Raw genomic sequence first — 70,619 nt, 5'->3', positions numbered from 1 at the left:
GGATTGATGTCCTAGATAGATTAGGATGTTAATGATATATAAGAAAATCCTTATTTAATTGGATTTAGATAAATTTATTTATTTAAGAAATCCTAAGTAATGTTTAATATATTCTGGATGTCTATTCTAAATAGAATTAAGATTTGTATAAATCTTGATTGATTGGATTTTATTTTTATCTTTTGGATTATGATGGAAGTGTTTCTATCTAGAAATATCCTAGTACGATTTAAATAATGATAATCCTTGATCAACGTTATCTTGAATTGTAGTGATTTTATCGAAATAAAATTTAGAATAATCCTAAGTGGGTTTAGATAGTTAATACTATCTTGATAAATCCTAAATGAATTTGGATAAACATTATCCAAGATAAAACTGAATTATTTAATTGATTTTCCCTTGACTAGATTAAATAATTTTCGATAATTATCCTGTGTGTTTAAATGCCATGCATTAAATGGATTTATCTGTTTATTTGGTGTTTATCTATTATAAGTGGATTATCTGTTTTATCTTCTTATGTGATAATTATGCAAAAACCATATAAAAATATCTAAGTGATGATTACAACAAGCGCGTTGTATATGGTCTCCATCGATTGGTTTGCAAATTTATGAAGCCATTTTCTAATATTATCGCCACCCATGCTGTGGGGACAATAATCCTAAGAAATAGCAAGTTCATAAGGGTAGACTTCTCAAATATAAATAGTGTGAACTAGAAAGTAGTTTCTAATATTATCGTCACCTATGCTGTGGGGACAATAATCCTACGAAATTACAAGTTTCTGAAGTTCAAACTGAATGTATGAGATAGCTTGGTTTTGTTATCAGCACATGAGCATTGTTATGGGAGTGTGTTGTAGAAACAAGATTCTGTATGCTAAATCTGATGGTCGTGCTTAGGCAACATTTGGCGGCCATGTCGTGTTGCGGTCTCTGGACTATTCGTCGGTGTTGTGACCAGTAAAATTGCTAAAATTTTAATGCGTATTGACCTCTGCTTGAGGGTACAATATTTTAATTTTACAGTTGCAAGATACATAATTGTTTTGTGGTTATTTGCGATTATGTATTGAGCATGAGTATGTGATAATAAGTTTATTTGCCATATCTTCATTATGTCATTTAATATTTGTCTGCGATCTTTAAAGAAAGTAAACTCGAATGCCTAAATTATGTAGACCGGAAACGAAAATGGATAAGATTCTTATCGCTAAAAGCTTGGAGTTTATACTCAATGATTCATGTCCTCCATTTCCTTGACATAATTCCACGAAGAATGTTCGAGAATGCATAATGCATGTACTTGACAAGCTCTTTGAGGAATAAGGTCAAGCTATTTTCCTTTAAGTAGCTCGACAAGTCTTGGTTAATGACGATGAAAGATGGATATAAATAGAATCTGTCAAGATGATTCGATTGGAATATCCTAGAGTGACAGAATGTTTTGAGGATCTTTTGATCACTCAAATAGTTTCTGACACACAAGTCATCGCCTAAAGTAATAAGAAATGACTACAAGAAGGTTTAACTGAAAAGTAGAAAATCTTTCAGACTAATAGTCGTTATATTACTGTTAGAGGAAAGTAACATGATAGATGACGAATTCATAAAGGCTGCATTTTTCTTAAGTCCTAGTTCATTTGAACAAAAGACTAGATATGAAAATGGGAGAGCCTGAATTGTCATCAAAGTTTGTTTAAAGCGAGAAAAGATGCTTTGTGAGTTGGATTGACCTATTTTATAGAAGGACAATGACTTATATGACAATGCAACTTCTAAGTAAGAGATCTTGATCCAGTTAGGTTTTTGTTGCAGTGGGAGCTATTAATGCTCAACTATTGTTTTATGGTTGATGCTTAAGGCATCATAGTATTAAAATAATATAAGTGCGACAAGGTTGAGTATTCAACAACACATCAACTTCTTAATCATTGAATGATAAAGTGTTTATGGCTCTTAATCTTAAGGCCAAGAAAATACTTAGCAATTGTTCGAACTGATCTACACTATCAAGATTTTAACATTTCGCTAAATAGCTTGAGAGTTGAGAAAGTCTGTTTGATGCACTATGAGTTAGAATCATTTGATTATTCAAGAGATTCAGAATACTTATAGAAGTGCAACATAGAAAGACTAGCAAGTCTAAATGGTTTACACCATAAGGAGACGAGCGAAGGGTTATGATCAGTAGTGGGAGTCTAATCTCCATTAACGAATCCAAGCATTCATCTAATGAATGGGATAGTTATGTAAGAAGGAATCGAAGTCTTTCTAAGACAAGTTTGATTAAGTGATGAGTTGTACTCATTAAAATCTTATCATTGATGGGATAAACATTAAATAAACTACCAACATCAGTACCTTCTACAAAACACGAGTTGTGGACTAGAGTGTCTCTAGTCTAGCACATCTCAAGGTGTAATGTTGTTCCAACACGTGTTGGAAAAGTGTCCAAGAAATTGGAGTTGTGTACTGAGGCATGTTTTAAGGTTTGTCCCAAATGATGTAAGGTTATAAGTTCTATAATCTTCAAAGATATAATTCTTGTATGAAGATCAAGAGATGAACTACAAGCCTAACAGCGTGATAACTCTCAAAATAAAGAGAGAGATATCGGATTTTCCACATTACCAAAAAGTCATACCATTAGAAACTTTTGCACTAATAAAATCAACTTCAGTACCTAAGATTGTAAGAACCATGTCGTAGTGGGAGCGTTCCACTGGAACACAACAAGTTCATGGGTCTAAGAGTGTCGTAAGACTCAGTCTTAGATTAACTTGAACATAATCCCTTTAACTACAATGTAGTATTGGTTAATTTGGATAATCATCTTTGAAAAGGTGATAGATTCCATATTACAATCTAAGATAGACAACATATTTTACAAGACTTGCAATACTACCTACAGGCTGTGTCAGTCAGTGGGAGCAAGTATCTTTGCAAGTGTAAATGTGGATCTCAAATGGCTAGACAATGACAATGGGTTATGCCCAAAGAGAATTATCTTCTCGCTATCGTTGTGCCATGATTTATTCGATCATATTGTCTATTAGAACTTACATAAATTAGAATGTATGTATTATGATTGTCAAGACAGCCTTCTATAAATAGAAGTCTTGAGGAAATCATCTACTAGAACATTCTAATGGATATGTAATTAAGGGCAAGAAACGCATGATTGGAAGCTAATATAGACCTTCGTGGTCTTAGGCAAGCATCTAAATCAGAGTATATGTGTTTTATTAAAATTGTCAAATATTTGGAATTTGACTTTTGCCCATAGCAGTGCTGTAAGCACAAGGAAGTTGAAAGTGCATTAAATATGGTATTATTGGTACTCTACGATGATGAAATCTACAAAAGTTGCAAACAACTAAGATTGGCATCTGGCGTAGGAAACTGGTTGTCTACCCAGTTTAAGATAAAGGATTTAAGAGAAACTAATTACATTCTTAGCATCTAAGTCCTTTTAAGATTGCTAGAAAGAATGTTGAGATTCTCTTAGGAATCCTATATCTACACATTGCTTGGAACATTTTAGCATTAGATATTCCATGAAAAGGTTTATACCTTTCAAGATGGAATTGTCTTGTCTCTAGTCAAGTGTCGTTTGACGCTTAGTGAGATTAAGAATTATGAGACTAGTTTCGGAGATAGTTGTCTCATGTATGCTATAATGTGTACTAAGTTTGATATTAGTTGTGCTTATGCATGACAAGTATATATCATATTAACCATGGCAAAGGACTTTGATTGAGGTAAAGAGTATACCATAGTGCTTGAGAAAGACTAATTGCTATATTCTAGTTTACCAGTCATTCATGTAATGTCCTTGGGGTTACACTGACTTAGTTTTATGACTAATCAGTGATCGAGTAAGTCATCCTCTGAAAATGTGTTTACCTTAGGAGTATCTTCCTAATAGCTTTAATCGTAAGTTTGAGTATGCCTATGAGTATTACGTTTGGTTGTGATTACTCTAGTGAAGGCTAACTCAAGGGACACACGAGCTAATAAAGCTAAGCAATCACATAGAGAGATGAAATTAATTAAAAGATCAAGTACGCAGCAAAGACATTATGGTGGAAAAGATATGATCAGAGAACAACCAAGCAGATTTTTCACATAAAATGCCTTTGTGGCAACATGTTCAAACATGATGTGAAATGAATGGTGGTTCGATATATCTAGTACCAAGACCTGCTTTGTGTATAAGTGGGAGAGTTTTTGGCAGTGGGTATACTCGAAAGCATGTTTTGAGTATAAGTGGGAGATTGTTAGGTTTGGTATACTGAAAAGCATGTTTCGAGCAAGTTTCGCTCGAATAGAATCTTGCTTGTATACGTAAAACTCTATAATCCACTTTTAACCCGATTCAGTATTATTCGAGCAGTTTCGCACGAATAGAATCAGTATATTATTACATTGTGTTTGCTTGTGCATTTATAAGATGTTTTATAAACATTTAAATGTATAAGAAGCAAACAAAGTCTAAGTCTTTTGCTTAGTAGACTGGTTGTGGGCGTCGTCCACTTTAAGGTAACACAGTCGGTTCTATGCAATGCTTTGCAAAAGAAAAAGAAGAATTTCACAACCCAGATAGGCTTAGACTACCTATCGTGAAAGGTTGCAATGTCAGTCCGATTATTTCTAAGCCTTACTGAAATAAGATGACATTGGTGTGGTATAGCACTAAATGGATCTAACAGCAAGACGTGTCTTTATGCTATCTACTAAAAGACTAGGTCTTGATAAAATACTATTTCTTAATCTGCATACGTTAGCATTGAGCATACGGTATTGATTATGCACTACTTTGACTTATCAAATGGTGCGGGTTTTTCGCAACCCAATAATCCTGATATATTGGGTAGTGGTGATTAATATCTAGCGGTGCTAGGATTGCTATTATGTTGAATTGTGCGCGAGGTGAGTCTCGTTTGATAATGTCCTCAAGAGGAGCTTGAACAAGGTTTTATTATTTGGAAAACTGGCCAGTTGGAGTTTTATTACTCTATGAATAATAAATAAGTGTTTCTTGCTAAGTCCACTCTTGGAATTAATAAGATGTTAATTAATTAAGTCCATAGCAGACATTAATTAAGTCCACTCTTGGAATTAATAAGATGTTAATTAATTAAGTCCATAGCAGACATTAATTAATTAATGGACATTTATATCTTAAGCGCGGGAAATAAATAATAAACAAAGTGGAAACCCGGATTACTTGTAATTTCGGATTTGGATGGGGAGTGCAATATTACTTCTGTAGTGGCTGCTCGTAATATTCCAATATAAGCTTGTATTAAATTGTGGGTTCAATTTAATTAGTAAAAAGCTAATTGGGGGAGCCCATATCCAAAACCTTCCATAGATCCCTGACTGGGCCCAATATGAACTTAATATAAATAGGAGAATAAATGAGACAGAAAGATTATTATTCTCATAATATAATTTTCGTTCCTTTTCTCTAAAGGAGGACGAAATTATTTATTTGATTTTCTCCTCCGTGAGAATTTCAGCTCCTCCTCCGTGAGGAATTTCTGTCTTCTTTATTCGAGTCCTAGTGTTTCGATAAGATCAGCCCACACTGATGTCGGAATACAGTTCGGGAACCAGTTAGAAGATCTGTGGTCTAGTATTGAAGATCATCGTGGAGAAGGCGCGAGCAATCATCGATTCTTTGGAGAATCTAAATCGGTAACCCTAAACCGTAGAAATCATGTTTAGGATTTATATTTTCTAAGCATGAATTATTTGCGTTCTAGCATGCAATTATCTGTTTAACATGTCAAATAGATCCATGTCTGATTTATTTATTTTGTACAAGTCTTCCGCTGTGCAAGGGGCTCCTAACCCCATCATACGATTTATCTGTCCTACCCGAAGGCTGTACTGCCATTGGGAGCAAGTGGATATACAAACGTAAATGTGGACCCGATGGATGAGTTAAAGTCTTTAAGGCAAGACTAGTGGCTAAGGGGTATACCCAAAAGGAAGGTGTTGATTACGACGAGACCTTCTCCCCGGTGACCATGCTCAAATCGATCTGGATTCTATTGTCTATAGCAGCTTACATGGATTGGGATGTGTGGCAGATGGACGTTAAGACTACGTTCTTGAACGGTAGTCTTGAGGAGACCATCTACATGGAACAACCCGAGGGTTATGTCGTTAAGGGCAAAGAGCAAATGGTATAGAAGCTAAAGAAGGCCATTTATGGTCTCAAACAAGCATCTAGATCATTGAATCAGTGCTTCGACCAAACTGTTCATAAGTTTGGATTCGAAAAGTGCCATAACGAGAGCTGTGTGTACTAGAAGGTAGAGAAAGGGAATGTGGTGTTCTTAGTGTTATATGTAAATGACATCCTTCTAATTGGAAACAATAAAAAGATGTTGTCATCAGTACGAACGTGGTTGTCAAACCAGTTCGAGATGAAGGATATGGGAGACGTGGGACACATTCTAGGTATCAAGGTCCTAAGGGACCGTGAGAAAAGAATGTTGTGCTTATCTCAAGAGCCTTACATCGACATTGTACTTAGTCGTTTTAGCATGCAAGATGCTAAGAAAGGTTTCTTACCTTTTAGACATGGCATCCATTTATCTCAAGAGATGTGTCCTAAGACAGCATCTGAGATAGCAGAGATGAGAAGGATACCATACGCTTCGGCAGTTGGTAGTCTCATGTATGCTATGCTTTGTACAAGGCCTGATATTTGCTTTGTTGTTGGCATGGTAGCAAGATATCAATCGAATCCGGGCCAAGGACATTGGACTGCAGTAAAGAACATACTCAAGTACCTTAAACGGACTAAGGACTATGTTCTAGTTTACAAAGTAGGCGAGCTCTGTCCTTTGGGATATACTGATTCAGACTTTCAAGCTGATCAAGACTCGAGGAAATCTACTTCTGGTTATGTGTTTACCTTAGGAGGTGGAGCCGTAATTTGGAAGAGTGTAAAGCATAAATGCATTGCAGACTCTACCATGGAAGCCGAATATGTGGCCGTTTCGGAGGCTGCAAAGGAGGCTGTATGGCTCAAGAACTTTCTTATGGACTTAGGTGTGGTTACGAATCTGCCCAAGATCATCACCATTCATTGTGATAATTTTGGTGTTGTGGCTAATTCGAAGGAACCAAGAGCTGACAAAGCGAGCAAACACATCGAGAGGAAGTATCATATCATTAGAGATATAGTGAAGAGAGGAGACATACAAGTGGTCAAGATTGCATCAGAGAACAACCTGGTAGATCCCTTTACAAAGGCATTGGCGGTGAAACCGTTCGAACTCCATGTTGAAGGAATGGGAGTTAGACTCGCTCGAGACCTCAACTCGCTTTCAGTATAAGTGGGAGAATTAGACGTAGTGCACAATTTTTTTGTATACTCGAAAGCTGTTTTGAGTATAAGTGGGAGATTGTTAGAGTTTGTGTACTAGAAATCACCTTTCGAGTGATTGAATACTGTTAAAACTCTTATTTTATTTTTCAAAGGAATAAACAGATTATTATTGTCATAATGTTGTTATGTTTTATATTTAATGGATGTTTATTACATGTTTAAATGTATAAATAACTTAACAAAGTCTAAGTCTTTGTTTTAGTAGACCGGTTGTGGGCGTCATTCTCTTTAAGGTAACATGGTCAGTTCTGAACAAAGAAAAAGAAGAATTTCACAACCTAGATAGGCCTAGACTATCTATCGTGAAAGGTTGCAATGTCAGATCCGATTATTTCTAAGCCTTACCGAAATAAGATGACGTTGGTGTGGTATAGCACTGAATTGGATCTAACAACGAGACATGTCTTTATGCTATCTACTGAAAGACGAGGTCTCGTAAATTATTGTTTCTTAACCAATGTACGTTAGCATTGAGCATACGGTATTGATTATGCACTACTTTGACTTACCAAATGGTGCGGGTTTTTCACAACCCAATAAGCCTGGTATATTGGGTAGTGGTGATTAATATCTAGCGGTGTTAGGATTGCTATTATGTTGAATCGTGCACGAGGTGAGTCTCGTTTGATAACATCCTCAAGAGAGAGCTTGAAATAAGGTTTTATTATTCGGAACCTAGCTAGTTGGAGTTTGATTACTCTATGAATAATAAATAAGTTTTTCTTGCTGAGTCCACTCTTGGAATAAATAAGATATTAATTAATTAAGTCCATAGCATACAATAATTAATTAATGGATGTTTCTATCTTAAGCGCGGAAAATAAATATCAAGCAATGGAAACCCGGAGTACTTATAATTTCGGATTTGGATGGGGAGTGCAATATTACTTCTGTAGTGGCTGCTCATAATATTCCAATTATAAGCTTATATTAAATTGGGTTTAATTTAATTAGTAAAAAGCTAATTGGAGGAGCTCATATCCAAAACCTTCCATAGATCCCTGTATGGGCCCAATATGTGACTTAATATAAATAGGAGAATAAAGGAGACAGAAAGGCACTTGTTTTTATTCAAAATTTTCGTCCCCCTCTCTACATAGAAGAGGGATGATTTTTCTCCTTCGTGGAATAGGTTTTTTGTCTTCTTTATTTAAGTCCTAGTATACTGGTGGGATCAGCCCACCCTTATATCAGTTTACAGTCCGGGAACCAGACAGAAGATCCGTGGTTTAGTACTAAAGATCTTCACGTGGAGAAGGCGCTAGCTATCTTCGATTCTTTGGAGAATCATCAAGGTAAAATAGCTAAACCGTAGAAAAGCATGTTTTAGGTTTTAATTAATTTAAAACATGATTTATTTGAGTAATGAGCATGATACATGTGATAATTACACGAATAGAATTTGTCTAAATAATCTGCTAAATAGATCAGGATTATTATGTAATCGATTTATGTGAGCGCTTCCGCTGCTAACCCCTTCAGAAATTCCAACTTAAAATCCTTCCAGGTATGAATTGAGTCCGGTGGCAGCCTCAACAACCATGTATTGGCCTCTCCCTTCAAAGCGAACGGGACTGCGCGTAGGCGATAGTCTTTCTCCGTAGCATCGTTTGGCCTCTTCTAGATGCTGCATAACTTGCTGAACTCATTCAGGAACTCATATGGACACTCATTCCTCCGCCCTGAAAAAGTGGGCAGAACGCCTAACACTTATTTGAGACAATAGCATGGGCTGGTTCGCCATCTAGATGTGCAGTAAGCGAACCGATCTCAGGATCTGGATCCACTAAGTTTGCCATGTCACTGACTACTTCATCCTCTGTTTCTGAGTACTCTGTTTCTGATGACGACTTATGATCCTCTCTGCCTGACGAATTCCAATCGTCGTCACTGTCTGAACCAAACGGAAATGGATCTCCGGTTGTTAACCCCGATCTGGTGGTGACTTTGAAGAGCTACAGATAGTGGTGTACTCGAAATAATGGTCAGCTTTCTCAGATCCAGGGAATCCACTAGATCACAAGGTCTAGGAACTCAGAGAACCTTCAAAACCATCGGTCGTTGGGCACACAATCTTATCTGCTTTTCAAAACCCTCAACCCACAATACTAAAAACTAGTATAAGGAAGTAGGGATCGAATCCCACAGAGATGGAAGCGTAAGAAAGCATTCAAGAGACTTTGGACAAGGGTTTTGGCTGCTGCCACGCAATTTTGGGTTGAGAACTTACTACTAGACTCGGGAAATGTAAATAATCTATTCTACCAGCTAGACCTAGGAAAACATACAAAAGCATGCATGATGACAACAGAGATGCAAACAGAACAAAACTCCAGCGACGAAACTTTACCAGACCTAGTGAATTAAATTTCTTAAAATGCCTAGACAGATGAAGAACAGACCATGGGGACCATTTCCTAAAATAGCAAAGGTACGAATGAAAAGCTGCAAATAACTAACTAAGGATTTAACTAGCAACTAGCTTCATCTTCAACAACGATTCTTGATCTCAAAATGCAGAAAACAGAGTAAACATCGAATCGAAACAGAGCAAGCCGAATTAAACCACCAAATTACGATTAACTAAGAAATTAAAGCAGATCTACTATCACTAGACGAGGTAAATGAGAAAACAAAAACTAAACTTCAAAACCGTGCAGAAATTAACAGATCTAAGCATAGAACGCTTCATCAGCTCCGGATCCAAGCCATCCACAACAAACCACAGCAATTCCCATCTCCGATCACACCGATTCAACCAAACTCAACCGATCAACTACAATCCAACACCGTTCAACTCAAACAACTCAGATCAAGTGCGAAAAGCATCCAAAGTAAAACGAAAAGCAACATAAACATGAAATGAAAACATAGCAAAGATTTCCATAGCTAAAATAAGTACGAATTCAACAGAGATTCAGCTAAACAAAGCCGAGCTTCGAACAACGAAGACTCGGGGAATCCACAACAGAAATTTAAGAACAAAAAATGGTAAATTGTTTATTCGCCTCTCGTAGAGACGGTGGTACACAACGCTGATGCAAATTCCGAACTCCGAACCCCAAATTGGTACCCCTAATGTGTGTGTAGAGTGTGAGAAGTGAGCTAAGAGCTAAAAATGGATGATGGTCGATGCCCTCAGGCGTGTTGCGTGCTCTTATTTATAAGAGTGGAGTTGAGCTTCTAGATCCTTCTTTGAATTCTCCATTCTGCCCTTCGTCTAGAATTCTCCTCCGTCTGGTGATTCTCTTCTTCCTTCTGCTCATTTTCTCTGCCAGACTCCTTCTCCAGGAAATCTCATTCCTTCTTCCTGGATCTGACATTTTTCTCTACACACCTGGCTTACAAACCGTGTTAGACCCAAGAAATTACAGAATTTAACCCCATAAACAATGCATGAAATTAGCCTTATCAATGGTATATATTGTAACGTCTTGTAACGCTCGGCGGTTACAAACTCACAATGATGACAGCCATCATGGCTGTTGACCCCCTGCAGTGGACTGAGCCTATAAATAGTCTAGTCATTCCATGCATTCTACACGCCAAAAATCACAAGCATTTTGCATCATAAGCTCTCTCTTTGTGTCTTGCATTGTCCTTCTGTCGAAGCTCTGCCATCTCCTCCATGCAGTTCGTCGGAGCTCTGCTGATAGTGGTGCTGCTTCACCAGAGATGTATTCGTTTTATCTTTGGGGATGAAACACCAATCCGAGAGCACTATCGGGGCGTATCTCGTTTTGCGGAAAGAGGCCTCCACGACTCGGATATTTCCTACTTTACGGTTTACTGTTTCGAATTTGTCTTTGTAATTCCGTTTCAGTTCATCTTCTGTATTCCCTCTTTTAGGTTATATTACGCCGGTTTTATATCTTGTAATTCCAGAAACCAACAATTTCAACAGAAGACTGCTTGTTCCCAATCGAGGTTGTCAGGGGTAATCAACTCATAAAATTCTCCGCGGCGCTCGCCCTACAAATGCCCTTTAGGACTCGTTTGATAAAAAAGATGAGATATGAGAAGATATGTAAAACAAGATAAGAAATACGGGCTCCATGTCAAGATATGCAAAGATATGACTTTTTTCTATTGTTGTTTGATAGAAAAGAAATTATCTAAATTTGTATTGTATATTAAATAACATGACTTAACTTGACAAATTGGTGAGATACATAAACAAGGTTAATGTTATAATTTTGGTAAGATTAGATAGGGCCCTGGTCTTATATTGGGCTTTGAGTTAAGCTTAACTATGATATCAAACAATTAGAAATGTCCATATATAATTCTCTATCTTAGCATTACTAACTTATCAAACATTTAATATGATTGAAAAAATATTAAATTCTAAATAAATTAAATTAGATGATAAAAGTTGTGGTCATTTTTATGCAAATTGAAACCGACGTGTCGTTGAAAATGCCAACTTTCAACAACCTTTAAAACAACGCCGTTCTTAACACAATGGAGGCCATTTTCATGTAAATATAATTGGATATATGAAAATCATAAATATCTAAAGTGATGGTTCATAAATATTTTGTTTCTAACATTCCCAAAAGTAATATTCCTTCGTCAATGAAATGTTATCCATATTTGATTTAGTGTGAATTTAAGAAACGTGAGTTTCGTAATTATATACTACCTTCGTCTCATTCTAAGTGAACCATTTTCTTTTTTGGAATGTCTCACTTTAAAATGACACATTTCAAAAATTAAAAACATCACTCTCTCTAATTTTTCCCCTCTCTTACTTTACTCTCTCCACTTAACTCACAAAACAACACTACATAAAATCTCATGCCGGAATAGAAATGCTTCACTTAGAGTGGGACGGATGGAATATTAGTTTTATATAAAATATGAGTGCAACGAGTTAGTGGAGAGTGAACTTTATTTATCAAAATAGAAAAGAAGCAAATTGGACAATATTTCAAAACGGACTGAAATGGCAAAAAATGAACAACTATTATATGGAAAAAACTTCTCTTTGGATATATCCAACCATAGAGGGAAGAATAAGGAAACAGAGTGATGATTTTAACTTTTAATTGTTGCGGATTAATATAACCATAAGGCTCTTATTAGCATGCTGTGACAAGTGTTGGTCGACTGTTAGGTCCACTAGATGTGATACTTAAATTTCAGTATGAAACTTTATGTCGTACCTTTTCCGTCCATCAATAAAAAAAGAGTTTTCATCTTATATGGGTTTTATAAAATATAATTAAAATTGATTTAAAAAGTTAATTATGAATTCTACTTTATATACTCCATCTGTTCTATTGTAAATAAAACATTTATTTTACACAACTCTCCTTTATATTATTCTCTCTTATTTTACTTGTTCTTCAATTTTAACTATTTATTGTTCTCTCCGTTCTACTCAAGATATTCATATTTAGGTCTTGGTATTATAGTCTCAATGGATACAACTAGCCACGTGCATTTGCAGGTATAGCTCGTGTCTAAAATTAGGCGAGTCACATTCCCTCAGTTCATTATCACATAACAGTTTGACATCATATTCTAGTTTTAAGCTATCGATTTAACTAAAAATTTTACACAGCAGTACTAGATTGTCTGGAACTGATGTGAGCAGCAATGAGAGGGTCGAGATTGCCATTCAAAACGGGGCTTACATCTGGAAACTGAGCACCAGACCTGAGATCGTGCACCATCTTCGTTGGATGGAGGACATATTTTCGTGTTTCTTGACTCCACCTGTCCGTTGCAGCGCCTCTCTTGATGCTCCCCACACCAGACACGCCATGGTCCCTCAGAAGAACGAGAAGTTTAGCCTTCAAACGGTTGAGGGCTTTGATCTTGTTGGCAAAGAGACTCCTCTCACCTGTGAATGAACCAATCTAATCATTTCATACCATTTCAAAAATTCATCAGTTATGATAAGTTTGATGATACTTATACCTGTAGACTGAACTTCTACACCTGTTGGTATGTGGTGGATGTGAACAGCTGATGAAGCCCTACTCATTTGTGGATTGCCCTCACAGTAGGATGGGTATGAAACTTGTATATCCTCGTCCTCAATTGACAGGTCAGCAGATGAGTTGATGAATAGGGGAATCACATCCACGGAGGCCAAGCTAGCCTGAGAAGTAGGCAGAACGAACCTTATGAGGCACATAATCGAACACACAACAGATTTGTTTTTATGGGAAGGCCTAATGAACTTCAAAGCATTCATGTAGCTTCTTTCAAAGGCGAATGACATGAAGAGAGCATAGCGTTTGGTCTCTAATAGAACTTCAAAGGAAAAATCAGAGGTTCTTCACATTATCTCAATCATGCTATGTGAGTTAAAAAGGAAAGAAACCAAGTCACGCTGAGAATGCAACGTGAAGCAAAGGAGAGAGTGTGTGTGCGCTTGAAAACATGTTATACAGGTTTCTGTCACTCAGCAAGTCAAAGGACAAGGACCTTCGTATGTACACTAACAAAACAAACTTTTGGTAAATCCATTTTCCTACCTTAGGAAGAGCAGAAGTACTGTCCGAACACCTTATCAGAGAGTGTACGCCTCTTTCTCCTGATAGATATCCATAGGCAAATTTAAATTCTAGTTCGATAGAAGCATATTTCAGTTCACCATTGCATGAACGATATCTCTCTACTATCCTCCCAGCATAGCCCTGCCTTTCAGCCCATTTCATGTACATCTGTGCGAGTTGCAATGCCCATCTCTGAATAAACATTACAATAAAAAAAATCACATGAAAATGAGGTACAGTGCCAAAACAAGATTCTGTAACCAATCCATAGAAAGAAACCAAAATCCCGAATTCGTAACTTCATGGCCATAGCAATTTCTAACTTCACCTCGCCAGCAGCAAGGGTTGAGAAAAGAAAAGCTGCAAACCTCCGAGAGTGTATCTCCACATCTCGACTCGATGATGATGCACGCTCCCTCCATGTCGTATGGCTCCTTTAGAAGCTTCGACATCTCATACTTATCCAAAAACTTGTTTACATCTAAAGAAGAAGCATATGCCTGCTTGAAAAGCTCATAATTGATAGCATCCATCTCTGCAAGCTCGGTGATAAGCTTAGCTTCCTCGGCCTGCATCGTGCAAAAGCTTAAATTCCAAAACACAGTAACTTCAAATCTTTTCAACTTACACTTGACCTATCGAGATACAGCAGTGTAACCAAGACAGAAAACGAAGCAAATAAATGAAGCAATATAATATTAGACTTAAATGAGCATAAGTAACCTTAAATGTAAGATCCCTGAGTGTGTCAACCACCTTGGCACTGTCAGCCAGTTTGGCAAGGACTTCGTTTGATTTGTTGAGGTCGTCCCACAAGTCATAGTCGCGGACAACTCCTTCTTGGTCAACATGCTTCCCTTCTTCAAATTCCAATGCCGTTGGTGCCAGCATCTCTGCACGAAGAACAGAATCTTCTATTCTCTTTCTCAAAGAAAACATTCCTGTGCGACAAAAAAGCAATACAACCAGTCTGAATCATTGTAAGCATACATGGAGTTGAAGCAAGGTGACATGAGCTTCAATTATGAAATCTGGTACACTAGTTAAAAATATTCACAATTTCATCTTTCAAAATCACTAGTAAGTATCTAATTGAAGCTAATTTTTTTTACCAAAAACCACATCTATGCACACACTCACAATTACTAGCTCCAATCCATCCGTTGCTTCTTCGGGAGAAGCGTGAAGAAAGTAATAACGCCTCTTTTGAAGCTAAATCTACAAAAAATCACACATACAAGGCTCCAACACTAGTAAACAATCATCCATTTGACTGAAACAATCCCATAAACTCAGAATTCTTGAACAATATTAGCAGACAATGATAATAACAGGAGAGAATGAGCAAACCGAGTTGTTTGTAGAACTTGCTCTTGTCATCGCCGAGGGGTTCTTGAGAAGCTCTTAAACTGAAATTTGAAGAAGCGCGAGTTTTCGGCAAGTTCCGACCACTCCTGAATTGGGTTTCATTAAAATATGCTGTCGGGAGAAGCTCGGCCGCCATTTCTAAGGTTTCTGCCGGCTGCCGGAAAGCACGCTTTTTTAGAACTTGCTAGTGGCGCCAGGCTCGCGCACGTGCACCTACAATTTTGTTCCCATAACTATTTCTTCTGGATTGGTATTTTCTACACATTATTGAATTTTTTAATACTCCTCCTTTTCTCATCCAAAATGCAGTTTATAGTAGAAGACAGAAAATTAACAGTGATAGAGTTAAAATGGATGTTTTGTATTTCCAAAGGAAAATCATTCAACTTAATTGTGACTTAAGAGAGTAATCCGATTTTATTTTTATTAGCACCGTTTATTCAAACAATAAACAAAAAATAATTTGCATTTTGGAACAGAAAAATTAATAAATGACGCTAAGCACATTAATGAAATGAATAAGTTTTCACCAACTTTTTCTAGGATATCTTTGTCCAAAAAACGAGTCCCAACTCATTTTGCCACAAAGTTACGTCTCACAAAAGTAGTTACTTACACACAAAAACAAGTTACGCTCTCAATAGGAAATGAGAGGAAACTGAAATCTCGTATCTTGATTTCTTCATCCGACGAATTTGGAGAGAAAAATACCTAATTTAATTTTTTTGGCTACCCTTACTTACTCTCGGACATAGTATATACATATATTTCCATGCAGCATGCTGTCAGCTTATTCAAATCTAAAGGGATTCTGCAAACTGAGGGGCATCGAGATCAAGTTCTTGCTTCATGATACAGTTCATAAGCCAATCACTGCTGAATGTCCGAATCCCCAAATTCAGAGCTGATACAGCTTCTTCCATGTCTTCCTCACAAGCCACAAAGATGGTTTTTGATACCTCGTGTGTCTCATTCTGTGTTCTGATGGCCTACAATGTGAGAAATGGAAACACTCTGGTTATAATGGGACTGTAAACTTTAAATCTCATTTTTGTTTCTTTACTAACGAATGACAGTGTTTGCCTTTTGATTGACTTACATTTGCTCCAGCTGACTTGACAATAGCTGACAGAGTCTGGATGGGAGGTTGCACATGAGTTGCCAGCCATATATCGAAACCTTTAAGCAATGAACATGGATTTGCTCTTGCTCTGACGACTGCACTCTTGAGCTCAACTCTGTACTTAGTTTTGTAATCTTCGTCATTCAGAATGAAGGGTGTCTCATCTATATTTAAGGAGATAATGGTTCAGCAGGCGGATAGGATGTCCAAGTAGATATTACAAGTGAAAAGAATGTAACCTACCTACAAATCTGCCCTTCTTGAAGCTTTCTTTCAACCAGGCAGGTGAGATGACCCAGGCTCTGCATATGATAAGCATTTTCATCAGATTGGCTAAGAAAATTTTGTAACTTCATTTGCCAATGGCAAAAAAAAAACTTACAGGGAAAAAAAAATCATCACTGTTACTACTCATCAATGCTACAACTACACACTTTTCATGGATCTAAGCATGAATGCTGCAATGATTAAAATCTTAAGATGCAGTCAAGTTGCTTCACTTCTACACTAATTCATTTTGTATGAAAAACATTGCACTATTTCCTTAGAATCTTAGAAAGTGTTATCAGAAAGAACTGACCCTGAACAGAGAGCAGTGCAGAAATTTAGTGTCTTCCTCACTTTCCCAGTGACAATATGCGTACTTAAGCTTCCATCAGAAGTGACAATTCCTCCCAGATCTTCAATTATCTATATAAACAATTTGTCATTACACATGCAGAAATTTATCAAAGCATAAGTGCTGAGAGAATGATTCTATAGCTGTGTACAAAATTTATACCTTGGTAAGATATGATTTCTTATCAGCATCAGCAATATTCATCAGCATAATTCTATGAGATTTTGCTGTAAATGGGATTTCTGGGATGTCAAAATCTTTCCTTGTGATATTACCGACTCCAAGATCCACTTTTTCATGCATGCTATTACTCTCATTTGCTAGTGAAATATCAGGATAAAAATTATTTCCAATAGTTGACAAGCAGTTTCTATCAAGAGAATTAGCAACTCCGTCATCACGTGTCCAACTAGGTGAGTAAGAAGATGATTGATGGTCCTCCGAATGAGTGCCCTTTACTTTCTTTGACATCAATGAGGTGCAGGAGGTTTCCCACACCCTTTTCTTATTTCCATCCACTGAACAAGAGAAATTATCCTCATCATCTTCCCTTAGACCTTCCAGTTTTCCAGAAGCATTAGCCACATTGCAAATTTTTGCAGCTGGCAGAATGCCTACATCTTGACACCCTATCAGAAGAAAAATGCACATCACTTCAAATTAATGCTATGAAAGAGAAAAACTGGAAACTTATAGTAATATCCGTTAGAAAAATGCTCGAGTCCTAGCTCTAGTCTAGAAAATAAAAATGAAATACAAATATCATTTTTATATGCAAAACTATTTATTGATGGGAAAAGCCACTGAGAATAGCTTAAACGAACATGCATAAGCTCTTACTAGCCTATCATTTCTTTAGGCAACTTAGCCGGCACCTCTCCTGCTATGTTGGCCATGAAAAGGGCTCAACTTGGATCCTCAAGGGTGATCCCACATAAGCCAAATCCAAACTAGTGGTGGGTCAAACACAATAGCCACTGAAAATATACTTGGTAGGGTAGATAACTCATCTATCATGGAGTTATATGACCAAAAATGTCTATTCTTATCATAGTATTTTGTTTATTTATCTTCCCTACCAAACTGCCCCTAACTTAACTAATATCTTGATAACTGATCCAGCACTGATTATTTGTTTTTCTGGTGTTCTGAATACAATTATCAATGTCCACACTCCACAGATAAAGAAATGTCAAAGATTGAAATATTCAAGAATCAAAACCCAAACTAATGTACTTACCATCGATAGGAAGCTTTCCAGTCCCTAATATATCAGACTCGTAATACCCACTTTCAACTATCTGGTTATTTTCTTTAGAAAGAGGCCCTTGGCCCTCAGCAACATGAATCAGTTCTTGGGTTCCAAGAGACAGTTGAATAGGTTTCACTGGTAAACATAGATTTGGTAGCTCTGCTGATCCAGATGAGCTCTCTTTGAGAAGATGAGACGACATTAATGTTGAACCACCAGGAAAGCACAGTGCTTTTCGTATATCAGCCTTGATTGGGAGTTTGCGAGCTCTACCATTTTTTGCAACCTCACCAATTACTGTAAACCCCTGTGTTCATTTTACACATTTCAGTTTTATGAGCTTCCAAGGGGAGTACGAGTAGAACAAGTGTCAAACTTATTGCTAGATTATCTTAACCAGCCATCTCCTAAGACCTGCCATTGCTCAATCACAATTACTCCGTACAAAGCATCTGTAATGTACTCTCAAATAAAATACGGAGTACTATTTTAATATTACTTATAAATGTCAAGAATTATTATATTTGCAAAAAAACCACGCATCTACCAAAACTTGTTTTTATGTTGATGAACTTGGGCTAGCAGAAAACTATATCCATGAGTACAACAAATGAAATGCCAACTATTATAGTTTGAGTCGGTTACCTGTCTGATCCAAAATCCTTCTGATTCTTTGTCTCCCCAGCATAGTATGGTCTGAACACCTACACTATGCAGCCTTTCTCTCAATTCTGAGTACAACAAGCCACCAATTCCCTGAAATTATTTGCTTAGAACACAGTAAGCTCCAATACGATCCTGAAGTTCATAATGATATGGTAATGATAGACCATGATTCAGCAACAGTATCCACAGGCTTATTGAGAAAAGGTTAAAGAGTATGCCCAGAGCCCCCTTAAATGACACGGACCCTCACCAATGTTAGTCTAAATGCATTTTCTAACTAAAAGTATATATAATTAGTAGCCGTATCAAGATCTTAAGTAGGCAAGCGGCAGAGAAAAAGAACCTTGCGCTGAAAGATTGAGTTAACAGCAGCAAGAGGAACTTCAGCATACTGTGTATCAGCTGGGATGATTTGATAAGTAATTGCTGCAATGACCTGTTGACAGGGAAAGAGAGTTGCAAAACGCATCCATAATAGATCATGAACACGGACTAACAAACTGAAAACTATAATCCCAAGGATTGCAGCTACTATTATTATCATACCTCTCCAGATAGTCTTTCATCCTTGGACTTGAGAAGTAAAGTGCAGTATTTCCTGTAAATACATATTATCAAAAATAGATAGCATGATATTCAATATTAATACAATTATGGTCGATATAGCCGTAGTGTGGCAGAATTCAGCCAATGAATGCCAGGTTAGCCAGCCCAGCCAACAACTAAAGAACATGCAGGTGTCTCTTACCCATTGGTAACACATCTTTGAAGGAACATTGATTCTTTTCCAGTATTGGCAGCAAAGTTCATCGCAGGTAGCTCTTTTGTGTAAAGAGCTAACACCTCCTGAAGCGGCAAATGAAACATAATAGGTAATTTATTGGTTTTCACTCAAAATGTTGGGCAGAAGAACATAAATGGAAGTGGCTAGATACAATAGATATACCTGCAGGAGGGACTTAGTTTGGCCAGTTAAATCTTTCGGATGAGCAAGTACAAAATAGCAATTACCTACGGGTTAACTAATCATTATCATCATTAACATCCCATGTCACCTTAAAACAGATTGTTAACGAAACTAAACCAAATATCCCCCTCCCAAAAAAACATATGGAACAAAAACAAATACTTACCAGACTTCACAAGTCCTTCGCCCTCACCGTTGTCAGGTTCACTTGCTTTTGCGACCACTGCCACCAAAAACAAATTGATCACTAAATAAAAAGAAAAAACAATACTATTGCGAACCACATATATTTACCTGAAATACTGACTTTGGCAGCTTTGGGGAGAGAGATCTGGAGAGTATCACCATTTGATTCGGAAGTGAAATTCTTCGCTTGCACAATCACTTCACAATTTCCTGCGAATCAATAAAATCTATAAACGGACTATAAAAAACGGGTGGGTTAAAAGATGAAGATAGGAATTTTATTTACCAACGGAGATAGGAAGTGACGATGGAGGCGAAAAGTTTCTTTTTCTCGGCGCCATTGGAATGGGAGTGTAAAAATGGGAGGGGTGAGGATGGGGGTTTAATAGAAGCTTAAAGAGGGAAATGAAAATTACGCTGATGGCGGGAAATGTAAAGAAAACATTTAACAATAATAGAATGATGAGGTAAAGGGTTAACCAATAATTATTTTACAAATACAAATATAAAAGGATTTATATTTAATTACACGTGGAAACTAATAGAGTTATTTAGGAATCATTTATTATAAGAGAGATATTTTACAAATACAAATATAAAAGGATTTATATTTAATTACACGTGGAAACTAATAGAGTTATTTAGGAATCATTTATTATAAGAGAGATGGGAAAAAGTTAGTCAAAGTCGAAGTAGTGTTAATGGATTATATGGTCCACATTCTTAGTGGTGTGTGTTTGTTCAAAATTTTTCTTATTTAGACTTTTTATAATCATGAGAGATAGTTCTAAATGAAAAAACTAGTCTACTATTTTTAGAGATGGATATGGTTGGGGATGTCAATCGGGCCAGCTCACCGGGTTTCGGGCCAACCCTATTCGGGTTGCGGGTCAATCGGGTGCGGGCTAATCGGGTTGTGATTTTTTCGGGTTATAAAAATTCAACCCAAACCCTAAAAGCTCGGGTTTCGGGTTAACCGAGTTGCTACCGATAAAATTAACATGCGATCAATCCAATAAATAATGGTGAAAATTAGTTGTATTTATAAAATGTAAAATATTTAATTATGATAAATTTGAATAATATGATTAAACTCAAACGTAAACATGATCAAATACTAATATTTGAGATTTATGCAAAATATAACATAAACATCAAGAAATTTCAAAGTATGATTTAGAAATATAAATATATTTTTTTAGTGAATTTGAAGTTTCTAATTTATTTATCTATTATTATGTTAATAAAAATTTTAAATTTAATTTATATATTTAATATATAAAATTGAAAGTTATTTTTTTAGTAATCTTCATTATAAAATAACCATTGAAGTGTCGAATTAGAGTCAAACAAATAGAACGATAGAAATTTTATCGGGTTTCCGGGCCAACCCATCGGGTTTTCGGGTCTGGCCCTAACGGGTTGCGGGTTGATCGGGTGCGGACTAATCGGGCTGTAATTTTATCGAGCTATAAATTTTTAGCCCTAACCCTATAAATTTGGCGGGCTATTCGGACCGAGCCACAGGTTGCGGGCTACATTAACATCCCTAGATATGGTATTGCATGATACTCCTACTTAGAATAGTAAAAACTAGTCTACTATTTTTAGAGATGGATATGGTATTGCATGATACTCCTACTTAGAATAATAACACTAGTAACCATACAATTATTTTATGGGTATGACTTTATGAATAATTATTACTATGACTTGAGACGATTCATATCTCGTGCGGATTGGGTCGTTATCGGGTCAACCCGATAACGACCCAACCCAATAAGGCCAAACCCGAACCCAACCTGTTAAGGAAACCCCAAACCCGAACACGAACCCAACCCGCCACCTTCAAACCCGGACACGACCTGGACACGACCCGAACACGATAACGACACGAACCACTTTGGGTTGACCCGACACGATAAGAACACGATATCGACCTGGACACGATAAGAACACGATATCGACCTGAACACGATACCGACACGAACCACTTTGGGTTGACCCGACACGATAACAACACGACAACAACCTAAGCACGATAACAACACGATTACATATTGCTTCAAAAAATGATCAAGACTTTAAAAAGCCATATAGCATGAAGATGTTCCATTTTAAACAACAAAACTCCAACAAAATCCAAAAAAACCCAACAAAATACATAACTTTTGTTCCAAAACCCAACAAAAAAATTTGAAACAAGATAAAAGAACTAAAGAAGTAAAAAGAACAAAACAAAAAAGAGTGAAAATACTAAAAATTAAATTAAATTTATTGAATCAAAATAAAAAGAATATAATAGTAAAATAAATTATATTATAAAATTATTTGTTGATTAGTTTTGCTAGTACATAATATCTGAATTAACGTTTTGTATCTATAAGTATAAACTTATTTTTCATAAATTTATTCAAATTATCCTTTTATTCTAAACACTAATTGATTTAGTTTTATTTTTCACTTGGATCTCTCACGTACATTGTATTATTTCATTTCTTTCGACTACTTTAATTTTTGTAATTTGAAATATAATTTGAAGCTTGTAATTTCAAATATTTTCTATATATTATAACACATGAAGAAATATGCAAAGTAGGGTCATTACATGGTCATTTAATATTATTATCCAAAATTACATGAATGAAGACATAATTATATATTTTGAATATATTAACTAATATACTTGAAGTGTCACACGCCTAGACGTTGATAGCAACAACCTTCTATCGTCGAACTAGCTCTTATGTATCATTTGATGCACTATAATATATAACAGATTATTAATCATAAATTAATTTTATAATATGGGTCTAAAATTTGTTGTGGTTTATCATAATATTTAAATATATCAATTTATATAGCAGTCATATAATTAAAGGATATGTTACAACTTACATGTTGGGTTCCACATGTTATCATCATACCATCTCTATTATGATATTATTACGCACTATGAAAATAATTATAAAAGTAATATTAAAATAATACAGTAAATGAAATATTGAAAATATTGTGATTTATCATATAGTAATACTAATAATTTTTCATGATCTTATCAATTTTTGGAGCAAGTGCTATACATTTGAATGTTGTATTACTATTATATGTGTTGAGTCCAACAATGTCTCATCATTGAATGACCCATATTATAATGTTAATAATTTTAGATAGAATAATCAACCAATATGTATAATATTATTTTCAAAATTAAAAGTTAGAAATTAATGATAAAATATCAATGGTTTCAAAAATAATATGAGAGAATTTCCTAACAAAAGAGTGTTTTCCTAATTTATACTTTGTAAAAAAAAGCAATTTATTTATCTTTATATCATTGTGATAGTTTAAATAAAATGAATAAAAAATTATTCCATTATTATTCCATTAAAATACTATGGATGGTTATTCTCTCTAAAATTTTATCTTTTAATAAGGGTCTTGGTACATATTGTACAACAATACAAATGAAAAATGAAAAATTATAAATAAGGTCAAATTAGTCACAAAAATATGTAATTAATGATGCTATCTAATCAAAATAAATTAATATTATCCTTTTTAAAATTTGAAGGGCATTTTGTGTATACAATTTTTGCAAATTTATCTTTACTCAAAATAAAAATAATAATATTAATTTTTAACGGGTTACCCGACCCGACCCGCATCCAACCCGCATCCGACCCGATTTTTTCGTGTTCTTAGTGGGTCGACCCAATAATGACCCGCATCCAATAAGACTTGATCCAAACCCAATAATTTCGTGCGGATTCGTGTCGGATTATCGTGTCGTGTCAAAAATTGCCAGCCCTATTCAGATGATGGGGATGATGGCTGGTGCGATGGGGGGGGAACCAGGGGGGTATGCCGGGCGGCGGGCAGTCAGCGCCCGGGTGGGGGGGGTATGCCCCAGATGCAGCAGCAGATGATGGGGATGATGTGGCAGGGGGGGATGCAGCACGGTATGCATCCCGGGATGCCGGGGGGCAGGGGTCACCGGGAGGGGACGCGGTATATCGGCCCTCGCTTGATTTTTTGATGGCTTCGTCTCACACGTCGACCCCGGTGGAGACGCAGTTCTCTGGCGATGACCTTCTGTCATTGCATGATATGGGGATCGATCTCGGGGAAGATGATACTCCCGTTCCAGCGACGCCGGCCGCGCCGAAGAAGAAGACGAGGGGGAAGGGGAAGGGCAAGGCGGTCGGCGAGTCATCGCAGCCCGCTGCCACTGGCCGGAGGAAGTGGACGGAGGATGAGTATGCCGGGGTGGTTGGAGGTGTGCGACGATCCACTGGTTGCGAACAACCAGCGGGTCGTCAACATGTGGGCGAAGATCAGAGCTGCCTATAGGAGGCACTGCCCGCACGGGAAGGACTTCAGCAATGAGGAGGTCCGGAAGGGGTGGGAGCGCACCAGGGGCCGCGGTGGGCCGTTTTGCGAATTTGTACGCCAACGCCCTCCGTCGGCTCGGGGAGTGGGCGGGAATGAGGACGACGCCCGGAGGATAGCCGCGAGTCGGTTCCCCTTGGAGGGGAAGTATAAGGAGTTCACCTTCTGGGAGTGCTTCTTGTTGTTGAAGGACTCCGAGAAGTTCCGGGCGGGGTGCGACGCTGGGTGGCCGAAGAAGCAGCGACCGAACTATAGCGGCGACTACGCGGCAGCAGCGGCGGATCCCACGACATCCCCCCGGATGCTGAGGAGTTTCCATCCCCTCCTTCATTTACTGGTCGCCCCCGCCCGGTTGGACAGAAGCGGGCGCAGCGGGCTGCGAGGGGCGGATCCCCCCTATCGCCCCGCGAGGTCCAGTCCTCCGCCCTCCCACCCGCCCCACTCGAGTACACTCTCCATTCGCGTAACCAAACGCGGGCTCAGATGTTACAGGTCTTCCGAGAGTGGAAGAACGCCACTGACCCCACGGAGAAGAGGTTTCTTCACGAGATGCTCGAGAGCATGCGTGCTGATTTAGAGATCGCGAGGACACGGCTAGGGGGTTCCGACGTGGGCTCAGATACCACGGGTGGCGGCAGCGGCGGCGGCGACGACGAGGACGACGGCGACGGCGATGAGGAGTAGAGAGTGGCGGGGCTCGTGTGTTGAAGCCCTTTTTTTTAAAAAAAAAATCATGTACTTTTTTTTAAAAATCTTTGTACTTTTTTTTTAATGGAATGGATTATTTTTCCCGTATATGTGTCGTAAATTTAATTTCGTATTTTAATCGTAATTTTAATTCCGTTAATGTAGTATTTTTTGAATTATTTTTATTGCGGCTGGCCTAAATCTGATGTGGCAGGTGATTTTTTTAGTGTTGCTGACTATCTATACAATATATAAAAGGAGAGTTTTGAAGAAATTTACAAAATTGATATTTAATTTAAAAAATTATATTAAATATATAATTAAAGGCCTAAAAATATGGGATTAAGTGGAGAAGTGGGAGGTTTTAATTTAATTTGATTTGATTTGATTTGATTTATTCCATGTATTATAAACATATAACATTTTTCTAATTTTTAGTTTCATCATTCTATTTTAACCGCTGCCTCTTCCGTAATCTTCAGTCCAATATCACATACACGCGCATCAAGGAATTTAGGGTATCAGCGAAAAATGGTACTAATTCGATTATAATCTCTCATTGCTTTAGTTCTGCTAATAGTCTTGAATTGGTGTTGCGAATTGCAGTAATATTAGAGGTTATGCATTGTAAGTATTATATTTTTTTTTTCTGTATTGTATACGTGTTTAGATTTTTATCTCAGTCAATGATTAAATTCAATAATGTAGGTGTTGTTTTATTGATTGTTATTTTGTTTTATTGAGATGGTGCGATCAATTTATGCTTATTGATAATTTGCTACAATAACAATAGGTGTTGAGATGAACTTGTGGTTGCTATTGGAAGATCGATAGGTACTGATATGGATTTATAGTTTTCTTGATTAGTGTTGTCTTATATCAACTGGTTTATTTAATCAAATCATTCAAGGATCAATTCCAACTTTTCTCTGCATATAGCTACATGTGATCTTCATCTTATTGATTGTGTAACTGTCATATGCCATCTCCTCTTTACCTGAATCTTTTTACCTTTTAACAATTATTTGATGTAAGTTATGTTACTGTGAAGTTTATAACGGGACTTCCGTATTATAAAGTTTGGTTTTTATTTGACTACTACTATTTCTTAAATTTTATATGATATGTTTTTTATTTAACTACTACTATCTATTTGTTCAAATAGTTTACTTTTTTTTTTCTTTTGTAAATCGTAGTATTACATTTTTCTTTATTTGTATGTTTTATTATATTTCATCCACACATCTCCTCTTTTTTATTTAAAGTATTTTATTTTATACTACTACACTCATATTAAATATTAAAATAACATATAATCATCTGCTAAAATATGAAATGTTATATTGAGAGTAGGTTGAAAGAAGTACGGATATCTTTTTGTTGTTGTTTAATATATTTTTAATTGTTTATAATATTAGAAATACTTATTTTAATTAGTTCTTATCTGTAAATATATTTTTATACATATTTACTCTATATTCTTTATTTTAAGTTACTATATCTTCATTATTTTAAAAATCTTTTGTCATGTGCATAGCACAGGTGTTAACACTAGTTTATATAATTATACACAATTTTTCATAAAAGTGGTATACTGATTAATATTACATGAATAATACTCCCTCCGTTCCATAGAGACATTTCGTTTTAAGCTATCGTTTTGAAAAAATGATAATAAATAGTTAAAGTGGAGAGAGAGTAAAGTAAGAGAGAGAATAATGTAGTGAAGAGTCTTATCTACAATATTCTCTCTCTTACTTTACAATTTCTCCACTTTAACTATTTATTATTATTTTTTCAAAATGAGTGCTCAAAACGAAACGCCTCTGTTAGTGTGGAACGGAGGGAGTACTTCATATGTCTCCCAATAATTGTCCACTTTGATTTCGACATGAATTTTAAAATTTTATAAAGAAAAGTGGGTTGAAAAAGTTAGTGGAATATGAGTCCACTTTTAGGTACTACTCCTTTGTCCCTGATTAATTGTCACTCTTTTCCATTTCGATTCGCCCCTCAATAATTGTCACACTTCATTTTTATCATAAATGGTAGTAGGTCTCACATTCAACTATCTCACTTTACTCACATTTTATTATAAAACTAATATAAAAAAGTGGGTCTCACGTTCCACTAATTTTTTCAACTAACTTTTTTTACATTTCTTGAAACCCGTGTCCGGTCAAAGAGTGACAATTAATCGGGGACGGAGGGAGTATTAATTTTATAATAAAATGTGAGTGAAAAGTGAAAGTGAATAATTAATGGACGACGAACGAAAATGACAAAAATGAACAATTAATGAGAAACGGAGAGAGAACGTTAGTTTATGTATCTAATTGGATATATAGACCCTTTTATAATTTCGTTTGTCAAATAATTATTATTTGGAAACGCTATTTTGTAGTACCACTATAGCATAATTTTTCTCCAAAGCACTTTGTTTTATATGTACAAATGTATACAAGATAAATGAACTTGTACCAGAAATTTTAACGCATATTCAGCATCGAATGATTGAAGAAACTCTTTAATTTTTTATATGAATTTAATTACTTGTATAATTTTGTAGACATTAATTTCTCAAAGGTTAAAGACAGAGATAATTTATACTACTGCATATTTTTTCGAAAAATAGGAGCCTAAGCCCCTAGTGACTTCTTGATGGTTCAACAAACGAGCAGTACTACAAATATAACTGAAATACTTAGTAGAAGATGTATCAACGAAAATGAAGACGTAAGAAGTAAAAAACTATGCAACGCTAGTCAAATATACATGATTAAAGTGTTAAAAGAATTAATTATGTCAAGTGGCATGAAACTCATTCATCTTTAATTAAACGGTCAGACGATCGATCCATGCATTTGAGTATGAAGCTAATTGTCTCATCCTTCGATACGCCTATAAATTAGCATAACAAATAGTTACTGAATCTGCCAATACCTATGATCTAATAAGAAAAAAAGTTTAATTAAAACAAATTCTAATTTTATAAAAGTTTGACAAAAATTTATTTTGTCCACTAAAAATAGTTAAGTTTCTATGTTCCAGGTCGTCCAAAAAAAATGCTTCTATATTGTTTAATAATTAATAATATGAGTTTCATATTCTATTAACAATATTTTAATAATTTTATTTTTTATTTTTCGTTAAAATTCTCATTATTAACTACTAAAAGGCTAAAACTACTTTTTGTATGGATATGAATTTCACGAGCAACAAGAAATTAGAGGCCCGAATTACAGGTCTCAGCCCATTACATAGCTGTCACAGCCTAAACCTGAAGGCCCAACTCCGAGCCCAAGTTTTAGACGACGTCCTTTCTTTTGAAGGGTGCCCGGGGAGAGGCGCGAGCTCGGCCCAGCCGTGGCCCTTGGGCATTTCCGATTTTTATTTTTATTTTTTTTCTAATTTTTTTATAAATACACCATTTTTCCTCCATTTTTCTACCTCAATCCAAACCACACTCTTTTCAATTTATTTCAATTCAACTTTCAAAATATGGATTCCGACGATGAACAGTTTCAATAGTCATAATTAATTTATGCAATTTTTTTAATTATTATAGTCCAATAATTTTTATTCTAGTTAAATTAAAATATAAAAAAATATATAAAAAATTAATTTTTATTTGGGGCTTGGGCTTCCATTTTTGTTGTGGCCAAGTTTGTTGGGAAGGGCCTAAGTTTCTTTGGCATGTCCAAGTTTTGGTAGCTTGGGCTTGAGCATGTCCAAGGGGGCCACCATTGTGGACACCCTAAGAGCATCCACATTAACCGGCGAGCGACCGGCTAGCCGTTCCGCTCGCCGCCATTGTAGGCTGGCGATCGGCGAGTGATCGGCCAGCGCAAATTTTTTTATTTATTAAATTTTCAAAACACTATATATACGCGATTTTTACGTCATTTTCATTTGCACCACTTGTTTTAACAAGTTTTCTCTCTCTCTTAATTTCTGTACAAGAGCAATAACACAAAATGGATCATAACAACGAGTCTACTCCAGCGATGAGCGGGACTCAAAATGATGCCGCAGGGCGGTGGGCAGGGGGTACCGGGCATGCAACCCGGTATGCAGATGATGCCCGGTTGGGGAGCCGAGATGCAGATGATGCCACAGATGATGTCGGGGTGGCAGGCAGGGGTGCAGCATGTGCAGCCCGTGATGCCGGGGGGACAATGTCTATCGCCCCACTCTTGATTTTTGACTGCGTCTTCCCACACATCGACCCCAGTGGAGACTCAATTCACTGGAGATGATACTTTCTCCATAGAGGATTTGTTACCGGGCGTTTGATTCGGAGACACTCCCATTCAGACAGAGGGGGTAGGTAAGGGGTGGGGGCAGGGTCAGGGCGCACCGAAGAAGAAGAAGAAGAAGAAGAAGAAGGGGAAAAAGGTAGTAGGCGAGTCGTCGCAGCCGGCTGATGACGACAATGCACGAAGGAAGTGGACGGATGATGAGAACGCCGCGCTGTCCAAGGCTTGGGTATCTGTTTATGACGATCCACTCGTTTCGAACAATCAGAGGATCGTCAACATGTGGGCTAAAATTGCAGCAGCCTACCGGAGGAATTGCCCGCATGGGAAGGCATACACCGGGGAGGAGTGCCGGAAGGGGTGAGAGCGAATCAGGGTTGCGGTCTCCCGATTTGCGGGCTTGTACACCAACGCCCTCCGTATGAAACCCGGTGGCCAGACTGACGAGGATTGCAGGAGGATAGCGGAGAAAGCCTTCCCCATGCCGGGGCTGTATAAGGAATTCACCTACACGGAACTGCTATCTGGTGCTGATGGATTCCGAGAAGTTCCGGCGGGTGTCGATGCTGGCTGGCCAAAGAAGCAACGACTGAGCTATGCCGGTGATTACAGCGGCAACAGCGGCGGTTCCCATGACCTCCCCGAGGATGTTCCAGAGGAGTCGTCCCGATTGGTCAGAGGAGGGCGCAACGGGCAGCGAGGGCGCTGGGGAGTCGCCCAGGGGTCCCAGGAGGTCCAGTCGACATCCCCCCCGTTGGCAAGTCGGCAGCCGAGCTCGTCTTCTACGCGCGTCAACAAACACGCAAAACAGATGCACAAGATCTTCTACGAATGGAAGGAGGCAACTGACCCCGAGGAAAAGAAGTTTATTCACTCAATGCTCGAGAGTATGCGGGTCGATTTGGATACCTTCGCGGCATAGTTGGGGGGATCAGGTGCGGGCTCAGATGCCGGGGGTGCAGCCGGTGGCAGCGGGGATGGCGGTGAGGAGTAGAGTGGGGCGGTGGCTCGTGTGTGGAAGCCCGGAATATTTTTTTATTATCTAATTTTTTTATTTTTAGTTAATGTACTTTTTTTATTTAAATAAAATTAACGAATTTTTTCCGTATATGTGTCGTAAATTTAATTCCGTATTTTGTGTTTAATTCTGTAAATTTAGTTATTTTTTTAATAGTGCTGATGATGTGGCTAGCCTATTACTCGTCCAATTACTTGTCTTAATGATGTGGCAAGATGAATTTTAGTGTTGGATGATGTGGCAGGAGGAGAAACTGCCATTTTGGATGATGCTCTAAGAGTGTCCACTATACTTCGGGGGGAGGGGGTGGACGTGGGCGCGCCACGTTCGTGGCTTGGCCGCGGCGCTTGGGCGCGAGCCGCGGCCCTCCTATAGTGCCGGCCACGAGCCGCGGCTCCCCTTTTCCGAATTTTTTTTTTTTTTTTTTTTTAATTTCTTCTACAAATATACCCATTTTTTCCCCAATTTTTTACACCATTCCAATCTCCACTCTTTTCATTTTATCACCAATTATACTTTTGAAAAATGAGTTCCGGCGATGAGTTCCAACAATTGGTGGATAGGGAGTTCGATGAACTCGTTCGGGAGGTGCAACGGGAAGCAGAAGAGGAGGAGGCGGCGTTCGTTCGTTCGCTTAGTTCTATCATCGGCGGATCATCTGGCGTGACCATGTCGGGGCACACCATCGGTTGGTAGAAGACTACTTTGGCGATAACCCCCGTTACCCAGCAGAGATTTTCCGTCGCCGCTTCAGAATGTCGCAACGGCTATTCATCCATATAGCGAATACATTGGCGCAGCGGTACAGGTGCTTCACATTGCGCAATGATGCTACCGGCCGACCCGGGTTGTCGACATATCGGAGAAGTGTACCGCTGCTGCAATTAGGCTGACTTGCCTATGCCGGACCGGCTGATATGTTCAACGAATACCTACGGTTGGGTGAAACAAGCTGCTCGACGGCGCTGAGGCAGTTTTGTAATTGTATCCAAACCATCTTCGGTCCGGAGTATCTACGGAAGCCAAATGCCGATGAGTGCCAGAGATTGATAGATATGCACGGGCGAGTGCATAATTTTCCGGGGATGATGGGCAGCATCGATTGCATGCACTTTGGGAGTGGAGGAAGCTGCCCGGTTGCTTGGAAGGGGCAGTTCACATCTGGATTCAAAGGAAGACACCCAACAATGATACTGGAAGCTGTTGCTGACTACCGACTGCGAATCTGGCATGCCTATTTTGGTGTTGCGGGGTCGAACAACGACATCAACGTACTAGATTCGTCCCATCTCTTCAATAATGAGTGCCGGGGTGAGGGTCCGACGGTCAGATTCATGGCCAACGGGACGCGGTATACAACAGGGCATACTACTTAGCCGATGGGATATACCCTCGTTGGCCCGTGTTTGTCAAGACGATCCGGCAGCCGGTTGGGCCGAAACAATCCTATTTTGCGGCCAAACAAGAGAGTGCTCGGAAGGACGTTGAGCGTGCTTTTGGTGTCCTCCAATCGCGATGGGGCATTCTTCGGTGCCCGGTTCGACAATGGCACGAAAATGATGTCGCCTCCATCATGTATGCATGTATCATATTGCACAATATGATAATAGAGGACGAAGGACATTCTGCAGAGAACTGGGCACCGGAAGAGGGTGCAAGTACGAGTCACGGTGTTGCAACCGCCCCACTGCAGATGGGTGTACCGTGTAGTGATGCATACTTGATCCAACGGTTCGCCGATATGCGGAGGGAAACATCACATACGACACTGCAGGCTGATATGGTAGAAGAGGTTTGGAATCGTAGGGGAGGAGGGCGTAGAGCGTGATATGCGTTGGGAAAGTAGTTTATTAGAAGTCGAGAATTTTCGTTGTATAATTTTACCCCTTTGTATAATACAACGAAGATTTTGTTTTAATTTTAGTTCGTATGCATTTTTTCAATTATTATTGTATTAGAATTAAAAAATAAACAAAATGGAAAAAATTAAATTTTTGATAGCTTGGCCATGTCCACTATAGTGGGAAACATGGGCATTGGTGGCCCGGCCACGATTTTATGGCCTGGCCACACTTTGTGGCTTGGCCCGGCCATGTATAGTGGACACCCTAAGGGTTTCTACTTTCTACTGTGCATTTCAATTTTATCAGAAGTTAAAAACGAGGTCGAGAAGGTTGCTTTTCTTCTCCTCTCTTTCTATTGAGCTCGAGAAGTTTGTGTATATCAGTATATGTACGCACTAGCGTGTTTTGTACATCTGATTTTCTCAATCCCCCTCACGATTTTAATCCCTTTTTTATAAATCTCTCTTATTGTTTCACAGATACTGTGTCTCGATTTCAGGTTGGCTTATTAAAAAGTTCGTTTATGTTTATTCATGTCACAGGAGATATTTTCTCAAGTAGGCTCTCTCTATTTCTTAAAGAAAAAATTGAAGTTCAAAACGCAACGCACTCACCTCTTCTGCAGCTGGAATGTTTGATGATTGAATGCCTGATGCAAAAAAAAGAGAATAAATCATGGCGATTGCTTCTTGTTTTAATCCATTGAAATTCCATGGATGTGAGATATTTGGAGCTCGTCTTCATAGCTCCAGTATTCTTCCTGTCGCCCCTGCAAGTGAGTGTGTTTTTTATTTACTTTGCAAGGAACGTGTTTGTGTTAATTCGCGTGAGAGATAAAGTGATGAAGTTTCATTCCAGATGTTGCGATGAAGCCTCTGGCGATTGAAGCAAGAGCGAATCAACGAACGGAGAGCCCAAAAATTCGCAACAGAAGAACAAGGAAAAAGGTAAAACAATTCATCACTCTTGATATTGGGATATATGTATGCGTTGTTGATATGTTTTTGGACAGTTTAACGGAACAGCAGCGCGGCCGAGGCTATCGGTATTCTGTTCGGAGAAGCAGCTGTATGCAATGCTGGTTGATGATCAGAATAAGAAGTGTTTGTTTTATGGAAGCACTCTGCAGAAAACAGCGCGAAAGGATCCTTGTAACGGAGATATCATCGTATGATCGGAATGGGCTGAGTGTGGGACAGCGGTTGCAAGCCTTTGAAGTTGCGGTTGGTCGATATGGTTTCTTGAATCGCTAGAGATGTTCGTTCTGGTTTTTGCTTGCTGTCTAGAAGCAAATGTGTGTGCTAACTGTTTAATTTACCTTCTTTATTTTGTCGGAAAAAAAATGTCCTGCATCCCTTGTATCTAGAGCATTCACAGTCACAATAGGGAGTCGTCCCACTGGCGATCGGTACTGCTCCTATTGTGGCAGCCGAGCCGTGGGAGGGCGGTTGCGTGCGCCGAGGGACGGGCTTGGCCGTGGGCGGACGGCGCTCTCTCGGCACCTATTGCGCGCTGAGCGGGAGCCATCCCGAATTTTTAATTTTTCTTATTTTTTATTTTTCTTATTTTTTATTTCAAACTCTATATATACAAGTATACAATTCATTGTATTTCATTTTTTTAATATTTGATAAATACCAACAATTAAAATGAATTAAACTAGAGGGATTTTCGGGAGGGTTGTGTGAGGGCTGTGATGATTTGGCATGAGGAATTTTTGGAAGAATTGTGAGAGCATTCATCCTATAGTGAATGCTCTTATAACAATATGGTGACATGGTTAAGTAAATGACACAATTTGTTATTTTAAGATACTCCTTAGTAGATTACTCTTGAACAAACATGTCAAAGAAAATAGTTTGGCCATTAGAAAAATTGAGGATAATATAAAATCTTTATCTATGAAATTGTTGTGAAAGATTAAATCGAATAAGGGGTTTGTAGTCCAAGTCCTCGCTTTCTTTGTCTCCATACTCATAAAAAAACATCACAGTCTCACATTTCTAAGATGAATCTAGAGGCCTCAAGGTTATTATTTAGGCCCATATATATGTCCAGTTGATTTCATAACAATTGGGCTGAAATTCACAAATTCGATAAGCTAATTTTGGGCTTTTTCAAGTATTCGGGGACCCTTATAAAATCATGAAAGTATAAAATGAAAGTGGAGGTTCTTTTCATCCACAACTTAATCGAGTCAAATTTGGTAGATGGAAATTGGAAAAAAAAAAAACTCTGCACGTTGAAATATAAAAAAATGGATTTTGTGTTTGGTGTCCATGTATTATTATTCTTTTAACGGTCAATAACTATCACAACATGAAATATGCATACACAGTATTTTAATTATAGGGTTTATTGATATTTTCACAAGGATTAAGAAAATAATTTATTGTAAAACAATTAAGCTTATATGATAGTTATTTATTTTAGTAACCAAATAATTAAATAGAGTTATACTAATATGCTTGTATTTATTTTTTATACTTGTATGGTGAATCAATGAATAATACTCCTTATGTCCAATTACAAGTGACACATTTTTTTTTTCACACGTGTTCTTGGAAAATTTATAATAAATCATTTGTATGTATTATTATTTTTTGATGCATGGTATGTCTTTAAAAATATATGTAGGCTCTTAATCTCTCTTTGCTTTAAGGTAGATGTCACACTTTTCTTTATACTCATTTCGTTTCATAGTAGTTGAGTCATTTTGTTATTTTGGTACGTTCCATAGTAGTGGAGTCATTTTCCGTTTTTGTAAAAGTCAACACATTTTTTCTCACTTATTTTAATCTCTCTTACTTTATTCTCTCATCATCTCTCTACTTTTTTCATTTCATACTTTATTCTTCCTTTACTTAACCCACTTAATACAATTTTTCTTAAATCGTGTGCTAAAAAAAAATGCATCCACTATATTGGGACGGAGGGAATAGTACTTAGCACTCTTTGCAATACATGTTTTCTTTTCTTCCTTTTTTTTGGGTTCCTTTTGTGTGCTACTATTGGTGATTGCCAACCAACATCTACAGGATCCAGGGAGAATATAATGTTGTTTGCATTAAGAACATATCTATTACTCATAATTCTAGAATTTATATGTGATGTCGCCTTTTGTTATTCCAAAAATCTACTATAAGGCCCCAGTTGAAAATGGGGAATTAGAATCTTCAATTCTAAATCTAATGTTCAGTAGTATGATAAAAAAAAATATTTTGATTTGAAATTGAATTATAATTTCAAATTTCTCAATTTCACAGTTGGAATTTCATTTCAAACATAGATTACTTCACTATATATCCACAACACACCCAATACTGACCCAATTCAAAATATTTGGAAATTTTAGAAATAGAAAAAATATAGAATAAAGAAAATGAAAAATGGCTTGAGTCCTCCTATTTCCTATATTGTGTCTGCCCATGCACACAATGTAAGGAATTCTTGTAATCATCTAATGAGCGCAGCGAAAATTGCATACAAGAATAACAGATCTAGATTCATAATCGTATTGCAAGTTGAGCATGTAAAACACAACGGAATTAAATCTTACTTGTTGTGTCGTTATCTTCCATTGATTGTACGAATCCTGCAAGATGAATCCACCACTATCGAGGTCCACGTGTATTCTGATCCGATGCAGGAACAATTTCTCGGTACAATCGTTCTATAGAGAAAGCTAGGAAATCTCTTGTTGAACGTACGTATTCTTGCGCCGCTTTCTCTCTTGGAGAATTGGGTTTTCTATCTTTTCTATTCTCTACAATAGAGCATATATATAATAGAATAATTGTAACATTGGGTCAGGCCCAATATAATTATTTCCTATTAATCTAATCTAGCCCATTTTCTTTCACACAATGCATACATATACAACTGACACACATACAAACACTGCACATAAAACACACACCTCAGATGCAGTACACTGTACACACACACAAAATAAAAACACTTCACACAATTGTGTGTGTGTATTCAATGAGTGTGTTGTGTGTGTCCGTTAGTATGGAACATTTTATTTTCCAAGTGAAATCCCCTAATATATGAAATAGTGAAAAAGTGCTTTCGTTGTTGTGGAATAAGAAGCCTTCGTATCTTAATGCACGTATTTAATTTATTCGGAGCTACTAGAGCGAGATCCACTTTTTGGGGAATATGAGTCGAAGCAATAACAAGAATATTTCTAGTGGAACATCTTTCGCAGAGATGGTTCGCTAATAGACCAAGGGATAAGTAATTCGACACATTCTCATCCAGACCATGAATGTTTGGAATCCATATTATGCAGGAGACATTGCTTTTGCCAATTTGAATTGAAGAATGATATAAATTCGCCTATTTCCGGCATCATATCCATAGTTAGCGCATTAATCATAGTTAGCAGTTTCAGCTTCGTATCAAGGTCACGATCAATATTGTCACTAGCATCAATAAGAAAACCATTAGGCTTGTTATCCAGGAACTTGTTCAAAAATACCGTAATGAAAGGAACATAGGAGTTTGTTGCTAGGTATTTGATCAAATAAATAGGATTGTCAAAGTAGTATGTGTATTGTGTGTGGTGTAATTTGTATATCTACTGTGTATTGTGTGTGATGTAGTGGATATCTAGTGTGTGTTGTTAAAGTAAGATAGGGATGGGAAAGAGTAAGAGGAGGGAAGGAAAAGACAGTGGAACTAGTGTTATTGGATTGTGCGGTCTACATTATTATTTGTGTATAAATGGTTAAAAAAAATTCGTATTTAGACTTGGTTTAATTTTGGGGGATGATCCAAAATGGTAAAATTAGTCTATTTTTTTAAGACGGATGAAATATTAATTTTATAATAAAGTGTGAGTAGAATGAGTTATTAAATTGTGAGACCTATTTATATTTAGAGTGAACTACATACATGGTACCTGATCTTCCACTCTCGCACATAAATGGTACTTGATCTTTATTTTATATCGTTTTTTGTACCCATTGACGAAAATAACCCTAGGTACCAAATATGTGATTTTTTTTCATGGAGGATATTTTTGGAAATTTCAATTAAATGGTACCAAATGTGTGATTATTTTTTCTTCCTTTCTTATTTCTCCTTTTCTTATTTAGTTCCTTATTCTTTCTTTTTTCTCATTTTCTTCTTTCTTTTTAGTATTTTATCTTCCTTTATTTTTTTCTTTTTTTTCTCCTTATTTATGTTTCTTCTTCTTCCTTCTTTTTTTTCTTTTTTATTCTTTTTCTTCTTTCTTTTTAGTGTTTTATACATACATCTTATTGCATTATATAAATAAAAAATAAAATACCTAATTAAATTAATTATTTAAAGTAATTAAATTAATTGAATATTTTTTTATTAAAGTATTTTATACTCATTTTAAGGTTGAAACACCTAACTAATAATATTCAACTTTTATATCATTATAGTTCACAATGTTAAATTTTTATTAAGGCTATATTGATTAGTTAATAATAATAATAATAATAATAATTAATTATTATTATTATTATTATTATTATTACTACATAATATTATGTGATTCATAATTTATATAATTATACTAAAATTATTTATTAATTACTATTAGTTTTTAGTATTATAATAATATTATATTTAAATATATTTGAATGATATTAAAAATGAATTAATTATTAATTTATAATATCAAAATAATAATATTAATTGATAAAGAATAATAGTATAAATAATTGGGAGAATGAAAGAAGATATTATAATATCACTTTTGGGAATAAAATTGCATCAGGTATAAAAAATGTGATTTGTAAGTTTAAAAAATGATATAAAATAAAGATCAAATACTATTTACGTGTAAAAAGGAAAGATCAAGTACCATTTATATAGTCCACTCTTATATTTATGACAAAAATGAAAGCGAAGTTTTAAAATCCAATATTGATGTACCTGGCCTAGGACAAGAGAGTCAATTGCCGAAAAAGTAAATCAACCATGTGAAGGGCAAAATAGACTTCTCATGGGATGGGATAGGATTCAGACAATGTTACCTCGCTACACGTGAGGAAGAAAAAGCCAACGTGTTTTAGCACGCCCCGACGCCTACATGGCACACCACGTTAGCGGCTCAACCTCGATATCGCCGTAGCGCTTTCAAATTTCAATCCAAAAAATACCCCACAACGGTCAGATCCACTGTTTCGGCCCTCGATCCTCACCATCCGATCACCGCATCGCCCCTACACATAAAATAGAGTAGAGAGAAACGGTGGGAGACACTTCTGACAACATCTTCTTCCATGAGAGGAGCGAGTGTTTTGATTTTGAAATATTGTTTGGAATTTTGAACTCTAGTCGTTGTTCTCTTCTTCGGCGTTTTTTGTCAGTTTCCCTTAAAAGCCCAAATTCTTTAACAAACGCAGCTGTTTTCAAATTGCGTTACTGCATTGCGCTTTACTGGCTTCCTTCTCCTCCTCTATTTCAAAATTAATTTAACTTCAGATTCTCTCTCTCCTCCTTCCTACTAAAACTTGTGTAGTCGACCGTTTCAGCTTCTACTTACTAGAGCTTACGTCTCTGATGCTTTCTGCATACAACAAAGGTATAAACTTTCTCAAATTCTTGTTTTCTTTTCTGCTTGAGTGTGTGTGTGTGTGTGTGTATGTGTTTTGATGCTGTGGGTCAGGTGGTTGTGAGATTCTTTTCCTTTTAGCTTCAAAGTGAAATTTGAGAAATTATAGATTCCGGTTTCAGACAAAATTGTAAAGAGATCTGGGACCAATCCACATTCTTGGCTTAATATTGAGTCCTCTATCTCTCTCTCTCTCTTCTGGAGAGAAAAAGAGGAGGAAAATAAAGTTTTGTTCTTTAACCGGTATTTGGAAGGATCCATTTGAAAGGAAACACACTGAAAAAAAAGAGATTTTTTTATTTTCTTTGAGTATACTTATTTGGGGTTTCCTTCACAATCTAGACACCAAATTCTGCTCCATGGTTCTAGATTGAGAGTGTGGTAGATGCATATCAATCCATCATTGTAAGAATTATTTTCTGATTGTGAATTTTGCTTGCAGAAATTAAAGTAGGGAAACTGTGTATTGGTGGCTGAAAAAGGTGTTGAGTGCCTTGAATGGTTGGCAAAAGACAAAAGCAAGTTGAGGTAGCCAATGTTACAAAATCATTGTGTATTTATTGCATCAAATTTATTTGTTTAATTCTCTCTCCTCTCTGTTGGCCCATATCAGAAATTCACATATACACTCTAGACATATATGTATGTACAACTGGAGATGGAGACACCTATCGTCTCTTCAAAGCCAAGTCTTTTTCCCTTATCAAATACACTCTGAAGAAGATCGAAATTTTCCCAATTCTGTAAAGTTTTGTTCGTGGCCTCCCCACACAATGTTAGCCTCACAACTGTATGCCCTTTAAGCTATCCTAATCTCCAGAAAAATAGATTTAATCTAGGAGGTGAAATACGATATGTTTTAAAATAGTATACTTGAGGAAGTATATGGAGTTATTTGTTGAAAAGTAAAGCTACATTCTTTCTGGTAATTCACCCCCTTCTATGGTTACCACTCTTGGCCCTAATGATTGACTTATTTTCCTCTGTGTCTTGTTGTATTTCTTTAACCAAACATCATTTGCTGAGGGCATACTGGTCATATAAATCACCTGCTTTTATTGGACGGTAGTGACGGCTGTTGGGAGAGTTTATGTTTCACTTTCACCTCTCTTCCCTTTCTACAGTTTCATTATTGATTTCACTGTATTCTTACCTCTTATTTAAGGTATTACTTAAAAAAATCAATGTGTGTTCGTGTAAAATAATGATCCAACCTTAACAAAAGCTTATCTTTTTGTGAGTGGTCTCTCGTGTGGGCTTCAGTAGGTACTTTGTCTCTCATTTTCAGCAAACGAGCATTTTGTGATCATGCAAGATTCTTGAAGCCCCCTAATCTAGACCCACTTTTTCCCATTAATTTATTGCTGTTTTCTTTACATTATTATAATGAATGATGTATAATATAATGTTATATGATTGCAACTACTCCACATCTCTCTTTTTTTAATGCAACAAAACTGTGTGTCTTATAACATTTTTGCTCATTTGAGAAGCTATCTAGAAAGATCTGGTTAACAATTTGCATCCAACAATTTGTGTTTCTTCGAATATCGATGTTTTCTTGATATGCATCGGCTGTTTTTTTTGTGTTTCAGTGCTTGGTAATAGCTTGAGTAGCAATCATGGTTGATGGTGGTGGTGAGAGCTCTGCTGCTGATGGTTTGTCGACTGAAGAATGGCTCTCTTGCGCTCAGGGACTAGTCCCGAGGGCGTTGGGGAAGGCAAGGGAGGTGAAGGGGTTCCCAGGTAGGTGGAAGATGATCATCTCGAAACTTGAGCAGGTGCCGTCACGGCTATCTGATTTATCCAGCCATCCTTGCTTCTCGAGGAATGCTCTATGCAAGGAGCAGCTGCAGGCTGTGTCTAAGACGTTGAATGATGTAATTCAGTTCGCAGATTTGTGTGTGAAGGAGAAATATGAGGGTAAGCTTCAGATGCAGAGTGATCTGGATGCGCTTGCTGGGAAACTGGACTTGAATCTGCGCGATTGTGGGCTGTTGATCAAGACAGGGGTGCTAGGTGAGGTGTCGTTCTCGTCTGCTGCAACAAGTAGTTGTGCTGAGCCGGAGGCTGCAGTTCATGGAAACTTGAAGGAGCTGCTTGCCCGCCTCCAGATTGGCCATTTGGAGGCGAAGCACAAAGCGCTTGACAGCCTCGTGGAGGAGATGAAGGAGGATGAGAAGAATGTGTTGGCTGTGATCGGAAGGAGCAATATTGGAGCATTGGTTCATTTGCTGACCGCCACTTCGCCTCGGATAAGGGAGAAGACGGTCACTGTTATCTGCTCGCTTGCGGAGTCAGGCAGCTGCGAGAACTGGCTCGTCTCAGAAGGTGTCCTCCCACCTCTGATAAGGCTCGTGGAGTCCGGGAGCAGTGTGGGGAAGGAGAAGGCGACCATCGCCCTGCAGAGGCTGTCAATGTCGTCTGAGACGGCTCGTTCAATTGTTGGGCATGGCGGGGTTAGGCCATTGACTGACATATGTCACAGTGGTGATTCTGTTTCACAATCTGCTGCAGCCTGCACGCTTAAGAACATATCCGCTGTGCCTGAGGCGAGGCAAGCACTCGCAGAGGAAGGGATTGTGAAGGTGATGATCAATCTTCTTGATTGTGGGATCCTTTTAGGATCAAAGGAGTATGCAGCTGAGTGCCTGCAGAATCTCACCTCGAGCAACGATGATTTGAAAAGATCGGTCATCTCAGAAGGCGGGTTGCGTAGCCTGCTTGTCTATCTAGACGGCCCGCTGCCTCAAGAATCCGCAGTTGGTGCACTTAGAAACTTGGTTGGTTTAGTGTCACCGGAGGTGTTGATCTCGTTAGGGCTTCTCCCCCGACTGCTCCACGTGCTCAAGTCCGGATCCATCGGGGCTCAGCAGGCGGCAGCAGCAGCAATCTGTCGAATCTGCACCTCAGCAGAGATGAAAAGATCGGTGGGTGAGGCCGGGTGCATCCCGTTGCTCGTGAAAATGATGGAGTCCAAGGCCAACAGCGCGAGGGAGGTTGCAGCGCAGGCGGTTGCTAGCTTGATGACTCTATCCCACAATTGCCGTCTGGTTAAGAGAGACGACAAGAGCGTGCCAAACATGGTGGCATTGCTCGATCCCAGCCCTCACAATACAGCCAAGAAATACGCGATCTCATGCCTTACCCTACTCTCCTCGAGTAAAAAGTGCAAGAAACTGATGATCTCGTATGGAGCTATCGGATACCTCAAGAAGCTTTCGGAGATGGATTTGGCAGGCGCGAAGAAGCTTCTAGAACGTCTAGAGCGAGGTAAACTCAAAACTCTGTTCAGCAGGAAGTAAAAGGAGGGTGGGTGATCATGGATATAGTACTAAAATCAAAGAGTCCTCTCTCCCTCCCAATGATTCTTGTTGTTGTAAAATGGAAGTATATTTTTGAAAAACTTGTCATGTTGTATGTTTCATTCTCTAAATGAAACAAATTCAGCCATCTTTTAATATATTCAGTGATTTGAAATGAAATGGTGCCACCATCTCTGTACGCACAATAATACTCCTATTTGGCTTAATGAAACATATATTACCATCACTTGTTTTTGCGTTGTGCTTCGTGTTTGTGTTCGTGTTTGTGTTCGTGTTGCTCACATGCTGGTTTGTGGGATTCCTCAACCAAAATGGTTACAGTGATCAAGTCTTTTGGTGTTGCTGTGGTTGTGTGTTGCCTAAATTGGAAAGGACCACATGTGAATTTGACATCAGTGAATTTATAGTTTGGTTGTACAGGCAGTTGGGACTGTTTTTTAATTCTTGCAGTGGCTAATTTCAAGGTTCTTGTCAATCAAATTCACAATTTCACATGCACATTTATTTTAAACCAGGACAAGAGTAATGGTGCTTTATAGTATTTGTCGCATTTATTTATTTTAATTTGGAATTCCTATCTAATCATTTTCTGAATTCTGTAATCAAAGCTATCACCTGAAAATTTATTTTAACTGTTTTTTATTTAATTAAAACGGTATGAAAGTTTTAGCTGTCACCATACAATATATGCTTACATTAGGAAATTTGTAATTGCTATCTGGCTTAAGTACTTCGGTCCCCAACATTAAATTATAATAAGATATTTGAATCATAATATATTCAGTGGGATCCTACGTATATTAATTAAGTACTTTATTTTGTCACTATTATATTCTTTTTCCCTTTCGAATTTTATATAGAAAGCTAAACGAAAAAGAATGCGATTATAAAATTTATGGAGTAGTATTTGTTTTGTTATACGGAGGTTATCGATCCAAGAAATATTCTAAACCGACATGCATTTTCCACACAATTCATTTTTATATTCATGAAGATAAACCCAATACTAATATAAACATGCTATAAAGAAGTAATTATTTGAATCAATAATTGCTTGCATAAGAAAATGATCAAAACGGTCCACCGTCACAGGACTCACACAGTGTAAAACAGCTATTTAATGTACAGAGAAAAAGGAATAAGAGAAAAAATAAATTCAAATAATTAAAAAAAATATACTCCTATAACAGTTAGTTAATAAAAACATATCATAAATCAGACATCCTCTTTATAAAAAAAACCTAAAATATTAAGAAGTTTGGAGTATTTTAACCTTTAAAAATACAAAAGTAAATTATATTCTAAATTCAACTACCATTTGCCATTTTTTTCTATTCATAGCCCGCGTCCATGCAATTGCAATTAATTAACTATTGAGTATTGATGGAGTTTACTTTTTTGTAAATATACTTCACTTGCCAAACTAATTAATGTAAACAAATGGCTCTCACTCATATAGTCATACCGTCCTATAAATTTCATTAAATTGGATTACTTTTTAGTTTTTTTAATTAAATTCGAATATTGGATGACTTTTCAAAATATAGGATTGATATTCTTTTAATTTTTGGATTAAACTAGATGTCAGGGGCACACGAAGTTTGTGAGATTGTTGCTTTTTATCTTAATTTTTGGGATTAATTTAGCTCACAATATACATGAATTAACTATTCAACAAAAACTACTCCACAAGCCAAGTTTCTAAGAGCATCCGCAATAGTCGGTAGGCCAGCCATAGGCCAGCCATTCTCTCCCCTGCCAGCAACACTAAAAAAACCACCTGCCACATCAGATTTAGGCCAGCCATAGGCTAGCCATAGGCCAGCCGCAATAAAAATAATTCAAAATATACTACATTTACGGAATTAAATTTACGACACATATACTGAAAAAATTCGTTAATTTTATTTAAATAAAAAAAAGTACATTAACCAAAAATAAAAAAAATTACATAATAAAATAAAATCCGGGCTTCCACACACGAGCCACCGCCCCACTCTACTCCTCACTAATTTATTAAAAAATACATTAACAAATGTTAGTATGCTTTGAATCCATTATAGTTTGCCGCTAGCCGACGGTATGACATGTTTCTGTTTTAGGTCTTAAATTTGTATTGGGTCTAGCCCGTCGTCTATGTGCCTATTTAAAAATTACATAATTAAAAAAAATTCATAAAAAAACATTTAAAAAATACATTATATATTTTTTTTTTTTTTAAAATTTAAAAAAATTAAAAAATAGCGCTGGCCGATCGCTGGCCGATCGGCACGCCACAATGGCGGCCAGCGCATCGGCTAGCGCATCGGCCAGCGCAACGCGATCGGCTAGCCCACGCCGAAATTTTGGCCGATTTCCCGCTAGCCTACTCCAATGGTTCGGCTAGCCGATCGGCTAGCCACGTCAATCGGCTAGCCGATGGCTAGCCTACCATTGCGGATGCTCTAAGAAGGGGATTGGCATTTTGGAGTTGATATACTGTATTAGACTATTAGTAGTTCTCCAGTTTTCTAACTTTGTGGATGTTATGAATCAAGTTATTAGAAAAATGAGATTTTCAACATTTTATATAAATTTGTGAATACAATGTTTGTCATCATTCAGGACAAAAGGAAAGGGGGTCCTGGAACAAGATTCCAGTCCATGAAATCAAAGTTGCAGAATAGAGAAAAAAGAACAATTAAGAAAGAAATCTTATGATAATTTAGTTAATTCTTTTGAGAAAATTAATAAGATACCTTAGAAAATAAGAGAAAAAGACAATAATGTACTAAAACAAAAAATTCGCATATCCATTCTATATTTTGTAAATCATCCAATTAAATTCCAAAAATTGAAAAATTATCCAATTTAATAGGAGTACTACTCCAGTATTCGGAAAAAAAAAAAAGATTCCGTATTGTGAAATTCAAGACTAGATGGGGTGAGGCACGACTCCCGGTGTATCTATCTACACTCTTATCACCTCTTAATTACTTATATACAAACCTAACAATCCCTAATTTCTCTATACGCTTGATTGTTGCTTGCTGCTTTCTATCTTGTTATCCAGGTACATGATTTGTGATTTCTTTTGGGTTTGATTAGGTTGCTTTTACCAATTTTTGATTCAGTATATCAGTGATTTTGATGAGTGAAAACATGATCTTTTCTGCCTTACTGAAATGTTAGATTGAGGCCTTTCGTTATTGTTATATATACATCTATAAGAAGATTGTGAGTAGCAATGCCCCTGGGAACTTGAACAATTGACAAATCACCTCTCCAGCAATTGAATCAAATTCCATAACGTTGACTAATTAGAGTCAGTGTGTTTGATTGCTACATGAACTTATATTTGTGTTTGTGCCCGTATAGAAGGAATTAGAATTGGGCTGAAACAGTGTACAGGGATGGATTCTTGTATGATCAAGAAAAGGAATTTGTTGTTTGCTTACTTTTCCAGGTCTAGTTACACACAACATGTCGTTGGATGTTGCCAGAGCTGAGCTTGCACTTGCTATTGTGTATCTCAACAAAGCTGAAGCCAGGGATAAGATATGCAGGGCGATTCAATATGGCTCCAAGTTTTTGAGTGCCGGACAGCCCGGCACAGCACAGAACGTGGACAAATCAACCAGCTTGGCCCGCAAAGTCTTCCGTTTGTTCAAGGTTTCACTTTTTAACCAGTTTCAGCCTGTTTTTAAGATATGCTGCAGTAACCTTTTTAGGTCAAGTGTGTTCAATCTAATGAGTACTACTGTATGGTATGCACAATTGCTTTAACATCAGAGCGCTTTGATTTCCTTTTTTGTCGTGACCAGGTTTCTGTATCTCATAATGTTTCAGTTTATCAATGATCTCCATGGCCTCATTAGCCCACCAGCTCCCGGAACTCCACTTCCTCTCATCTTGTTGGGAAAGGTAATATCTAATTAATTTGTACTAGTATATCTTTTACCCCATCCTCACTCGTATCTTACCCTTTGAGTTGATTTCTCTCGCAGTCCAAAAATGCTCTCCTGTCCACTTTCTTGTTTCTGGATCAAATTGTGTGGCTGGGTAGGACAGGTGTATACAAGGTATATCTATAAACATCTTTAGTTGTTCATTGGAATTTGTATGCTGACCACAAGTTTTTTTTTTCTGAGCAGAACAAAGAACGTACTGAACTGATCGGAAGGATATCTCTTTTCTGTTGGTTGGGGTCTTCTGTTTGCACCACTCTGGTTGAGGTATCTGTGCTGATCTTGTTCTATCCTTTTTGGCAGCAATGTGTTCTTATTAAACTGAACCTTTTATTTTAACTTCCTTGTTTCTTAAGACTGGTGAAATTGGAAGGCTTTCTGCATCAATAAAGAAGTTAGAAAAGGAACTGAAAAACACCGACAAACATAAGGTTTGCATCTCTAGAGCCTGGAATAGTAAATATATCTGCAAAATTTCAACCTCAGTTCTAGTTAATAAGCTTGTCGTGCTACTCCAATGTTATTTTATTATTCCAGAACGAGCAGTATCAGAGCAAGGTTCAAAAATCAAATCAGAGATCTCTGGCCCTTGTTAAAACCATCCTTGATATTGGGGTGGCCGTTGGTTTGCTACAACTGGCTCCTAAGAAGATCACCCCTCGTGTCACCGGAGCCCTCGGATTTGTGACATCGCTCATATCCTGCTACCAGGTAACCCTCAGTTTTTTCGTTCACACCATGTTTATGAGCCTCATATATAAAGTCTGTACTTCATGATTAATGGTTTGCGCCACCACAGCTGCTCCCATCTCCGCCGAAGACAAAGACAAGCTAAAGTGATGGTAAACAAAACCAGGATGTCACGAAACAATGAAGGTATTTGAAAAGCTGTTACACGAATTGGAGCAATTCGCTGAGGGGTTTACTCTCAGTTCTGGTTGTGAATTGTTTGTCTGTAAACATTTATACCAATAATATATATAGCTTCCTATATTATGTTGCTGTGTTGAAAACGATAGTGTTTTACTTCAAACTAGTGCAGTTTTCTTTTACTACTACTTTCTATTGAAACTTGGTTTTTCAGCTTCTATTTGTTCCTTCGAATTAGTGCAGTTTTCTTTTACTACTACTTCCTATATTATGTTGCTGTGTTAAAAATCTGTTGCAAATGAAAGAAAAATAAATATAAAGAGAATTGAAACCATTCAATTCAATGAACCACTCCTATTACCAATAACCTTATGGATTTCTATCACCTAAAAAGACTATGCTAAGAGAATAAAGAAAACAGGAGATGATTTTCGATGCAACCATGAGATGGTGCACCCACAGACCGATTTATATCCAACAATCCCCGTTGGCTGATTCTTCCCAGGGCCCCATTTCGTATTAGGTGCTGCTGGAGTAGCTTTTTTCTCCAAGTTGCACTTCGTTCATCGAACAACTTGTTCACCTACGACCAAGGGCGGGTGCAGAAAAAAATATCGATAAGGGCTGAAATTTATAAATTTTGTTTCAAAGTATATTTTTGGGAGGTTTAAATCATTGGTAATACACAATAATGTACACTAAATTCAGATATATTTCAAAAAAATTATAAAAGAAAGTAGTGTTAAAAAAGAATTCATTGAGGGCTTAGGCCCTTCCTCTCTACCACATGGGTCCGCCCCTGCCTACGACGTGATGCTTCTGTATCCTCTCATAGTACATTGGAAGGCGGATGATCTCATGGATCTCATTCAACAATACTTCTTCGGTGATGTTGTCTGTGATACTTTTCATGATGTTCGTGTATGTTTTGATATCATTCGGGGTCCCTTTGTCCACCCTGACCCTCATACAAACCCACACCTTTTCCTCAGACTTCCATGAACACTCAATAATTTTACCATTGTATACCGATGCATCAGGCCCATCATCAGGAAAGACAACCCTATCATCCATCAATTTCTTCTTCCCACACTCATGGAGATAGAGTAGCTGGCGACTTTCAACCATCTCAAAGAGAAAGTCCACTGAATTCATTTCAGGATACTTCCACTTTAAGAGACCCTTGTCTGTCAGCTTCACATAAGGATCATCCCAACCCTGGAATATAAGACCATCTGCATTGTGAGAAAGATTCGGAATAAACCCCTTCAACAGCTTTGTCACAGTAGAGAGAAGCCAAAAATCTTTCCTCCTTACCCTGAAAGGCTCCAATTCATATCTATAGTAGGGGTTTTGGCTCTTATGTATGTGTTGTCTCTCAAAATTCCGAGGCTGGATGATTTCCTTCTCGACCATTTTCCAACGCTCATGAAACGGTCGCTCTACCAGGGATTCATGATTGTAGGCCATCATATCATAGATAAGGTATCTTCTTTCTTGCTTGTGTGTATCAGGCATCGTATCGATCACCATCTCCCCATCAAGTAAAGTAAAACGATGGTATGGTTTCCCGTCCCTGCAAGGGAATCGCATTTGGACTCTGCGAAATTTGAAACGCCTATCTATCAAGTAGCATCCATCCATAGTGATAAGCATCATGTATCTTGTACGGTCAGCTTTCCATGTCGCGTAGTAGTAACATTGCCTTAACTTCTGCAAATTCGACCTGGCGAGAGAAACTGGATGTGAACCAGGAAACTGCAGAGTTCCTTTAACCACTTTAGGCATCATCTTCATAGCCTGGTAGACCGACTGCTGCATCACCGCTACTTGGCCATCAGGAATTTTATCTCCCAAAAGGTCATCATTTGTCAGTGTTGCCCGTGTCTCATTAGTCTTATCCGGAGGAGCTGTAGGACCTTCATCACCGTCGTCATCAAGTTCAGAAGATCTTTTCCACTCTGGGATTGGAGGGCAAACAGCCACCTCTGGTTTCTTCTCATGATAAAAATCATACAATGCATCAATGTAGTCCGGTTTGTAAATTCCCGGTGGACGTGCTTCGGAAAATGTCTTGATTGCCTGAGTAACGGACATAGCAGGCATTGCACGCACGAGAAAGTGGACGATCATGTATCCAGTACGATTATGCCCGTGCGTGCAATGAACGAGAATATGCCTTTTCGGTTGCCTAGGCTGATACAGAAACTGTAGGACCTCATAAACAAACGTATTCACATACTCATTGTTAGGCACAGAATCACGCCCCGTGCATTTAATCTTGACATGCTTGATAGATGCATTAGTCCAGTCCTCGGCATTATAGTATCTATCTGAGTTGGTCAAATCAATGACCAAGCCTATCTTTCTATTAAAAATTTGGGTTGATCGAGCAGCTGCTTAGATGAGTATCTTTTACCAGGTGGAATTTCATCATTGAATGATTCATCAAGAGGAACTTTTGAAGGGATGAGAAAGCCTGCAATTTCATGTCCATAAGCAGGGCAGCCTATCCAACCTGGAGGAAGTCTACTGTTAGGTTTCCTCCTTTTAGATTGATATTCATAAGATGGTATGTCGTCGTGACGCTGTATGCGCATCCTTAGGGTCCTTCCCTCACGCACACGCCGTGCAATTGAAGCACCACTCTGCGCACTATCTTCCTCATCTTTTTCTGGTTCAGGGAAGGCATTCACGTCCATGCAGGCAATCATTCAAGTTCCAGTCAGTCCAAGCAACCGGAATCCAAACGATCAGGCCGCCGAATCACCGGATAAATCGAATCGCAGTTCAATTCCGGCAAAAAACCCTAGAGAGAGAAACAAAGCGAGAATGATCGCAGAGGGAGGGAAACACGTAGAAGCACGAGAATAAGTTATTGATTCACACGCGATAACTTTGCCACTCAACATAACCTACAATTCCACAAGTTTACATGGACTATAAATCAAGTCGACTGGTTTACTTTCATCATGCGTGGAATATTAAAAAATTACTCGTTAGTATATTGTTTTTTTACTCTATGTACCATAAAAATAAGAATTTGGGTTTAAATATACAATTAATAAAATAGGAAAGAGATAGAAAAAAAGGTGAATAAATATTACTAATAAGAAAAATTACCATACATAAAAGTGAATTATATTTATAGAATAAATAAAAAGAGAAAATATAGGAGTATCTATTTTTTTTACAGGACATAGCGATATATTTGACCAGTTAATAATATACGTATAATATCTAGTTTTAACTCCAATACACAACAAAAGAGGACTATCATTGTAAGTATTTTTTAGTATTCCGTAATAACGTAAAATATATGAGCATCCACATCCGTGTTCTTAGCTAAAAGCATAGAAGTGGATCTGGATCCACTTTTACTTCATGTCCTTAGCTAAGAGCACAACACCCACATCCGTGCTCTTAGCTAAGGACAAGCTCAAGGGTCCCATCATTCAATTATTCAATTTAAATAATTCAATTACTAAAAATATTTCTACATTATAAAAATATATTAAAAAATAAAAATTACATAATTAAAATCCTAAAAAATAAAAATTACATAATTAAAATCTCAAAAAATAAAAATACATAATTAAAATCATAGAAAATAAAAAAATACATAATTAAAATCCTACAAATTAAAAATTACACATGTGGAAGAGTAGTCCTCTATCCCCAATTGCCTTTTGAGACCTCGGATCATTTGCTCATGTGTTGCAAGTTGCTCCGGAGTCATCTTAGACGTATCGTTCAAATAGAGTTGACCCAAGAGGGTCCACAACATGTTGTTCGGGGGTGGAGGAGGCACAAAGGGAGCGGGAGCGGGAGCAAGAGCGGGGGCGGGGCGGATGGAGTCGAGGCGCGACGGCGGATGGCCGTCGCTTCTTCTTTCCTTGCGGCCGGCGGGAATTGCTCGGGCCAGCGTCGGGGCTACCCAAGTTAGTTCCGGCAAACTGGGTAGCCACATCATCGGAAGCACCGTCGGATAGGGCTACTGATCTCGACCGTTTGCTTGGAGGAGTTGGAGGAGGATGCTACTACGCCGCCCCTATACTTCGGATGTTGGCGCCCCTCCTGCCAACAATCGAGGTACTTGAACGCTTTGAACTCCATGCTTTGGTAGGTCACCAAGGCGGCAGTGATGATGTCGAGCTTGCTCGTGCCGCTTCCCGCCAACCGTTCTTCCTGGAGGTAATACCCATGGAACTTACCGATTGCGTCGTTGTATCTGAAGATGCAATTGCGCACCATACTATCATTGCGATAGATGGTTTCCCCCGGTCGGGTTTCATTGTAAAGACGAGTGATGCGCCACCAATACGTTTCCCCGGTTTGGTTTGTGCCAACTTTCGGATCTTCGGAGACTGCCAAGTAGACTTTGAACATTGCCATCATCTCACCCGGAGTGTACGGGGTGCGGGTGCCACGAGTAGGAAGAGTAGGAGTAGGAATAGAAGTAGGAGTAGGAGTAGAGCTGCTGCTCCCTCCCGATCCTGATTCGGGTGCCCACCCGAACCCGGAGGCATTTTGGTCGTGCACCGGGTAAGGACGGTAGCCACCCGAAACTTGCGAACCTTAGGTTTGAGGAGGGGCCGTAAATTGCGTTTCCGGACGAGGGAATGAGTCGGAGTCGATCAATCGTGGTTCCAACTGCGAATGCCGGAGGGGTGATCGCCGGAGCCGAACATTGTGTAGTGTGATGGGAATTTAGATGAGATAATATGAGAAAAAAAATGAGAGAATGTAGATGATTGAATAGATGAGAATGTGATTTTTTTTTGTGTTAAGTGAGGGTATTTATAGATGAAAATGTGAATTTTGGAGAAAAAAAATTGAAATATAAATTAAATGTGGGTAGAAAACGAATATAATTTTTTGGGAAGTGGAATTTTTTAAAAAAAACTTTTTTTAAAATTAATTTCGATTTTTGTAAAAAAATTAAAATTTTGAATATGCTAACGGCTATGCCGTTGGCCAATCAGAACACGCCACGTAAGGGTGCTTAGCGGCACGGACGTACTCTTAGCTAAGAGCAGCCGCTGGCACGGACGGACGGCTCGCAGCGGCGGATGAGCTCGTCCTTGCCGCTGGCATGAACGGACGGACGGCGTTTTGAGCACCGCTGCGGAAACTCTAATCTTTAAGAAAAGAGGATCCCCAATTCCCCATGAAGAATAATACGTGAACTCTTAGAAAATTAAGATCGAAGATATAAATATTCTATGACTGTAACCATTACTAGAAGAATAAAATATTTATTTTATATCACTTGGAGTTACGGCTAACAATTTTTGTCACGATGACATGATAATCCCACGAATCCGCACGAAATTAATAGATTTGGGGCAAAGCTTATTGAATTCGTGTTCTTATCGGGTCGATTCGTTAAGAACATGAAATTTTCATGTCGTGTTCGTGTTACCCGTTAAGAAATAATAGTATAATATTATTAATTTTTAGTATTTTAAAAATAATACTATATTTTTGTAGGATTTTGTTGCTGCGAATGATTTTATGTTAATGTTTATCATATCATATTATGTAATCGGATTTTAGATTTTTAATTACACTCTTAATGATTAGAGTCAAGGTTTTGTAACTTTTGTTAATCAAAGGCAGTTTTTATCAGGTTTTAACCATGTTATTAGGCTGTGTTGTTATAGTGTCGTGCCTTGTACGTGTTTTTATCGTGTCGTGATGACCCAATATGGTTCGTGTCGGGTTCGTCCGTGTTCGGGTTTGAGGGTAACAGGTCGGGTTCGTGATTGGGTTTAAAGTTTTCTTAAAAGGTCGTGTTCAAATTTGTCTTTATTGGGTTAGGTCGTTAATATGTTGATCCGATAACGACTCAACACGCACGATTTGCTACCCCTACTTGGCGTAGTTGGTGTGAGATAGACTGTGTTTTCAAAATATTTTGTGATTGTATTTTCAATTAATATTCTATTTTTTGCTAATTATGTTTATTTACAAAATTTCAGTTTTTATTTTTATTTTTATTTTCTGTAATTGTATTTCCAATTTTATATATTCTATTTTCCGCCAGTTATGTTTATTTATAAAATTTCAGTTTTTATTTTTATTTTTGTAATTGTATTTTCAATTTTATATATTCTATTTTCTGCTAATTATGTTTAGTTACAAAATTTTATATTGTGGTAAAATAAGTACTTTTATATTGTATTGATTAGTTTGTAAAATAAATATTTACGTATATAATTTATCAATAAGGATTTGTGGATTTTTAATAATAAGTACTCCATTAAATATGTAGATATATCATATCATGAGAAATGATAAACTAGTATTTATGTGAGTACCATTTATGAGCAACACGCTCATTTAATGCACGTTTTGTATTGTTTGTTTTGATTTATAAATTTAGTTTAATTTTATACATAAAAATTGATATTGATATTTTAATTTTACAATTTTTATAGAGTAAAAATCAAAACTTGATTTATTATTTGATTTATTTATTTGAAGTTATAGCAAAAATGAATAGATTAAACCTTGATGTTTATAAAAAATCCCGCTTAAATAAGGAATGAAAGAACAACTAAAAATAATATTTTGTCAACTTAATATTTTGCCAAAGTTGACGACAAAGAAGATATTCTCTCGTTCAACAAAGAAGAAAAAGTAAATAGACTGATATTACATTAAAAACTATGAATTTTAAAATATAGTTTTAAATATATAAACTAAAATTGATACTTGTAAAATGTCGGATACATAAAAATAAGAGTAAAAGCCAAAATTGGATCTGAACATATGAGGGAAAATTACACTACACATACAAAATGTTTCATCAATGTTTTAAATTAGTACAAAAAATTTTAAATTAGCATATATCATACAAAAAATTTGATTAGTGTTTCAAATTAATACATTCCGTCAAATAAAACTAACGCCGTTAACTTTTCTTATTTTTCATTCTTCATTCTAGTCCAAAGTATTTTTCTTATTTTCCATCCTATCACTCCGCTCCAAAAATCCCCAATAGAGAAACTCGTGGGATTTGCTGCAGCGAGAATGTTTGCCGGAAATCAAAGGGAAATATATGAGGAGAGTTTACTACTGCATAGGCTTTTGATGGTTTTGGCAGTGTTGCCGAGTTTCAGCAATTTCCTCTCCCTCTCTCTCCTAAATATTTCTCTCTCTACAAAAATACAGATTACACAATCTGTCCTAATATTTCCTCCTCTCTTTCTCCTCCTCTTACTCTATAGATAAAGGAGTATAAAATAAATTAATACTCCTACACTTAACACTCGTATAATTTGTTATACATGTCGACCTATACATACATCCGTATATCGTACGTATATGTGGTTTGGAGGGGAGTGAAGGATGAAAAATAAGAAAAAGTTAACGGTGTTAGTGTTATTTGACGGAATGTACTAATTTGAATCACTAATAAAATATTTTGTATGATATATGCTAACTTAAAACTTTTTGTACTAATTTGAAATATTGATGAAACATTTTGTATGTGCTATGCAATTAGCCCAACATATGATCATTTTATAATTTTAGTCCTAAACTTTATCTTTTGGATATTTTTGGTCCAAAATATATGAAAATTTGATCATTTTGGTCCTCCGTCAACATACATTTTCGTTAATATTTAACGGTCAACGATTTTAATTATAATTTTGACCAATTAAAGTTGTTAATTATGATTGCGTACACCCTAATTATATCCTTATTATTTTAATAAATTTCATTTAAAATATATAACAAATAATATAAAAAAACAAAAATGAAATATACAACCCAATTTAATTAATCAATCATCTCCTTAACTAATCCCGGTAATGCTCACCAACATTGATCCCTCTGCCGCGCCGGAACCCCCTTTCTCCTACTGCCACCCCGCCGCCGCCACCAAACGCAAGCGCCGCCCTGCCGGAACCCCAATTGTAATTATATCCAAAAATAATCTAGGGTCGTTCTACTTAGTGGGGATGCCGACGGCGTTTTTGATGGGGTTTTGGATGGGGATGGGGTTCAGGAGGCTGTGGAGGGGGCTGCTGGCGGTGCTGTGGAGGACGGATTGGAGGGAGGAGATGGAGAGAAGGAGAGAAGTCCGAAAAAAGGGATAATGTATGTGATGATGGTGGTGGCGGTGCTGTGAGGACGGAACCCTAGATGTAATTATTTCCAAAAATTAACTGAAACTAGCAGATCCGGATGTGGAGGTGGTGTTGTTGTCGCCGAAGACGCTGCTGGAGTCGGATCGGTACGTGTGTGAGATCTGCAACCAAGGGTTCCGGCAGGGCGGTGCTTGCGTTTGGTGGCGGCGGCAGTGCGGCAATAGGAGAAAGGGGGCTCCGGCGCAGCAGAGGGATCAATGTTGGTGAGCATTACCAGGATTAATTAAGGAGAATATTGATTAATTAAATTGGGTTGTATATTTCATTTTTGTTTTTTATATTATTTGTTATATATTTTAAATGAAATTTATTAAAATAATCAAGGATATAATTAGGGTGTAAGTAATCATAATTAATAGCTTTAATTGGTCAAAATTGTGATTAAAATCGTTGACCGTTAAATATTAACGGAAATGTATATTGACGGAGGACCAAAATGATCAAATTTTCATATATTTAAGACCAAAAAATCTAAAAGATAAAATTTAGGATAAAAATCGTAAAATGACCATGTGTTTAGGATCAATTTTGGCCTTTACGAAAAAAAAATAAAAAAATTCCCCCGGATTGAAAACTAATATACGGGCCAGATTGCAGAAGCTAACTCATGACACGTGCGAAGCCCAGATTGTATCATACTCTCTAGTGTCTACACGTTCAAAACGGCAATCGCAAACGAAGAGGGAAGAAGAGAATCAACAGAAACCCTAGATTACTTCTCCTACTGATCCAACTACTTCTACTACTACTCTCAAAATGGAAGCAGACGCTATTATCGGGGACGAAGAGATCTACGCCAATGGCCGGGACGAAACCGATTCGCAGCGCCACCGCCCCATCATCAGCGGCGAGCAGCTCGACATCGAGGCCTACGCCGCACTCTACACTGGTCGCACGAGGACTACGCGCCTCCTTTTCATCGCCGATAAATGCGGCGCCCCTTCCATGGAGCTGGAGGCTCTGCGGATGGCGTACGACGAGATCAAGAAGGGCGAGAACACGCAGCTCTTCAGAGAGGTTGTCGGGAAGATCAATGGCCGATTGGGCCCCAATTACGACCTGGATAATGCCTGGGCCGATGCTGTGGATCGACGGGCCGAGTTGAGAAAGGAGAAGCTTGAAAATGAACTCAATGCTTACAGGGTATGGTGTTTCCCCTCTATACACTCTATTATACTTTTATTTTTACTGAAATGTCAGTTGAATTTCATAGTCTTGTGTGAAGTCTACCATGATTTTAAGCTATAAGTTGTGAACGCTGGTTTTATTTGGGAACTGTAGAATAAGGATTTATGCTCCCTCCGACCCATAAAAATAGGGACTTTGGGGACAACATGAGTTTTAATGCGAAATTGGTGAGTAGAAAGAAAAAAATTGATTAGAGTTTTGTCAGTGGAGAATGAGACCTCATAGAGAGAAAACTTTGCCAAAGAAGTGGACTAATTTGGGATAAACCAAATGAAAAAAAAAAGACTATTGTTTGGGGATGGGAGAGTAGGATTTAGGGTCGGTTCTTGGCCACTTGTTGGAAAACTGGTTATAAGGAAATTTGAAAAGATAAAAAAGAAAAGGTAACATTGTCTGGCTTAGGAATATGGAATTTGCTAACGATTGTTGTTATTTTGTTCATCTTCTCAACATATACTATAAGGTAATACCTTGTGTGTCTGTTAGACGAAGAATCTGTTAAGTCGCTTCTTATTAAATAGATCCATTCTTTGAATTCTTCACTAGTTTATTTTGCATGAAGTTGAGAGATCTGTGTTAGGCCTGCAGAAACTGCTCCCAACTCTTGTTATTGCCGCATGTTTCTGATTCATTGATTATTAAATTATGCAGTGTGAATTAATTATAACAATTAATTTGGTTGGTGTTGGTTGTAACACTTAAATATTCGATTTCCTGAAACTCTTGATAGTAAAATCCAATGAGCATGATCTCAAAATTTCCAACTCTTAGTAGCTTAATATTTGGCTGTCTTTTTCTTGTTCTACTTAGCACCCTCACTTTAATACTATCTTTTGCAGACAAATTTGATCAAAGAGAGCATTCGGATGGGGTACAATGATTTTGGGGATTTCTACTATGCACATGGTCAGCTTGGTGAAGCATTTAAAAATTATGTCCGCACACGTGACTACTGCACAACCTCGAAGCATATAATTCATATGTGTCTAAATGCAATTCTTCTTAGCATTGAGATGGGTCAATTTACTCATGTTACAAGTTACGTTGGCAAGGCTGAGCAAACTGCAGACGGCTTGGAACCTGTTACAATTGCAAAACTGCGTTGTGCTGCTGGATTGTCTCACCTTGAAGGGAAAAAATATAAGCTTGCTGCTCGAAAGGTTTGTCTAGAAAATCCTTTCCTCATAAAGTAATTGCCTGCCAGAGAATATATTGTTTGTTGTGGTTAAGCATGCCATGTAGAAAGAGCAGAAAATTGGAGTTGGCTGCTGAAATTTTATACATGTATAGGACTGCTCTTATAGTTCTGATGCTTTTGGGTGGTATATACAGACTTTTTTAAAGGTAGAATGCTTTATAGTTTACAGAGACTTACCATGGGTGGTCGCAATGTGAGTATAATATATCATGCATGATTGAAATTCATATCTTAACAAGTTCATTGATATATACACCCTCTATGGTGCTTGAGATGTAAGATTTTTATTGTCTTTGCTTCATATATTTTCCCTTGACTTTTTATATTGATATTTGCAGTTCCTGGAAGTTGGCCCAGAACTTGGGAACAACTACACTGAAGTAATTTCACCCCAAGATGTTGCAACATATGGCAGTCTCTGTGCACTCGCAAGCTTTGACCGTTCAGAACTGAAGGCAAACCCTTACCTTGTTTATATTGTTCTTAAATGGTCATTTTCTATGATTCAGGGATTTTATGACCTTGTAAATTCTTACCCTTTGAATTGTTTCAATTTTCCAGAGCAAAGTCATCGATAACACTAATTTCCGAAACTTCTTAGAATTGGTACCTGAGATAAGGGAACTCATTAATGATTTCCATACCAGGTAACTGAGTTTATGTTGTTCACTTCACGCTATGAGAACTATATACTAGATTCTCTTACATAGTGATTACCGCCATAGACAAGTAGATAGAACACTCTCTTTTATGGATAAATAAACAGAAATTGTTAAAGGCCGTGTCACGATGGACTCGAACTCGAGGCCTTTGGCCTCGGGCATTAACCACTCTTACCACTCTAGAACTCTTTTGATAAGAAAGCCGAGCCAGAAAGTTTAAAAGAATTAACTACTACTACAAATCAATTTTGAAAAATCCCCCAGCTCTGTGCTGATTCATAATGAAAGAACCAAATAGAAAGAATAATCCGCCTAAACTTGCATCTCCAGTTCCTTAATTGACTTGAGATAGTATGTTTTACTATGCAGCCATTATGCTTCTTGCCTGGAATATCTAGGAAATCTCAAGACAAACTTGTTGCTTGATATCCATTTACATGATCATGTGGAAACTCTATACGAGCAAATACGCAGCAAGGCTCTGATCCAGTACACACTTCCGTTCGTATCTGTAGACCTTAATATGATGGCAAATGCTTTTAATACAAGTGTTACAGGCCTGGAGAAAGAACTTGAAGCCCTGATCACTAATGACCAAATACAGGTAATCATTTGCATCCGCTGCTTGTGTAAATACACTCGGGATAACATGTAACTAATGGGATGATCCTGCAGGCTCGAATTGACTCCCATAACAAGATTCTTTATGCCCGGCATGCTGATCAGAGGAATGGGACGTTCCAGCGCGTCTTGCAGACTGGCAATGAATTTGATCGTGAACTCAGAGGAATGCTTTTGAGAGCAAATCTCATCAAACATGATTACAACCTTAAGGCAGCACGGAAACATTAAGTGGGGGGTTGGTGTGTATGAAAAATATTGCTACTTTGGTGGAATGAAAATTCAAAGTCTGGAAGATTAACAGGCTATGGAAGAGGAGTGTTGACAGCGTTGAATCTTCTGTAGCTGGTTATTGCTTCAATCAAGTTAAGCTTTTGGATAAGGGGAATGAAAAGGCCATGGGAGCTTGTCAGCAAAAAATGCAAATCAAAATGATTCTTGAAGATTTTCAACTTCAAGTTCAGAGCCTTTGATTTGTAATCCCTGTAGATTCTTGTTCATAGTCTGAAATGTTGCTTTGTCCTTTTCTTCCAGGCTACTTGGTGCAAAAATATTTAAATCATGGTTAGGTGGTACTACTATATAAACAATAATCTGAAATTTCCATTCAAAAAAGTAGTCTTCGTTTTTACTGTGACCCGGCTTATTATTGTTAATGGAATAGAATATGAAACAATGATGTATACCTTTTACATATATTCCCTCTTTCACACCCCTTTATTTATCTGTTTCTTTACTTATTGGACCAGATGATGAAACAATGATGTATGCATAACTTTGTAATAGCTACAGAAGAAAACAAATTATAGTAAGTGAGACTATGATTATGCCGTGAATAACATAATTTTAGTTTATATTTATTAAATATTATGGAAACATTATTTGTTAAATGCTCTTGGAGATAGATAACTGAATCTGGAACACGTAGTCCACGCAAGTGGACTAAGTAACTGAGGCCATTTACTTTAGCTTCAATGTCACATTCACACCGACCTTCCTAGTTAATTATGGCGTTGTACATTAAGCAGCACAGCTTGTACCATATCCATTCTAATTAGCTAATTAAACAGTAGTGCAATCTTAAACTCAGATCTTGAAGCTCAACACTGTCGCTGAGTGTAAAAATGAGATCTTGAAGTTGGGAGAGAAAATGGGGCTGTTGAATCTTCCGTCTTCCAAGAACCGGCACGCGCGCCAATGGCGGGTGCTGGATGCTATTATGGGGTGCTTCTTCGCGGCGGTTCTGCTCTTCTTCCTCCTCGTCTTCACTCCACTGGGCGACTCGCTGGCGGCATCGGGGCGGCAGACGCTGCTCCGCTCGGATCCGCGGCACCGGGGGCGTCTGGTGGCGCTGGTGGAGCAGGGGCGTCAGGCGGTGGCCATCGACGCTTGCCCCGCCGATATGGTGGATCACATGCCCTGTGAGGATCCCAGAATTAACAGCCAGCTCAGCAGGGATATGAATTTCTACAGGGAGAGGCATTGCCCTCGCCCCGACGACACGCCTCTCTGTTTGATCCCGCCGCCGGACGGCTACAAGGTTCCCGTGCCCTGGCCCGACAGTTTGCATAAGGTCAACTCAGTTTCATTCTTACTATTTTTCTCTTCTTAATTAGTTTGGACGTGTTGGCATTGGTTTTACAAGTTTACTTTAGCTTGAAGATTTGAATATGTGGCTGTGAACCTATGTGTTTGAGGTTCTACTTATGGACAGAATGTTTGTTTAGTAGTTGTTGGAACAAATTGAAGTTGAATCTTTGGTCTTGCTTGTTGGGAATCTGCAATCTGAATTGTTGTATATATATGCAATTCTCTTAATTGTTTTGATTGGTGCTTCTATATAGCGTTGATTAGTATATGCATTTTTGCATCTAGTGCCAAAGGTATTCTGCAGCGACTGCTGCCTTTTTTTTGGTAATGAAGTACTTTAATAGTATGTACTATGTTTTCAAACTATTGAGGAATATCTTTACAACTCAGTCTGCTATAAGCAATTGAAAGCTTGATTCGTCTCAAATGATCATTAGTTTTGTGTTTTCTACTGCAGATATGGCATGATAACATGCCTTATAATAAAATAGCAGATAGGAAAGGCCACCAGGGATGGATGAAGAGAGAAGGTCCGTATTTCATATTTCCTGGTGGTGGTACAATGTTCCCAGATGGAGCTGAACAATATATCGAAAAGCTTAAACAGTATATTCCTATAGCTGGGGGAGCTTTGAGGACAGCTCTCGATATGGGATGCGGGGTAGGGATTCCTTCCCTGTTTCCTTGTAACAGCTATTACTGAATACAGGTCTTGAAAAATCTCTATCTCATTTTCTAGGTTGCTAGTTTCGGTGGATACATGCTCTCTGAAGGCATATTAACTCTTTCCTTTGCCCCAAGAGATTCACATAAAGCTCAGATACAGTTCGCTCTGGAGAGAGGAGTACCGACCTTTGTTGCCATGCTTGGCACACGTAGACTTCCGTTTTCTGGGTTTTCTTTCGATTTGGTCCACTGTTCTCGATGTCTGATACCTTTCGCTGCATATAGTAAGTCCTCTTCCAAATAGTTTACCACTACCTCGTAAGTATATAATACTGTTCCTAACGCGTATTATACCTGTGCAGATGCTACATATTTTCTTGAAGTTGATCGGTTACTTCGGCCAGGAGGCTACCTAGTCATATCTGGACCTCCTGTACAGTGGCCTAAACAAGATAAGGAATGGGCTGAGCTCCAGGCCGTTGCCAGATCTTTGTGTTACGAGCTGATTGTCGTAGATGGGAACACTGCCATCTGGAAGAAGCCGATTGGGGATTCATGCCATCCCAACCTTAATGAATTTGGGCTCAACTTGTGCGATGAGTCTGATGATCCTAGTTTTTCGTGGTAAATATGCATCAGAAGCTGTTTGTTCATATCTTGCATCACCTTTGATCATATTTTGGTATAAACTTATAACATGTATTCCAAGGTGGACTCAGTGACTATATTATTGTTGCATTCTCGTTGAGAAAAGGATTTAATATTATTAATTTGCAGGTACACCAAGTTGAAGAAATGTATTAGCAGGACATCCTCTGTTAAGGGAGAATACGCACTCGGAGCAATTCCAAAGTGGCCTGAGAGATTGACAATAGCTCCTTCGAGGGTTAGTATTATTAAAAATGGAATCGATGTGTTTGAAGCTGACAAGCGAAGATGGGCAAGGAGGGTTGCTTACTACAAGAATTCTTTAAACATAAAACTGGGAACTCCATCCATCCGAAATGTCATGGATATGAATGCATTCTTCGGAGGTTTTGCAGCGGCCATAATATCTGATCCTGTTTGGGTAATGAATGTCGTTCCCGCTCGCAAGCCGTCAACCCTTGATGTCATTTATGACCGAGGACTAATAGGAGTTTTCCATGATTGGTGCGTGGAAGTTACATGCTCCCTTTACTCATTATTTCTTTAGCATTTATCCTATGTGCAGTCTTTTTGCATAGAACTTGTGCTTATACATTTGTTTATCTAGTGTTCAATGTGGCTTGTGATTTAGTTCAGATTCTCCATATCCTTATTATATGTCCCAAAGTATTATGTATTTAATTGATATTGGATATATTTTCTTTCTGATGCTTGTAGGTGTGAGCCTTTCTCAACATATCCTCGTACTTACGATTTGATACATGTTGCTGATATCGAGTCTCTTGTTAAAGATCCCAGTTCGGGAAAAAACAGGTATACTATTTTTTGTTCTTATTTCTGTCAAACTTGTGACCATTCAAGCCGCTCCATTGTTTTTGAGGAACTCATCTGTTTAAGTATCTATAATGCAATTGAGTTGCTTGGCTCGAAGTTTGAGTTGAATAAAACTTCCCCCATCCACGAAAAGTTTGCCACAATTTCCTTTTCGCTCAGTCCACAAAATCTCCACTTTCCATTTACAGTAAAAGGATCCACACGACTCACCACCATTACCACACATATTAAGTGGGAATCTTATTCCATTCACACACGACCAACAATTTTATTAAAACCTGTTCCATCCATAACATTTGATCCCCACCATCATCGTATTTGCAGGTGTAACCTTGTCGATCTGATGGTGGAAATTGATAGAATGCTGCGTCCTGAAGGCACGGTTATCATTAGAGATTCACCTGAAGTGATTGACAAAATTGAATGGATTTCTCGTGCCATAAGATGGAGGGCCTCCATACACGACAAAGAACCCGACTCACTTCAGAGGGAGAAAGTCCTGGTAGCAACGAAGAAATTGTGGAAGTTACCTTCTGGATCCCAGTGAAGCTAAAACCGTGCTAGTCCCATTGTAAGGTAGGTACTCTTGTGCAGCTTTGGTTCCAAAAATACATTACAATGACTATTCTTGGCAAGGACTTTTTTGATGCTCTCACATATTTCACTTGCACCTATAGAACGATGCAAAATGTAAAATACGAATGTCTATGATGGCCCTTTTACATTAGGAAGTCTGTTAATAGTTGGAATTTCAAATTTATGTCTCATTACATTGCGACTGCAGATTGCCTAGATGGCTTTAAATGTATGATGATAGATTGATAGTCAATTCAAGATATTTGTTGTTCAATGGTACACTCATTTACATAAAATGCTACTCCACATTCTGAACCATTTTGCCTTTGCTACTACTGGTCCTATATATTATTGAGCTAGATGAGGCTAGTTAGATCTTGTAGATATAGATGGAAAAATTTAGATATTTTTATTTTGCTTGGATTGACTATTTTAAAGCTCTCTTGCATCATATGATGTCAACACTAGAGTCAATATGTGATTACACTTGACTACTTGTTAAAAACATTATTGGAGTGTGTGTTTGTGTGTGTGTGTGAGAGAGAGAGAGAGAGAGGTGGGGGTCCCTAGTTTGTTTATGGAACTTGACAAGGTTGCTTCCTAGGATAACCTCATAACAATCCCATTTTGTTACTACATGTTTAGATCAATATAATGAATTTGCACCATTTTAGTCAAAATATATAGAGTTTGTTTATGTTTGACAACATTGTTCATATTTTGTTGAAAATTAGATTAAATTTCTGTTGGTTTATTTGAAATATAAAGATTGAAGTTTGATATTTGAGTTTAGAATAAGAGTAGGCAGATCTATCTTAGATGAACTGCATATTTAATGATAACTTATTAAAGCTATTTATTTAAATCTCAAGTTATCTCTTTCTCATTGAAATGAAACAGCCCCCACCTCCATGGTAGGCTCCTCTGCCCAGACTATGACCTACATTTAATTCAACTTCGACCTATACTTTGCTTGCTTGGGATTTCGAAACATGCTACTACTACTAATAATTTTTTTTAATGTTTTCTTAAAATTTGCATCGTAGCTTCATTATGATTCCACTTTGATGGTATGGCCTGGGTGATTATGATCATGATCGTCATCGCCTACAGATCAATAGTAAAATAAAAACTCGTGTTATTCTCGACTTCATTTTGATTAATCCAGCTTTGAACTCGCTTCGATTTACGAAATAAGCAGACTTGAATAAGTACTATTACCTCCTTGTGAGAATCTTCAAGCCCTGAAATTGGAAATTTTTTTTTGTCAAAAGTGTGAAAAGGATCAATTTTCTTGTGTTGAGATCTACAATATCAAGCTTTTCTAGGAGAAGCTTCATTCATTCCTGTCACTCAACAAATATAAGGTCATTTCATTGACAAACAATATTGTTTATCTAAGGTAATTTATCTGATTTTAAGAAATTGGATTATCGGTTTGATTTTCTACTTTAATGTTATACGGTGGAAATGATGGGATGTCACTTTTGTGAACCACTCTGATCAAAATTAGTGGCAATAATAGGGTACTGGTTTTACAACTTAAAGTTACCATTAAATTGGGAAATTTAAATGCGTATAAAATAATCCATTTCCTCATTTTAATGGCTCTTTAAAGAGTTTCATGAATGGCATTGATTTGAAAAGAGGTATTACATCTGCGCCATAATACTATAGTAGATAGTTCTGAATAAGTAGTTAAATTAATCCTTCCTGATTAAACCATAATTCAAATGGGACATAGATATTGTATAGCACCTTGAAATGATTAGTGTATTAATTTATAACTAATAAATTGTAATTAATAACATTTAAATCATTTTCACCATGTCTACCTAATGGCGTGACATAGCAGCGTCCATTCCAACATATTGATGAGGCTACATCTATAAACGGATAGTTATTGATTAAGATGCTATAAAAATGAAATTGAGTCATCTTCTACATAATTTATCAGCGATAATATATGTCTTATTAAACCTAGAGTAAAGGCTAAAACCGATCCTGAACATATGACCATTTTACGATTTTGATCCTAAATTTTATCTTTTGGATTTTTTGGTCCTGTACATTTCAAATCGAATCATAATTGGTCCTTTGTTTACAATTCCGTTAATTTTATAACGGTCAACGGATTTAACTCAATTTTGACCGATTTAAGCATTTTAATTATTTAATAATCAAAATTATTTTCTGTTAAAATTAAATTGAATTTGATGACAGGAGGGTAAATCCAAGTCCAACGACGGTGTAACGCCAACGCTGCCGAGCACGCCTTCTGGAGTCCTCAAGCGGAACACTTCCGAGAAGTGGCGGCCGCCTGTTGGTACGGCGGGAAGCGTGGGCAGCCCTACCCCCAAATCCGACGCTATAAAGGTGAAACTCCATAACCAAGCACAATTTGTTCATGCCGATGAGGTATCTACTCCCAATTCGGCTAAGCAACAGAAATCAGATAACGATCAGGATTTCCTCAGCCTGGAGTGTCAACAACAAAGAAAAACTAAATAATTGAATCCAATAGTTTAGGAATTAGTAGGATTTTGTTTTTTTCTTTCTTTTGATTCAGTGTTTTTTGCTTCTTGTAATTTCAATTCCTTTTTGCTGAATTCCAAATTGCGATTGAAGCGCCGTAAAAAAATGGAAATTGTACTTTTTGTTGTGTGTAATTGAATTGTGAAATGTGAATGTGAAATACCGCACGGGGCTCCGTCCCCTTGACGAAAGACGCCAAGGACCTCAGGAAGGCCGCCGCTGAGGCGTTCCAGCTGAGGGGGGGTTTTGCGGGGAAGGGCGCGGCGGAGTTCTCGGGGGTGTGCGAGGTGTCGGGAGTGGCGGGGCTGGCGGAGGCGGTTCTTATGTCACTACCGCCGTTGTTGGGGTGGCGATTCAGCTGGGATGAGGTGGAGAGAGATGCTTAGGAGTAATAAATTAGAATAATAATTAATGAAATAATTAGTGAGTTAAAAATTATAATTAAGAGCTTTAATCGGCCAAAATTGAGTTAAATCCGTCGACCGTTATAAAATTAATGGAATTGTAAACGGAGGACCAATTGTGATCCGATTTGAAATGTACAGGACCAAAAAATTCAAAAGATAAAATTTAGGACCAAAATCATAAAATGACCATATGTTCGGGACCAATTTTGGCCTTTACTCTTAAATCTATAAATACATTTTCACCTCTTGTATGTTGAAATACTGAATTTCACTTCAGAGTAGTTTACTATTGTTAATCTTAGTCTTCAGACTCTAGTGATATATGAGTAGCAATATAGCCATCATCATTAAAATTGCTAACGCAATCATCGAATTTGCACATCAATAATTTAGACCCCATTTTAATTCATCGATTTCAGATAAATAGTGTAAATAATAGTAGTATTTTACAAATTTGACAACCATTTCATAATTTTAAATGAAGTTTGCAAATCTATGATGAAAGAGTCACACTATGGAGTTAATTTGTACTTTGCAGATAGATTATTTTACTAAACAACCTTGATTAATTAACGTGCATTACCTGCCGGTGATAACACTTGACCAATTGTTTAATGTTGAGAAGGTTTAACATTGGACAAGTAAATGAGGGTATTATATATATGATATCCGCCGGATAGATTAACCTATAAATTATACCGGAGCGGATCACCTCATTCAAATAATACACCGTTTCATACTACACTAATAAAATAATGACATGTGGATATTTTTTAAATTAACAAAATAAAAGACTAAAAGATTAATTATCATCATACATATCCTCATATACCAACATTTTAGTTAATAAATCAAGCTGAACTGAAATCAGGTGATCAAAATGCTAGTAAGATTCAGATACAACAACCAGTTCATGAATCGGGCTACGTTATATCCAACCAATATGATCAGAATCACCCCCAAAATGCATCATCCCCAACAGTTTGTTCTCTCCCATATATTCTCCAACCTTGTCTTGTTTACTGTCATCATTATTCAACTTTCTCAGATCAAAACCATAGCAACACACAGCGTTAGCAAAGCTATACTTGGAAATTATAAAATGTCATTATTCGGCTGGTAGATTTCATCTAATCCGATCATTATGCCATCAGGTGCGAAGAAGCGAAAATCTGCCAAGAAGAAGGAAAATCAAAATCAGTCCAACAATCACTCTGATTCTGCTCTTGCTCACACTCACGGTTCGTAACTCTTTGCTTTTACTGCTCGAAAATCTTTTCAAAATTGCTTCTTTACTAATCTAATGTGTGTAGTTCAATGGTTTCTTATTGTGTGCGTATGTTCTTGCAAAATTTTTGTTAAGCATCATTATTACATCAGCTACCTGTTTTATTGTTCCTTGTGTTTGTGTCTTGTGCAATAATTGGAAGTGGATTCCTAGCGTAGTTGCTAAGCTTTGTTTGTGAGGTTTCTGATGATTGGTGAAGGGCTGAATTCCAAGGATTGTTGAATGGAAAAAATGATATCTTTTCCCCTTTTCCCCTATTTGTAATTTCCTATGGAACTCACAAAGTAAGATTCAAGCAATTAGTTTAAGATAATGTGTGTGTTGTGGTTATCCTTGATTTTGAGTTGAACTGTCTTTTCAAATAATATATGGCAGGGGATGAAGATGTGAAGCACCAAAACGATGGAAAGGGGGTAATGTTGGCGAGCTAAGCTCCCCTAAATCCGAGGATCACGAGAAACCTTCTGTCGAAGCAGAGGCTGGAGGTGCTTCTTTCGTGGAAGGATCAATAGTTGACGATGGGAGGCACAGGATTGAAGATGAATTGGGTGAAAAACATGGCATCGTTGCCCAAAACGAGGCGAACAAGAAGCCGGATGATGAAGGATATGTACGATAAAATTAATCTAAAATGTTGGTGTACGAGTATATGTATGATGATAATTAATCTTTTAGTCTTTTATTTTGTTAATTTAAAAAATATCCACATGTTATTGTTTTATTAGGGTGGTATGAAATGGTGTATTATTTGAATAAGGTGATCTACTCTGAAATTCTACACCCTTTTTCTAAATAAGCATCCATTTAACTTTTTTCTTCTTAATAAATATTCTATTTCAACAATTGAAGTATAATTATGATAACTTTTCATTAAATTCTTAGTATTTGTTGGAATTTTTTAATTAGTTGTATATATGCATTTACTAATAACTAATAATATTACAGAGATAAATTTTATATGTTCCTATGACATGACAAAGATCCACAACCTTGACATCAATGAAGGGATTAATATATAAATTTATATCTCAATCTTTCTATAATCTACTGTTACTATAAGAAAAATACTACTCCATATTTAACTTCTTTCTTCAGGCCATCAGCAAATTTTGTCCCGTCGGGGAGGGATTGACGCTGTATGGACGTGTTGCAGGCATCCGTTCCCTCGTCGGTCACACATCCGACGTCTTTTAGAATTTTTTTATTGTTATTTTATGTTTTTTATTTCATTTATTCTAATATTTGTTTTTATTTTTTAATTACGTTTTTATTATTGTGATTTCCTTTATCTTTTTTTATTTATTTTTATTTTTGAATATAAAAATATTATTATTATTTTGTTTAACTAAATTAATATTTTAATAAATTTAACTTTAATTAAATTATGAATATTCGTTATTGAACCTCGTATCTTAATTAGATTAAAAAAAATTAATAGTAAGATATATAAATAAATAAATAAAAATAAAAAATGAATAGAAAATTAAGAAAGGCCTCATGAATAATTAAAAAATAAGTAATAAGATATTAGGCGGAAAATAGAGTGAGATTCAGGAATAATTTATTTAAGAAATAGATTTCAGATTTATAGCGATGAGTTATGGACGACCTTATTTTCTTTTACATGACAACGATCCACAATTTTAATGTCCTTAAGTAAGTAATATGATTATGTTTAAATGAAGGATATGTTATATATTTATGTGAACACTATTCTTGTTTGGCGTACGTTTAACATTGTTCATTTTGATTATAATACATTAAAAAAATTAGTTTAATAAAATTCACAAAAAAATTAAAGCTTGATTTGTAATTTTATTAATTTATTTAAAATTATAGAGAAAATAAGCAAACCGAGTTTTGATTTTTATAAATTTTGTGAAATTTGAAATATCAATAATATTTTTTAATGTATTAATTAGAAGTAAATTAAATATTCTATCAATCTTCGTATTTTAATTATGTATTTTTTTGACTTAAATGTAATTTAAGGATTTTAATAAATTATGTATTCTTATTAAAATGCTCATCAAAAGAAATTGAAAAAGATAAAAGAGTGAATCATATTTTTAGGCTCTATACTTTCAGCGACGAACATTTGCGGTCTCTATACTTGCAAAATATCATTTGCGGTCATTATATTATATAACTTGCTCGTTTCAAGTGCTTTTACACTTTTTGACCACATTTTTGGATAAAAACGCCCCCAAAAGCCTAAAGGGCATTTTTGTACACTTATACTCTAAAAGTTGGTAATTAATTTTGATATTTATGTTAATTTGAGTACTTTAATTATGATTTGTGTTTTATTCGAATAATTTTTGTTTGGATTGGTTATGGGCGGAACTGGTAAAAGGAAGGGTGTGGCTTAAGCATCTACCCAATTTTTTTTTTTTTCCAGTTTTCTTCTTCAGAATTTTTCTAAATTTTTACAAATTATGTTTAGCCGTTGTAGAAATTCTGCAAAAAAGTAAATGGTCATCGTTGAATGAATAAGAAGGAATGAATATGTGAGAGTATAAACTTACAGAGATTAAAAATGATTTTTGAGAGCGCCAGGAAGAAGCAACCTAGTTGGCAATAAAAATGAAATAATAGCAATATACTGTTTTTTTTAATTGCTATTAATTCTATACTTTTGAAAAATATTAAAATATTAAATTATTTGTGCTTAAAAGCCACTATATTTTAGTGATTTCTAAATATTTTTAAAATATGAAACTCTCCCCCCCCCTTTTTATAAATCATCATTTCAATTGATTTATCTGAAATAGAATGTGTGCTTTATAATAAATCGTCTTTATTTAAGTTTAAACCCAGGATTAAAACTATGCGTATTTTTTATATTATAATCAATCCAAACAAAAATTATTCGAATAAAATATAAATCATAGTTAAAGTATCTAAATTAATATAAATATCAAAATAAGTGTACCTACTTATTGATAGTGAGTGTACAAAAATGTCTTTTAAACTTTTGGGAGTGTTTTTGTCCAAAAATTTGGTCAAAAAGTGAAAAAGCACTTGAAACGAGTAATTAGTATAATATAGAAACAACAAATGATATTTTGCAAGTATAGGGGCCGTAAATGTTCGTCTAAAAGTATAGAGCCTTAAAAATGTAATTCATTCAAGATAAAAAGGTGAGACTTATAGGAATGTTTGAGTCATGAATATTACTCCTACTATAA

The 70,619-nt window shown here is 37.0% G+C and overlaps 7 protein-coding genes and 2 pseudogenes across 14 annotated transcripts; 6 read left to right on the top strand and 3 right to left on the bottom strand.

The window, feature by feature from the left end:
• Positions 1–12,884: 12,884 nt before the first annotated feature.
• LOC125204245 (peptide chain release factor PrfB3, chloroplastic) lies at positions 12,885–15,556 on the bottom strand. 4 transcript variants are annotated; one of them, XM_048102844.1, is made up of 6 exons: positions 15,282–15,556; positions 14,688–14,872; positions 14,231–14,500; positions 13,911–14,123; positions 13,348–13,531; positions 12,885–13,270 (listed from the first exon to the last, which is right to left on the bottom strand). In XM_048102844.1, the coding sequence occupies exons 1-6, from the start codon at positions 15,433–15,435 to the stop codon at positions 12,981–12,983; spliced, it is 1,296 nt and encodes a 431-aa protein (XP_047958801.1). In that variant the 5' UTR covers positions 15,436–15,556; the 3' UTR covers positions 12,885–12,980. The 4 variants fall into 4 exon arrangements, with proteins under 4 accessions (XP_047958801.1, XP_047958800.1, XP_047958802.1 ...); XM_048102843.1 differs by having other exon boundaries at positions 14,655–14,872; positions 15,282–15,554; XM_048102845.1 differs by having other exon boundaries at positions 14,300–14,500; positions 14,655–14,872; positions 15,282–15,550.
• Positions 15,557–15,805: 249 nt separating this feature from the next.
• On the bottom strand, positions 15,806–20,498 carry LOC125204621. The gene is made up of 14 exons (XM_048103329.1): positions 20,399–20,498; positions 20,221–20,322; positions 20,093–20,149; positions 19,906–19,970; positions 19,708–19,805; positions 19,506–19,557; positions 19,303–19,395; positions 18,939–19,049; positions 18,282–18,600; positions 17,204–17,670; positions 17,003–17,112; positions 16,666–16,724; positions 16,399–16,586; positions 15,806–16,288 (listed from the first exon to the last, which is right to left on the bottom strand). The coding sequence occupies exons 1-14, from the start codon at positions 20,451–20,453 to the stop codon at positions 16,100–16,102; spliced, it is 1,965 nt and encodes a 654-aa protein (XP_047959286.1). The 5' UTR covers positions 20,454–20,498; the 3' UTR covers positions 15,806–16,099.
• Positions 20,499–31,385: 10,887 nt separating this feature from the next.
• LOC125206277 lies at positions 31,386–31,844 on the top strand. Its single transcript, XM_048105553.1, has one exon. It carries the CDS (start codon positions 31,386–31,388, stop codon positions 31,842–31,844), a length of 459 nt encoding a protein of 152 aa, XP_047961510.1.
• A 724-nt stretch (positions 31,845–32,568) lies between these two features.
• LOC125208355 lies at positions 32,569–33,666 on the top strand (annotated as a pseudogene).
• Positions 33,667–38,387: 4,721 nt separating this feature from the next.
• LOC125207083 (protein CELLULOSE SYNTHASE INTERACTIVE 3-like) lies at positions 38,388–42,462 on the top strand. Of its 5 annotated transcripts, XM_048106287.1 has the most exons (3): positions 38,388–38,880; positions 39,353–39,438; positions 40,506–42,462. In XM_048106287.1, the coding sequence occupies exon 3, from the start codon at positions 40,533–40,535 to the stop codon at positions 42,213–42,215; it is 1,683 nt and encodes a 560-aa protein (XP_047962244.1). In that variant the 5' UTR covers positions 38,388–38,880; positions 39,353–39,438; positions 40,506–40,532; the 3' UTR covers positions 42,216–42,462. The 5 variants fall into 5 exon arrangements, with proteins under 5 accessions (XP_047962244.1, XP_047962247.1, XP_047962246.1 ...); XM_048106290.1 differs by lacking the exons at positions 38,388–38,880; positions 39,353–39,438 and adding an exon at positions 39,681–39,700; XM_048106289.1 differs by lacking the exons at positions 38,388–38,880; positions 39,353–39,438 and adding an exon at positions 39,708–39,835.
• A 2,658-nt stretch (positions 42,463–45,120) lies between these two features.
• LOC125203601 (peroxisomal membrane protein 11C-like) lies at positions 45,121–47,273 on the top strand. Its single transcript, XM_048101989.1, has 8 exons — positions 45,121–45,288; positions 45,682–45,887; positions 46,065–46,139; positions 46,223–46,297; positions 46,370–46,450; positions 46,540–46,614; positions 46,721–46,894; positions 46,983–47,273. The coding sequence occupies exons 2-8, from the start codon at positions 45,699–45,701 to the stop codon at positions 47,016–47,018; spliced, it is 705 nt and encodes a 234-aa protein (XP_047957946.1). The 5' UTR covers positions 45,121–45,288; positions 45,682–45,698; the 3' UTR covers positions 47,019–47,273.
• Positions 47,274–47,608: 335 nt separating this feature from the next.
• On the bottom strand, positions 47,609–49,767 carry LOC125203767 (annotated as a pseudogene).
• Positions 49,768–55,843: 6,076 nt separating this feature from the next.
• On the top strand, positions 55,844–59,515 carry LOC125203760 (COP9 signalosome complex subunit 1-like). Its single transcript, XM_048102198.1, has 6 exons — positions 55,844–56,358; positions 57,243–57,563; positions 57,940–58,056; positions 58,163–58,248; positions 58,633–58,867; positions 58,939–59,515. The coding sequence occupies exons 1-6, from the start codon at positions 55,972–55,974 to the stop codon at positions 59,113–59,115; spliced, it is 1,323 nt and encodes a 440-aa protein (XP_047958155.1). The 5' UTR covers positions 55,844–55,971; the 3' UTR covers positions 59,116–59,515.
• A 342-nt stretch (positions 59,516–59,857) lies between these two features.
• Positions 59,858–63,472, top strand: LOC125203759 (probable pectin methyltransferase QUA3). Its single transcript, XM_048102196.1, has 7 exons — positions 59,858–60,457; positions 60,932–61,135; positions 61,214–61,424; positions 61,503–61,764; positions 61,918–62,292; positions 62,506–62,601; positions 62,947–63,472. The coding sequence occupies exons 1-7, from the start codon at positions 60,035–60,037 to the stop codon at positions 63,167–63,169; spliced, it is 1,794 nt and encodes a 597-aa protein (XP_047958153.1). The 5' UTR covers positions 59,858–60,034; the 3' UTR covers positions 63,170–63,472.
• The last annotated feature ends 7,147 nt before the right edge of the window (positions 63,473–70,619 follow it).

The sequence above is a fragment of the Salvia hispanica genome, chromosome 2 (assembly GCF_023119035.1).
Source record: "Salvia hispanica cultivar TCC Black 2014 chromosome 2, UniMelb_Shisp_WGS_1.0, whole genome shotgun sequence".
Taxonomy (NCBI): domain Eukaryota; kingdom Viridiplantae; phylum Streptophyta; class Magnoliopsida; order Lamiales; family Lamiaceae; genus Salvia; species Salvia hispanica.
This window is presented reverse-complemented; position numbering and strand designations above follow the sequence as displayed.

Bases quoted from the DNA above. Each gene is read 5' to 3' on its own strand.
- LOC125203759 (XM_048102196.1), top strand. From the start codon at position 60,035: ATGGGGCTGTTGAATCTTCCGTCTTCCAAGAACCGGCACGCGCGCCAA. The intron at 61,425-61,502 runs GTAAGTCCTCTT...ATACCTGTGCAG, and splicing joins GATACCTTTCGCTGCATATA to ATGCTACATATTTTCTTGAA. The intron at 61,765-61,917 runs GTAAATATGCAT...ATTAATTTGCAG, and splicing joins GATGATCCTAGTTTTTCGTG to GTACACCAAGTTGAAGAAAT.
- LOC125204245 (XM_048102843.1), bottom strand. From the start codon at position 15,435: ATGGCGGCCGAGCTTCTCCCGACAGCATATTTTAATGAAACCCAATTC. The intron at 14,873-15,281 runs GTTTGCTCATTC...TTTGTCGCACAG, and splicing joins CAAGTTCTACAAACAACTCG to GAATGTTTTCTTTGAGAAAG. The intron at 14,501-14,654 runs GTTACTTATGCT...TGCACGATGCAG, and splicing joins TCAGGGATCTTACATTTAAG to GCCGAGGAAGCTAAGCTTAT.
- LOC125203760 (XM_048102198.1), top strand. From the start codon at position 55,972: ATGGAAGCAGACGCTATTATCGGGGACGAAGAGATCTACGCCAATGGC. The intron at 58,249-58,632 runs GTAACTGAGTTT...TTTACTATGCAG, and splicing joins ATTAATGATTTCCATACCAG to CCATTATGCTTCTTGCCTGG. The intron at 58,868-58,938 runs GTAATCATTTGC...ATGATCCTGCAG, and splicing joins TCACTAATGACCAAATACAG to GCTCGAATTGACTCCCATAA.
- LOC125207083 (XM_048106287.1), top strand. From the start codon at position 40,533: ATGGTTGATGGTGGTGGTGAGAGCTCTGCTGCTGATGGTTTGTCGACT.
- LOC125206277 (XM_048105553.1), top strand. From the start codon at position 31,386: ATGTTCAACGAATACCTACGGTTGGGTGAAACAAGCTGCTCGACGGCG.
- LOC125203601 (XM_048101989.1), top strand. From the start codon at position 45,699: ATGTCGTTGGATGTTGCCAGAGCTGAGCTTGCACTTGCTATTGTGTAT. The intron at 46,298-46,369 runs GTATATCTATAA...TTTTCTGAGCAG, and splicing joins GTAGGACAGGTGTATACAAG to AACAAAGAACGTACTGAACT. The intron at 46,451-46,539 runs GTATCTGTGCTG...TTGTTTCTTAAG, and splicing joins TTTGCACCACTCTGGTTGAG to ACTGGTGAAATTGGAAGGCT.
- LOC125204621 (XM_048103329.1), bottom strand. From the start codon at position 20,453: ATGGCGCCGAGAAAAAGAAACTTTTCGCCTCCATCGTCACTTCCTATC. The intron at 19,050-19,302 runs GTTCTTTTTCTC...AAATAATTTCAG, and splicing joins ACTCAATCTTTCAGCGCAAG to GGAATTGGTGGCTTGTTGTA. The intron at 17,671-18,281 runs GTAAGTACATTA...TTCTTCTGATAG, and splicing joins TGGAAAGCTTCCTATCGATG to GGTGTCAAGATGTAGGCATT.